Source organism: Phoenix dactylifera, chromosome 11 (assembly GCF_051530095.1).
Source record: "Phoenix dactylifera cultivar Ajwa chromosome 11, Ajwa_hap1_PhDact_Kaust_v1.1, whole genome shotgun sequence".
In the NCBI taxonomy this organism is placed as follows: Eukaryota; Viridiplantae; Streptophyta; class Magnoliopsida; order Arecales; family Arecaceae; genus Phoenix; species Phoenix dactylifera.
Genome location: NC_143200.1, coordinates 16,198,675 through 16,270,045, shown reverse-complemented (window position 1 = coordinate 16,270,045; position 71,371 = coordinate 16,198,675). Strand labels below are relative to the sequence as shown.

The 71,371-nt window shown below is 40.3% G+C and overlaps 3 protein-coding genes and 1 long non-coding RNA gene across 8 annotated transcripts; all 4 read right to left on the bottom strand.

Moving 5' to 3' along the window:
• Nucleotides 1-19,635: 19,635 nt before the first annotated feature.
• On the bottom strand, nucleotides 19,636-29,486 carry LOC103707752 (hydroxyacylglutathione hydrolase 2, mitochondrial-like). Of its 3 annotated transcripts, none has more exons than XM_088706923.1 (9): nucleotides 29,333-29,486; nucleotides 26,116-26,301; nucleotides 24,151-24,354; nucleotides 22,360-22,483; nucleotides 21,652-21,752; nucleotides 20,772-20,846; nucleotides 20,566-20,664; nucleotides 20,185-20,359; nucleotides 19,636-19,922 (listed from the first exon to the last, which is right to left on the bottom strand). In XM_088706923.1, the coding sequence occupies exons 1-8, from the start codon at nucleotides 29,372-29,374 to the stop codon at nucleotides 20,213-20,215; spliced, it is 978 nt and encodes a 325-aa protein (XP_088563049.1). In that variant the 5' UTR covers nucleotides 29,375-29,486; the 3' UTR covers nucleotides 19,636-19,922; nucleotides 20,185-20,212. The 3 variants fall into 3 exon arrangements, with proteins under 3 accessions (XP_088563049.1, XP_088563048.1, XP_088563047.1); XM_088706922.1 differs by lacking the exon at nucleotides 19,636-19,922 and adding an exon at nucleotides 19,973-20,040; XM_088706921.1 differs by lacking the exon at nucleotides 19,636-19,922 and having other exon boundaries at nucleotides 19,973-20,359.
• A 1,770-nt stretch (nucleotides 29,487-31,256) lies between these two features.
• LOC103707753 (calreticulin-3-like) lies at nucleotides 31,257-39,956 on the bottom strand. Its single transcript, XM_088706920.1, has 14 exons — nucleotides 39,701-39,956; nucleotides 38,171-38,278; nucleotides 37,751-37,943; nucleotides 36,520-36,778; nucleotides 36,351-36,407; nucleotides 36,219-36,266; nucleotides 35,933-36,019; nucleotides 35,770-35,827; nucleotides 33,268-33,335; nucleotides 33,046-33,141; nucleotides 32,900-32,956; nucleotides 32,497-32,598; nucleotides 31,672-31,704; nucleotides 31,257-31,573 (listed from the first exon to the last, which is right to left on the bottom strand). The coding sequence occupies exons 1-14, from the start codon at nucleotides 39,819-39,821 to the stop codon at nucleotides 31,562-31,564; spliced, it is 1,299 nt and encodes a 432-aa protein (XP_088563046.1). The 5' UTR covers nucleotides 39,822-39,956; the 3' UTR covers nucleotides 31,257-31,561.
• Nucleotides 39,957-56,645: 16,689 nt separating this feature from the next.
• Nucleotides 56,646-65,306, bottom strand: LOC103707751 (protein CORTICAL MICROTUBULE DISORDERING 2-like). 3 transcript variants are annotated; one of them, XM_008792364.5, is made up of 6 exons: nucleotides 64,732-65,306; nucleotides 61,680-62,654; nucleotides 60,800-60,912; nucleotides 60,637-60,703; nucleotides 60,211-60,302; nucleotides 56,646-57,924 (listed from the first exon to the last, which is right to left on the bottom strand). In XM_008792364.5, the coding sequence occupies exons 2-6, from the start codon at nucleotides 62,625-62,627 to the stop codon at nucleotides 57,036-57,038; spliced, it is 2,109 nt and encodes a 702-aa protein (XP_008790586.1). In that variant the 5' UTR covers nucleotides 62,628-62,654; nucleotides 64,732-65,306; the 3' UTR covers nucleotides 56,646-57,035. The 3 variants fall into 3 exon arrangements, with proteins under 3 accessions (XP_008790586.1, XP_008790585.1, XP_038984151.1); XM_008792363.5 differs by having other exon boundaries at nucleotides 60,637-60,912; XM_039128223.2 differs by lacking the exon at nucleotides 64,732-65,306 and adding an exon at nucleotides 63,870-64,676 and having other exon boundaries at nucleotides 60,637-60,912.
• Nucleotides 65,307-66,178: 872 nt separating this feature from the next.
• Nucleotides 66,179-67,313, bottom strand: LOC120111565 (uncharacterized). Its single transcript, XR_005512777.2, has 2 exons — nucleotides 66,384-67,313; nucleotides 66,179-66,287 (listed from the first exon to the last, which is right to left on the bottom strand). It is a non-coding gene; the product is annotated as an uncharacterized LOC120111565 (long non-coding RNA).
• Nucleotides 67,314-71,371: the final 4,058 nt, after the last annotated feature.

Genomic DNA, 71,371 nt, shown 5'->3' with positions numbered 1-71,371 from the left:
AGCCTAATTTAGATGATATTCAAGATGTCGAAGACGAACCTGAGGAAGAATCACACACTTTAGGCTGTATCCGAACTACTCCCCAGATACTTGCCCACGAATCTGACCAATCCACTATGAATGTAGTAAAGTGTGCAATTACCTAGCCTAAGGAAACTGATGACTGGAGACGAACCTCAATTTTCCACACTTACATTAAATGTGGAGAAAAAAATTGTAAAGTTATCATTGATAGCGGGAGCTGCATTAATGCAATATCTTCCAGCATTGTCACCCGCTTGGGTCTGACTCCTGTGTCCCAACCTCAACCCTATAAGGTCTCCTGGATCGACATGTCGTCCATTCACATTGAGGAAAGGTGTCTGGTACCTATTCAAATCCTTTCTTATAAAGACACTGTCTGGTGTGACGTATCCCAATGGACGTAGGTCATCTGATATTAGGAAGACCTTGGTTGTTCGACCTCGATGTCACCATCTACGGTCGAACTAACTCTTGCTCTTTTGTATTCCAGGGTAAAAAGATTAAGCTTAATCCTTTACGGCCCAAAACACTAGATAAGAGTACGAACAAGAGTAAATCAAAGGGGAAGGAACTCCATATCCTTAGTCCCACGGAATTTGAGAGGAACGTATTTAATGAGCCTCCGGTGTTTGCCCTGCTAGTTAAAAAACTTCAGCCACATCTTAAAAGCACATTATCGGCTGAATCCCTCGCTATCCTCGAGGGGTTCAAAGAAGTTTTTCCTGAGGATCACCCGGATCATTTACCCCCTTTGCGTGATATTCAGCACGCCATTGATCTAGTCGCGGGAGCTACTCTTCCTAACTTGCCCTATTATCGGATGAACCCTTCTGAGCATGCAGAGCTCCTAAGGCAAATTAAAGAGCTCATACAAAAGGGATTTATTCGGGAGAGTCTAAGTCCTTGTGTCGTACCTGCCCTTCTTACTCAAAAAAAGATGGGACTTGGAGAATGTGTGCAGACAGTCGGGCTATTAATAAAATCACGGTCAAGTACCGTTTTCCTATTCCCCGACTCGACGATATGTTGGATATGATGGCAGGTGCCACGATTTTCTCCTAGATTGACTTAAAAAGTAGCTACCATCAAATCCGGATTCATCCAGGTGATGAATGGAAGACAGCCTTTAAGATAAAAGATGGCCTCTATGAATGGCTGGTAATGCCTTTTGGCCTCTCAAACGCTCCTAGTACATTCATGCGAGTGATGACTCAAGTACTACGGCCTTTCATGGGCAAATTTTTAGTCGTGTACTTTAACGATATCCTTATTTATAGCCAATCTAAGGAGCAACATTTAAGCCATTTAAGGCAAGTTTGTACGACTTTACGCAACGAGAGCCTCTATGCTAACCTTAAGAAGTGTTCATTTTTCACTCCTTACGTAAACTTCTTAGTGTATATAGTCTCCTCTAAGGGTTTATGTGCTGACCCTGCGAAAATCACTGTAATTGTTGAATGGCCTGAACCTAAGAATATTACTGACATCCGTAGTTTTCACGGCCTGACCACATTTTACCGTCGTTTCATAAAGGGGTTCAGTATACTTATGTCACCTATCACAGATTGCCTTAAACGAGGTGACTTTCAGTGGACACGCGCAGTTGCTAAAGCATTTAGTAACATTTAGAAAAGAATGACGGAAGCGCCAGTTATGTGACTCCCTGATTTTAGCAAAGTTTTTGAGGTGGAATGTGATGCATCTGGCTTAGGTATAGGTGGTGTGCTTAGTCAAGAACGTCATCCTATAGTCTATTTTAGTGAAAAGCTGAATGAGGCTAGACAAAGATATTCCACCTATGACAAAGAATTTTATGCAATAGTCCAGGCCCTACGGTATTGGCGACATTATCTCCTTCCAAATGAATTTGTTCTCTATTCTGACCATGAAGCACTTTGTTTTCTTAGTTTCCAGAAAAAACTTAATCATCGCCATGCTAAGTGGGTTCAATTCCTCTAGGATTACACTTTTGTCCTCAAACATATGTCAGGTGCAGTGAACAAAGCTGCTGATGCGCTAAGTCGACGAGTAACTCTATTGTCCGCCATGTCTGTTTCCATCACCGATTTTGACAGACTTAAGCTCATTACTTGTCTTGCCCAGATTTTGGCCAACTCTATAATGCCCTTGCTGATGGACAAGGACCTTTGATTGATGGTGTTTATCTTCAAGACGGGTACTTGTTCAAAGCTTCCAAGCTCTATATTCTGCGAACTTCCGTACGCGATTTCTTGATATGGGAAGTGCAAGCCGGCGGTCTCGTTGGACATTTTGGGCGTGATAAGACCATAGAAGAAGTTGAACGTCAATTTTTTTGGCCAAGTTTGAAACGGGATGTTGCTAAAATTGCGGGACAGTGTCACACGTGTCAACTAGCTAAGCACAAAAAACAAAATACTGGCCTCTACACTCCGTTACCTGTCCCAGATCGTCCTTGGCTTGACCTTAGTATCGACTTCGTGCTCGGCCTTTCTCGTACTTTTCGAAAACATGATTTCATTTTTGTGGTTGTGGATCGTTTTTCTAAAATGGCTCACTTCCTCCCTTGTTTCAAAACTTCTGATGCCTCTCGAGTAGCCAAGATTTTCTTTGATGAGATTGTTAAGTTATACGGTTTACCAAAAACCATTATCTCCGATAGGGATGTCCGCTTCATGAGCTATTTTTGGAAAACCTTATGGCATATGGTTGGCACCAAACTTAAATTTTCTACTGCTTATCATCCTCAAACCGATGGCCAAACCGAAGTCGTCAACCGAAGTATAGGTAACCTTCTGCGAAGTCTAGTAGGGGATCACAATCGTAACTGGGATTCTATTCTGCCTGTCGCCCAATTTGCATATAATTCGTTGATCAATAGATCCATCGGGATGAGTCCATTTGAAGTGGTCCATGGTTATAAAGCTCGCAAACCTGTAGATCTCCTACCTATGTCCCCTCCTATTCGCATTTCTGAGTCTGCACATGCATTTGCACAACACATTCATACTCTGCATCAGGAAATTAGCAAGCGCATTCATATGAGTAATGCTCAATATAAGCTACAAGCTGATTCTCATAGGCGAGATAAACAATTTCAAACTGGGGATTTTGTCATGATACGTATTCGGCCTGAGCGGTTTCCATCTGGAACCGTCAAGAAAGTGCAGGCTCGTATTACTGGGCCCTTTCGGGTATTGCAACGAGTGGGCACTAATGCTTATGTTCTTGATCTTTCCTCTGATTTTGGTATTAGCTCCACTTTTAATATTGCGGATTTGGTTGCTTACAAGGGCCCCCTTTCTATTCCTACTGATCCTTTCACTCAGCCATCACTTGAGCTTGATGATCCTCCTATTCTTGATTCCATACCATTTCCGACCCATCTAGCTTTACCACCAGCACAAAAAGAACATATTGATGCCATTTTAGATGAGCAAACTATTTCTACCATTGATGGGGGTGTTCAGCGTTTCTTGGTTCACTGGCGAGGACGCCCGGAGTCTGATGCGACATGGATTACACATGCGGAGTTCCAGCGCATTGACCCAGATCTCTTGGAGTACTACCAGAGTCATTCGTCGGGGTCGACTTCTTCTTACCCAGGGGGAGTTGGTGCGGACACGAGTACTGGACTGATTATTTTGCAGGATCATGGTCGTCGCAGGAGGACGGTCCAGCCACTTTCGTTGTGGCTGGATTGATTAATGGTTTTTTTTAATTATTTATTTATTTTATGTGGGTAAGATTAATTTGCATATTGTCACTTGAGGACCTTCTTTCGAATTGTTTTCTTCGTTGGGACTTATTTGTTATTTTGTGGCCCTATATATATATAGGGCATGCATTTGTTTATTTTTCAATGAATTAATGCAAGAAAATTAGTCTTCTTTCTTCTTCCTCCTCCTCTCCTCTTTTCTTCTTCTTCCCCTCTTCTTCTCCTCTTTCACGTTGCCTTCCATCCCTTACATCCGTCCTGCATTACATTCTGAACACACTAAGTTGGTTGGTTCGGCTACAGTCATTGGCTGGGTCTAGCAGATTGTCGGCAGTAGGGGCAAGTACCACTTCCTGATCCGTGACATCCGAGCCTTGATCTCTAGCGGGGTGGTCTTCTAGGCTAAACATATTTACAGATAGGCCAACGGGGCTGCAGACTGGATGGTCTCGTACAGGGCCAACCACTGGAGACACTATTTGGGTCGGAAAGAGGAAGTTACCTTGTGCGCTCCGAGATATATTATATTTTGACCTCCTTAAATGTACCCGTACTAAAATTGTATGAATCATTCGCTTCAACACACACACACACACACACACACACACAAAAAAGCAGATGGAAGTGTATGCATTCCTCTTTCCAACTTCCCTCTCCTCCTTCCCTCTTCTAACCATACCACAAATCACTTCCAGCTAGCTCCTTTGCGTCACCATGGTGGGGTCCTACCAGCAACCGTACTCCTCCCTACAACTTATCTCACCACTTATAGCCTGCACATCCAACCCCTCTCCAACACTCCACGTCCCCTACCAATGACCTCCAACAAATGAAAGATATATAGGGCTCATTTGGTTCGCGAAAAAAGCAGAGAAAAAAGTGTAGTCAACGAAAAAGTAATGAGATGCCTCTTATTTCATTGGAGTTTTCAAAAGAGAGAGATGGGAAAGTTTAATTCCCATGGGAATATGATTCCCACATCTCATAGGAAAGTCTTTCCCATGAGGCAGGAATCAGTCCATTTTTATTTTTTTCCAAAAAGGCCCTTCAGCATTAAAGAAGTATTAAAGACCTAATTTTTATTAAGGGCATAATAGAAATTATACATAACTTTTCTAGGAAAGTGGATGACCAACCAAACATAAGTACTTTGGAAATTTATCATTTTTCCATGGTCAACCAAACATGTCATAAGTACTTTCCTAGGCATCCTCTTCTTAGGAATTTGTTTCTCAGAAATCATATTTCTAGAAGAAAAAATGCTTCCCGCAAACCAAACAAGCCCATAAGATAGGTGGAGGGTGGAGACAGAGGTAGAGGAAGTAGGCACATAGTTTTAGGTGCAAGCTGAGGAGGATGAGGATGGGGATGAGGGTAGATAAGACATAAGACAGATAAATGTTGGGGTAGAAGGCTGTCATGATGGTGGTAGCGTCGGTTGGAGGCAGTGTAAACAAATAAATTTGAAAGAAACATGAAATAATTCATCTCTCGGTAAAAAGAGGCTCCCAAATGTGCATCGAATTGTTGGGAAGGATGGAGAGACCAGTAAAATTTTTGAATTGTTTCCAAAGTAGATATAAAAGGCTCGTTCGGTTCGCGGAAAGTATTTTTTTTCTAAAAATATAATTTTTGGAAAGCAGATTTCTAAAAAGAGGATGCCTGAGAAAGTACTTTTAGCATGTTTGGTTGACCATGGAAAAGTAGCAAATTTGCAAAGTGCTTATGTTTGGTTGACCATCTACTTTTCTGAAAAAGTTATGTGTAATTTCTTAATAAAAATTAGGTTTTTAATGCCTCTTTAATGCTGAAGGATCTTTTTGAAAAAAATAAAAATGGAGTGATTTTTAGCTCATTGAAAAATAAGTTTTCCATGTTTCTCATAGGAAAGACTTTTTCATGAAATGTGAGAATCATATTTCCATGAGAATATAACTTTTTCATCTCTCTTTTGAAAACTCCAACCAAACAAGAAGCATCTTATTACTTTTTTGTTGACCACACTTTTTCTTCTTTTTCCGCGAACCAAACGAGCCCAAAAAGGCTTTTGTTAAGTGAGGATCTAGCCCTTGTGCTTAGTTTTAGTTCTGCTTCTGACATGTATATATGACTAGATTTGTTTTACTAGATGTGTCAGAAGCAACTGTGAGGCAATCATTTATATCAACTTGGCATCTCTTTTTTTTCTTTTATTTTTTATTTACTTTGATGAGTTCTTCATACAATACGTGTACGAATATGTTCAATAAAATCAAAAAATACAAGCTCACAGAGTGCTAGTGGCAGCTCCCCCTCTCTTGACTACAGGGTGTATTCTGAGTGGTGGGCCGCGTAGGAAGCCACCCAGTCAGCCGCCTCGTTGGCTTCTCTGAATACATATTTGGCCTCGAAAGCCACCCCATCCCTCATCATTATCCCTATATCTCGGATCAGGGAGTGGTCCGTGCTCTTACCACTCGGCCTCCCCAAATCCACCTAATGATTGTAGCCGAGTCACTCTCCAGGATAATTAAACCGGCCTGCAGCACCTGCCACGCATGTCGATGACCTGCCCAGGCAGAACTTGGCATCTCTTTGGAACAAAGTAATTCCTGCATTGAAGGTATTGGCCCGAGGTGGTGACTGGAATGTTTTCTCAAGGTTAGAGGAATGATGGGAATTCCTTGGCATGTTCTTGTGATTACTTGCTTATTATTCCTGCGAGCTTATATTCTAAAATTTCCTCTGTGAATTGAAGCACGAGTTTTGCTTGTCCATTAAAAGTATGCTTTGTGTTGTGTCTGATCCCTCTGTTAGGACGATCTAGAGGTAGGGCCATAGCATTGTGCAGAGTCTGTTTGGACTGAGATTCAGTGGTTTGAATACTTACGAACCATAAATCAAATCAAACCTTCTTTATTTTGTCACCGGCAAATTTCCAATATGTGATCAGTCAATGAATTGGCAAGCAATGGCACTAGAAATTATTTTAGGTTTTTAGACATTTTCAATGTTATAGATGTGTGGAATCTCAATTTGTATAGCTCATCGTGTGTCTTGCAGCACATGAGAGAGAGAGAGAGACCTATTGCAATAACTCAGATTTTTGGATTTGTGGGCCAGCCCGGAGTGGCCAGGCTTGATCCGCACACGACTATTTTTTCGTTGGGCTTGGACCAGCTTGGAGCAGCCTGACCCGAGTTGCCTCGGCCAGCCAAACCGTCCGTGAGCCAACCCGGAGTGGCCAAACCCATGACCCACCGATTGCACATGAGGAAAAATTAGAAAAGAAGACTCCCGGTCTCGGAACCTTATTGCGTTGAAAAATCTGGCGATTCAAAAAGGAGTCATGCCTATTTAAGACCCATCCTCCTCCTTCAGATCCATTAAAGTATAGGCTAGAAATCCTCCGATTCCAAGTTGTTCTCTCCGAGTTCTTCCCTTGATTCCTTGTTGGAAACGTCGTCGGATCTTCACCAGACCGAGGTGCGAGTCCTCCTTCTTCTAAACATGTTTTGGCCTTTGTTCGCTTTGATTTGAGCCTATGTTTTGCCGCAGAAACAAGGTACCCTATTTCGGTCTTCATCCTCCTTGTGTCACTGTCACCAGCAGCCGACTGGTGGGGACCAAGTGTCGGTCATGCACTTCCCACACCAAAGAGTCCCTCTTAGCTTCTTGGCGTTGGCCAAATCAAGGTGTGCCGCCTTGACCGAATATAAATAGCGCCAGCCAAAGGGAATTTCGGCACTTTGCTCCTCCAAACTCCAAGTATGCTCGGCTATGGATCGAGTCTTGCACTCCTCTTCGGAATCTAAAGCTTTGTTGGCCAATGAAGACAACTCATATGAGAATGCAGAGGCATCAAAGGCAACTTTGATTCAAAGTGAAAAGGAAATACAATGATCTAAGGAGGGTTGATGGTTCCCTGCCTTAGCCTAATCCAAGGGGGGTTGATGTACCCTGCCTTGGCCCAAGTCCCTTAGGACCGAATTAGGCAATATGCCTACCCAAGCCTGATGGCCGAATGCACTTTACAAGTGGCTAACTAAACAATGTCCAAAAGTTCCTCCCCCCACTCAATTCGGATCTATTTGTAGACTCCCTACAATGGCATGCATTGGCTTCTTTTTGGCTGGCTGTTGGTATGCTTTGGCAACTCCTTTGGAACTTCCATTGCAGAGTTTGCTGTTTTAATTCGGTTGCCATTTGGTTGCTGACATTGGTTTGGCTGCTTGCTTGTCTTGGCGGTGGTTGCTTGCAGTTTCTTGCTGTTGCTGGCATTGGCCTGCAGTTGTGGCTGTCGACGGTTTCTTGCTGTTGGCCAAGCTTTGGCTACTGCAGAGGCCTTGGTTTGGTTGGATTTGACTGTTGGCACTCTTCTGTGCTTGCCTCTGCAGATGGCTGATCTTGTGGTTATGGTCCGGTGCACTGGTTCTGTCCGTGTCGCGCACGGTCTGGTGGGCTGCGCGTTGGCATTGGCAAGCCAGGCGCCGCCCTTGCTTTCCCGTGCCTGACCTCTTGGTTTGTGGCTTGACCCTTTGGTTGCTTGGGCGCTGACGGCCTGGCCGCCGGGCGCCTAGGCGCTGGCCGCCTGGTCGCTGGGCGGTTGCTGCTTGTTGGCTCCCGTGCGCGCATGGACTCGGCTGGCTGATGGTTGGCACGCTCGAGCGGTTGCCTCCTGTTGTGCACGGCACGCGCGCGCGCTGGCCTTGGGCGCCACGGGCCCGCGCGTGCCGACGGTTGCCTCTCGTTGCTTCTGGCGCGTGCGCGCGTTGGTCTTGGGTGCCAAGGGCCCGCGCGCGCTGGTGGTTGCCGTCCGTTGCTTCTGGCTTGTGCGCACGTTGGTCTTGGGTGCCACGGGCCCGCACGCATGGCTGATCTTTGGCGCGCGTCGGCGGTTGCCGCCCATTGGCTGCCCCTTGCCTGCGCGTCTGCTGTGCCTTGGCGCGCATTGGTCGTTGCTGTCCGTTGGCTGCCTTTGGCCTGCGCGTGCCTTGGCTTGTGCTGGGAACGCCTTGGCCGTGCTTGCGCCTGTCCCGTTGTCGGTTGCCTGTGGATGCGCGCGCGCATTGGTCTGGACCGAAGGCATCCAGACCTTGCGCGCGGCTGGATATTTGGCTTGGCCTTCCCGGCCATTCGGTTTGCCTTGCGCTTGGTCCTTGTGGCCTGATGCTTGTCTCGGTTGCAGGGGCGCCCCAGCCGAAGGTCTGCGGCCTTGGGCGTGCCACTGCCGTGCCCTGTCGATGTTGCCATTGGCCCAGCCTTTGCCTGCCAAGGCTGGCCGAACCTCGGTTGTGCCCCAAGGAAGGATAAATGGCCACTAGGCGGACATGAGCCTTGCTCTTGCTCTGTCGTGGCCTCCATGATTTGGCTGATTTGGTGAGGTGATATAGAGGGAACCTCACCATCCCCCCCTTCTTGAAGAACTTCCTTGTCCTCAAGGTGGAATCTGGGATACTTCCTAGCTACTTCATCATATTCTTCCCAAGTGGCTTCCTCAAGCGGCATATCCTTCCATTGCATGAGAACCTGCCAAACTTTTCTCTTGTTCCTCCCTTTTCTCTAAATTCGATATTGGAGGACCTTCATAGGTTGGAGAACTATTCGTCCTTCCTCATCAAATTTTGGTAACTCTACCCCAATAGTAGATGGATCTCCAACTCTTTTCTTTAACCATGATATGTGAAAAACGGGATGCAATAACGAATTGTAAGGTAACTCTAATTTATATGCAACCTTACCTATTCGTTCCAAAATTTTGTAAGGGCCATAATATCTTTTTGCCAACTTGTAGCTGACCCTTTTCCTCAATGATTTTTGTTGTGTGGGTTGCAACTTCAAGTATACATAGTCCCCCGGCTGCAAATCACCATCTCTTCTCTTCCGATCATGAAATTTCTTCATTCTTTCTTGGGATTTCTTCAACTCTCTTTTGACAACCTTCAATACTTCTTCTCGGGCCAGCAACTCTTTTCTACCTCATAATTTTTAGTTGTTCCAAACTCATAACGATATACTAATTCAAAAGGACTTTTCTTGGTTGATCCTTGGTATGAAGTGTTGTACCAATACTCCGCCCATGGTAGATAATCAGCCCATCTGTTTTGCTGTTCAAGACAAAAACATCTGAGATATTGCTCCAATATTCGATTGGTTACCTCTGTTTGCCCATCGGTTTGTGGATGATAGGATGATCCCGCTTTCAGCATACTCCCTTGTAGTGAGAATAGTTCTTTCCAAAACAAACTCATAAAGATTTTATCTCTATCAGATATGATGCTTCTAGGGACTTCATGTAATCTGATTATATTCTCCACAAATGTTTGGGCTATGGACTTGGCGGTAAATGGATGTTGGACCGGGATGAAATGAGCATATTTGCTGAGTCTATCAACCACTACTAACACCACTTCATAGCCCTTGCTACACGGCAGCCCTTCAATGAAATCCATCGAAATGTCTTCCCAAATCTGATTTGGAATAGGCAATGGTTGGAGTAAGCCCATTGGTAATCGAGGATCATACTTTACTTTTTGGCAAATATCACATTGAGCCACCATAGTTTTAACATTCTTCTTCAATCCTTCCCAATAGAAGAAATGTTTAATCCGAACATAGGTACGAAACCACCCGAAATGTCCACCCTCCTTACTATTATGAAAGTGGGAAAGAATATCACTTCTTAGATTTGGAACATCCGGCACATAAACATTAGATTTGTAGAAGATAAGATCATCCCGAATGCTAAAATTTTTAACTCCACCCGAAGTGGCCTCTATCTTTTCCCTAATTTCTTGAGATCGAACATCCAACTTGAGTGCTTCCTTGATTCGGTCCCAAACTCTCCATTCTATCCCATTGATGGCAGAACATATAAACTCTTTTTCCTCTTGAAGTAACCATGGATCGCCTATAGCCTGCGGTTCTTCTTGACCTTGTATTGCTGTCCATTTTTCCTTCTTGCCGTTCAACTTGAAATCCATTGTCATGGTTTCATAATTTGTGTTCACCTTCCCCACACTTTTAAGTCATACACTTCCAAGGATTATGTCAAGATCAACTAATTGAATCACATGTAAATCAGCCTTGATCCTTACCCCTTGGATGTTCATTTTCACCTCTTGTAATGACTTCTTTGCATGTGAGCTTTTCACCATTTGCCACTTTAACTTTAAATGGCTGAATGTCCATCGGATGTAGTCCCAACTTGGCCACAATTGCAGCGTTGATGAAATTATGTGATGACCCGCTATCAACCAATAAAGACGCTTCATTTCTCCCGACCCATGCTAGGAGCCTCATGGTGCTGGATTTTGGCACCCCTGTTAGTGCATTCAGTGAAAGTTCTGCATCACTATTTTCAGCCTTCACAAGATCTTCCTGATTTCGGATTGGCTCCTCTTCATGTTCACTTGACTGATTGGTTTCTGCATCTCCAAAATCTGCATCCAGAACTTCAATAAGGAATGATTGGCCTGATTTGCACTTGTGATCTCGGCCCCATTTCTCCCCACACTTGAAACACAATCCCTTCTTGATAAAGTCTTGGACTTCTTCCCTTGACAGCCTCTTCACTTGCTGTGGCTGGGTTCTTGGGTTGGTGCCGACTGCATCTTTGCCCTTCCAAGGAATTCTGGGCGGAATGGCTTTGGCTTCACGGCTGATGGTCTCTTTGATCATCCTTCTTTCGGACTGAAAACCATCCTCCAGGATTTCAGCATCCACATGGCCTTTTGCATGGAAGTTGGTTGCTTTAACTTAATCTCCTTGGCAAGCCAAGGCTTCAAGCCATCAATGAATGTGCCCATCAATGCTTCCTCCGACCAACCTGTCACCAAAGTTTGCAAGTGGCGAAATTCTTCTACATAAGGCCTCACTCTTCCTTCTTGCTTAATTTTTGCCAATTGTCCATGGTAGTTTACAATAGGGGAAGGCCCCCATTGAATCATAAATTCCTTTACAAATGCAGTCCATCCCAATCTCCTTCCTTCTTTTTCATACATGGTTCTCAACCATATCCACCATTTACTTGCCTTGTCTTCAAGATGAAAACTAGCAAGGGTTACTTTCTCCCTATGTGGAACTTCATAAACATAGAAGTATTGTTCCACCTTATCCATCCATTCAAAAGGATCTCCCCCACTGAACTTAGGGAATTCAATCCTTGGCTTCCTAATCTCCCTTCTGGGCTCTCCCTCATCTTCTCCTAACTCACCTTGTTGGGCCATTCTTACCCTCTCATCTCTTCTTCTTCCCCTCGGTCTAGTGGTGATCCGGGGCTCTTCTTCGGACTCCCTCACACTAAGGACTTCCTCATATTCTATTCCTTTCCCAAACCAATCTACACACACTCCAAATCCTTCCACTCGATTCCCTCTTCTTATTTTTTCACTCCTTCTTTCTCTCATCCGACATCCACTATGGTTACTTGCCAATTCTTCCTCACTACCCCTTCCTTGGTCCTGCTCATTAGCATGCGGCCAAGACTCCCTATTTGCATTTTTTTCTCCACTTGAAACCCTCCTTTCCAACCTCTCCAAACTTTGATTGGTATCTCTCCTCATTTCAGCCATTGAATTGGAGAGTTCCTCCAAAATTCTACTCACTCGGTTGGACTGAATTTCAAGGGCCTCTAACCTTTGGTTATCCCCGAAATCCATGGAAATTTTTAATCAGATTCAGAACAATCCTTCAAAGGCATTCAAAGGGGAAAACTAGTCCTGAATTATCAACACCCACAAGGTTCCCTCACGTAGCCCTTCCCTCTTTTACCACTCGGAAATGGCAAATGAAATGAAGGTTGATTGACTCACTTGTAGGGGAATTCAGATAAATGGCACTACCTTCAAGATGTTCTTCTTGATGAAGACTCTCAATGAAAGCACCAAATTGGTGGGGACCAAGTGTCGGTCATGCACTTTCCACACCAAAGAGTCTCTCTTAGCTTCTTGGCGTTGGCCAAATCAAGGTGTGCCGCCTTGACCGAATATAAATAGCGCCAGCCAAAGGGAATTTCGGCACTTTGCTCCTCCAAACTCCAAGTATGCTTGGCTATGGATGGAGTCTTGCACTCCTCTTCGGAATCTAAAGCTTTGTTGGCCAATGAAGACAACTCATATGAGAATGCAGAGGCATCAAAGGCAACTTTGATTCAAAGTGAAAAGGAAATACAATGATCTAAGGAGGGTTGATGGTTCCCTGCCTTAGCCTAATCCAAGGGGGGTTGATGTACCCTGCCTTGGCCCAAGTCCCTTAGGACCGAATTAGGCAATATGCCTACCCAAGCCTGATGGCCGAATGCACTTTACAAGTGGCTAACTAAACAATGTCCAAAAGTCCCTCCCCCCACTCAATTCGGATCTATTTGTAGACTCCCTACATTGGCATGCATTGGCTTCTTTTTGGCTGGCTGTTGGTATGCTTTGGCAACTCCTTTGGAACTTCCATTGCAGAGTTTGCTGTCTTAATTCGGTTGCCATTTGGTTGCTGACATTAGTTCGGCTGCTTGCTTGTCTTGGCGGTGGTTGCTTGCAGTTTCTTGCTGTTGCTGGCATTGGCCTACAGTTGTGGCTGTCGGCGGTTTCTTGCTGTTGGCCAAGCTTTGGCTACTGCAGAGGCCTTGGTTTGGTTGGATTTGGCTGTTGGCACTCTTCTGTGCTTGCCTCTGCAGATGGCTGATCTTGTGGTTATGGTCCGGTGCACTGGTTCTGCCCGTGTCATGCGCGGTCTAGTGGGCTACGCATTGGCATTGGCAAGCCAGGCACCGCCCTTGCTTTTCCGTGCCTGACCTCTTGGTTTGCGGCTTGACCCTTTGGTTGCTTGGGCGCTGACGGCCTGGCCGCCGGGCGTCTGGGCGCTGGCCGCCTGGTCGCTGGGCGGTTGCTGCTTGTTGGCTCCCGCGTGCGCATGGACTCGGCTGGTTGATGGTTGGCGTGCTCGAGCGGTTGTCTCCTGTTGTACACGGCACGCGCGCGCTGGCCTTGGGCGCCACGGGCCCACGCGTGCCAACGGTTGTCTCTCGTTGCTTCTGGCGCGTGCGCGCGTTGGTCTTGGGCGCCAAGGGCCCGCGCGTGCTGGTGGTTGCCGTCCGTTGCTTCTGGCCTGTGCGCGCGTTGGTCTTGGGCGCCACGGGCCCGCGCGCATGGCTGATCTTTGGCGCGCGTCGGCGGTTGCCGCCCATTGGCTGCCCCTTGCCTGTGCTTCTGCTGTGCCTTGGCGCGCGTTGGTCGTTGCTGTCCGTTGGCTGCCTTTGGCCTGCGCGTGCCTTAGCTTGTGCTGGGATCGCCTTGCCGTGCTTGCGCCTGTCCCGTTGTCGGTTGCATGTGGGTGCGCGCGCGCATTGGTCTGGACCGAAGGCATCCAGACGTTGCGCGCGGCTGGATATTTGGCTTGGCCTTCCCGGCCATTCGATTTGCCTTGCGCTTGGTCCTTGTGGCCTGATGCCTGTCTCGGTTGCAGGGGCGCCCCAGCCGAAGGTCTGCGGCCTTGGGCGTGCCACTGCCGTGCCCTGTCGATGTTGCCATTGGCCCAACCTTTGCCTGCCAAGGCTGGCCGAACCTCGGTTGTGCCCCAAGGAAGGATAAATGGCCACTAGGCGAACATGAGCCTTGCTCTTGCTCTGTCGTGGCCTCCATGATTTGGCTGATTTGGTGAGGTGATATAGAGGGAACCTCACCACCGACCACTGGTTGGCCGAGGCTGCGGCCATCGTGGCAGCCGTTAAGTGGGGGGCAGGCCAGCATGGCCGCCACCCCTCTTGGATTTGCAAGGAGGAAGAGAGAAAGGGCGGGTTGTTCGTGAAGAGAGGAGAGAGAAAGAGTTGCTCTTTCTTCTTCTTCTTTTTCTTTCTCTTGGTGTCTCTCTCTCTAGTAGACTCGGGTAGGTGGTAGAAGGGACTCTGGGGACCTGGTGTTGGACCTCTTATGGACGCCGATAGGCGGTCTATGTTACTAGTCTACTGTTTTATTTTCTTTTGATAATTGAGTTTGATTTTGTAGAGAAAAAGTGATCCGTTCAAGAAGATTCTGATCGGGGTACTCTGCACCCTAGTAGAAGGATCCCATATATTCTCATTGTGGACTTGGGTTGACCCAATAAAGGATCTTAGACCAATGTCACTATGACCACCCGTCATGCTAGCCTTATCTTGACCACTGCCGAGCACCGCTGGACTCTATCATCATGAATCTCTATTCTGTTATATGTACCATAGTCTGATTTTTATGTCATGATTTAACTGGCTTGTTTGGCTAGAACAGACTGACCTGGACCGTTGAACGCTGTTACTTAGTCGACGTTCTGCACCTGACTATTATCAGCTACTATTAGACCCATAATTGATAACCCTTGATCTATTACTTTTTTTTATTGGATATATATTTTTTGATCAGATAGATTGAGTTATGATATATTGACTGATTCAAACAATTGGGCACTGTTATCTAGTTGGCCTCGTATATCTTTCTATATAAATCTATTTTCACAATCAGCCCTAATTTTGTATGGAGCTACGGTCATCCAGATAGGAAGAAGCCCAATAGATCTTATGCTCTAGTTTCTCTCTCTTTCTGTTTCTTTCTCTTGGTATTTTCTCTCTCTAAATTGATTTGAGAAAAACTCGCTTAAAGGGACTCAGAGGGCAATCCTAGATTACTACATGATGGTAGACCCTTTAGTAGACTAGTAGAGGATTTTGGATTATCGGATATCTCAGATAATTTTTGATATTGATTTGGTTCTGTAGGAGAACAATCTTCTGGGTAAGAGGACATTGAGCAGGGTTCTGTGCACCACGGTTCATAGATGGGATGTAGGCAGGTGAGTAGTCTGTTTGGGTTGTCAGCAAAAAGATAAGAATACTTGTACACGGGCATGCATGATATAGATATTTTTGCACATATATATGTATAACATGCTAATGATCAAGATAAGTAAGAAGCAAAAATAGTTTATGATGTTTTTGTATTAAATCATATTTTGATCATGTATGCTTGTGATTGATAATATAATGGATGCATATATGAGCATAACTTACACTTGTATAATCAAACTAATGGATGTGGTGCTCTGAACTAACCATGTTATATTGATTGTCCTGTCACGGGTGAAAAATGTGACTATGGTTAGTCTAAAGTTGGTAATAAAAAGGAATTGATATGTGGATGTGAACTTAATTAAAAGCACAAGGACTTTGAGCTTATCTCATTATCATCGATTACCCCGTCTAAGGCTAGAAATGTGATATCATGGCAGACCCCATCATAGGTTGAAAATGTGATACTTTAGTAGGGCCAATCACAGACTGAATATGTGATACTTTGGCAGCCTCATCATAGGCTTTTAAATGTGATACATTGGCAAGCCCCGTTATAGGCTGGAAATGTGATACTATTAGTTGCCCCATCATTGGCTAAAAATGTGATACTATTGGTTGCCCCGTCACAGGCTGAAAACGTGACCAAGACTTGGCCCAAAGTCAAAAAGATAATTGATCTTGGATCCAGATCAAGTTTAAAAGGAGAGAAATAAAAAGTATAGAAAACACTATTGAAGATTTATGAGATGTCGTATGATATATCACTCTTGAGTGGCTGGATTTCTATTAATATTTGATGTACATATTTATACTTATTATGCAAACATTATTGATAATCGATTTGTGATTTCATGATGTGTGCAATAATTTCTTGTAATTTTTAAACTTATATTATTATTGTGTTAATGTAGATGTGTGAAAATTCTTATTGGGTTGTAAAGCTCGCACCACCTTTTTTCTTTATTGGGTTGAAAATTCTTTTTTCTCAAAGGGGGGTTGGACACAGAAAGCCCTAAAGATACTGCTCTCCTTTCTCCTTTAAACACAGTTTGCCCCCTCTGACTTAAGCATCGGAGGGCCGGCGCCGGAAAACCCGGCCACCTTTTTTCTTAATGTAGTTGCTTGGAAATCCGATTCTTCCTCTTTTAACACCCTTTACAACTGTCATCTACCCTTTCTATAGCATAAATTTTTTAGAATACTAGGTAGGGACGGGTATTTACCTTTTTCTTCTTGTGAAACTTGGGCCCTTGCGTAGAAGGGAAGGAGATCAACTTCTTGTTAATATCAAAGTTGCAGATCATTTGGTACTTGGCTATAGTTGAGATCACCAGTGAAAGAATGAGTAGATAGACCATCACTGATACTTGTTGGATGATTAAATTTTGATATTGTTATTGATTGAGATCATTATTGTTCAATGATATTGAGGTTGTAACAAATTTTCTGGCATAGCACATTCTCTAGGGCTTTATCCTAAGGAGTGTGCGGGCATGTCGCATGCCCGAACCCGAGTTTTGGGTTCGGGGCATGACACCTATAATACTATCTGTATGTCCTGGTCGTGGGAAGAAGAAGAAGAAGGAAAGGGGAAGAAGTCTAGGGCATTCCCTCGGCTCTGGCAACCTCCGTCAGTCCCATTTTTCGGCAAGCATAATGACGGGATGCCATGGAAGGGAGAAAAGAGGAAGAGAGGGTCGTGTCACTCAACGGTGGTGGAGGCTCGCTCTTATAGAGGAGCCCCTACAGTCTCCGTGAACCTAGGACTCCTCATCTTGGCCGAAATTGCCGGAGGGAGAGGAGGAAGACTCCTACAACTGATACGTAGGGCGAACGCGGTTCGCCTCCCCTCAGGACTAGTTGGGCCAGTCAAACGGACCAGGCCCAGGCGGGCCTTCATATTCTTCCCCCCTTAAAAGTGTTTCATCCTTGAAACTTAACACACCTTCACTCGTGCTTCGGCCGGTCAAATGGACCAAGCTTAGCCGAATCTTCATATTTTCCCTCCTTAAAAGAGTTTCATCCTTGAAACTTAATGGACCTTCACTCTTTAATAAATAAAGATACTCAGTCTTTTCCATTCCACCAAACTTTTGCTGCGGAACACTAATCTGAACCAACTCTACTCATCCTATGCCTAACTTTAGGCATTATAAACCTAAGCTTAAGTTCTGCCTGTTACTAGACTTTTAAGCTTGAACCATAATTAAACTTATTGCACTGATACCATTTGTCACAATCTAGGACCTCATCCAAAAAAGCTACTTGGAAGATTTTATTGGGTTCTTTAGTCCTATATAAGTACCCAAGATCTTCTCGGCGAATAACCGATGTAGAACTAAACACACGCCTGTCATGAGATAATTTCACCACTTTAATGTAATTTTTTCAGCCCTCTTTTTTTCTTGAAAGAGGAAGACCGGACTAGGTAAGAATGATGGACAAAGTGTATTCGCTAACTGGACCTGGATTGTTTGTTTAGTGAACCAGTTTTAAACCGATGCTCCAAAAGAACCATTCCAAACCAACCATCCCACGGCAGAGAAATTCCGCGAGCCCAAAGAAGCCTTCACTTTCCACCGTTCACGCGCGTTTCACTGGAGGATTTGATGCAACAATACCAAGTTTGCCATTCAATAGGGTACAGAGATTTCCACAAACTTCAAGCGCGAAGCTACATCCAGTGAACCTTTTGTTTGAAGGATTTTTTTTCATTTTTCAGTTTTATTTTTCAATTTTTTTCTTCCATCTAGGGTGGACATAATTAATATGCCATGGCCATAACGGTTCTTTCTTATGAGCCTCTGTATCATGGAGTAACATGGCAATCTTATTCAAGCTGAGGCGACTCTCCATGGTAAGGAAAACCACACACGAAACAAAGAAAGATCCGGGACTGAATTCGGAGTAGGATATATTCTACATTACCATGCTTTTCTTGCATTTCCAATCCTGTAAGTACTCATATCAGGATGTTTGGAAATGCACCATCCAAAAATCCTAGTTACCATTGGAGCAAGCCCTAATTCACCATTACAATTTCATTTTGCCTTTCAGTACGTCATGCAGAATGAAATCCATGAATTTGCTTTGAAGCTTATCACATGCCTAGAATGATGTGCAGGACCCTCCCTTTGCAGCATCTTGAGTTCCAACATGTGTGCCAATTGAACATTGAATCATGTTAAAGATCCCAGTTTAGGTGGTATCTCAATTCTAAACCTTGAATAACATCTACTAGCAATTAATTGGAACAATAAGGTGCTTTCATCCTTTTATTTTTTTTTCATTTTTTGTTTTTTTATTTTTCTTTTTTCAGATTTATCCTTTTCTTCATAAAGCAATCATTTGCCACTATAATCATGATAATAAGATTTTCCCACTGTTTATCAGCGACCGTTATGTCTACGAGTCGCTCATCAAAATATACACCAAAAATTTTGATTAATAAGATTGCAGCCAAAGGCCAAATGATCCATTTCTTTCGGACAAACCACATGCACAACACGTGATAGAAACTAGTGCCTTATAATTAATTTAGATGATACTGAATCATTTATCATGAACCAAAATAGCTGAAAAAATATAAATGCATAAACAAAGACGTGTTGGGCATGTGCAAGCATATAAAGTACAGAAAGTTATGGTTCTCACTATGAAAAAAAAATGATAATTTATGTAACTGACATAAACTTACTGAAAGGAAACTCCTTTTGTTTCTCTTTCAACCCAAGAACTTAACGTGTATTGATTACATATAGAGATTCATAAAGTATTAGACGTCAATCAGGCAAGAGAGAGAGGACTAAAGGTTTTCTTGTTAGAATTATTAAATGATCGACAAACATGCAGCTTCTCAGTTATGGAACACAAGTTTTGTCTATGATTGCCAACCATGCTGCTACCAATGTAACGAACCTTTGCAGAAATATCAACTTGATTATCAAATCTGCATGTAATCCAGCATTTGTTTCAGAGAAATTGTCCATCTTGAAGTTTAGAGAACCATTATACTTTCTCCTATAAGAGCATTACTTGTGCATCAACTTCTGTCACGTCCGCATTCGTTACTAATATGCGTGCTTCAACTAAAATAAATGTATGTATTCATTTCAAAATAGAGGCAAACTAGTGCATGCTGTTCTTGCAAATAAATAAATAATAAATAAATGTGAATCTTTTCTGCAAATATGAAAATAAAGTCAGTTTTTACTGCAAGATTCCCTAATGCAACTTTAGAATGTTTTATCCATAGTTTCATTTGTTTGTCAGATCTCCCAGAATCTTCCTTGGCCGGAAAAACTGCTAGTAAGAAATGTTATGGTGATCGCTCTGATATGATCTGAACATACATAGCAATTCTTGTCATCCGTTCCACCAATGATCCTAGATAAAGAAAAGCCTAGCCTGCACAAGCGGGACTTGAAAAAGGTGATGATATAATAAGAATGGCAGCATAAATAAATCTTGAGATATCTTATTGTTGAATAGCATATTGACAGTGAGCAGGCACATGATTTATTTCCTGTGCAAAAAGAACGTAACTCTGCATGAGATTGAATCTCACACACTGTCCGACAATGTAAACAATCCGCACCAAAGGAATTGATTGGACATATTACAAAGGGCAATGTCAATACATATTTCTTTCTCATGAAATGATACAAACCTGTGCTAGTACAAGCAAGAACACTGCCTTAAAAATAATCCTTTGCTCGGCGGATGACACCCAAGGCTTGCGCATCACTTGCAGCAGCTGGGATTTTCAAGTTTTGCCGGATTTCTGGACTAGAGGTGCGCAGAAATGGATTACAAAGTTTTTCCTTCTTTAGTGTGGTTGGAATCTAAGACAAGTAGAAAATTCTCTGTTAAAATCTTAGTATGTCAAACATAATGCTAGTTTTCACTCTGAAATTGTACCTCATGTTAGTGAATGCCTTTTTCTCATTAAGATTATGAGATCATTAGGTGGAGGAACTGAGAAAATGCAAATCTATGTATCTTTAGTCATCACTCAAGTTGATGAATTTAGGGGGATACTGGTAGTTACCGTTGGCAGCTTCTTACTGCGGAGCTGAGCTACATGTTCTGCATATTCTTTTAGCGTTTCATTATTGGGCTCTATGGACAAGGCAAACTTTGAATTACTCTGTTCAAATTTAAGTAAAACATGTGTTCTGTCATTAGTAAAAGCAAGATAAATTCTGATAAGCAGATCATAGTATTGGTCACTTACAGACCTACAGAATTGCATACCAGTGTATATTCGTGGCCGCAATATATGTTTGTCTCATCTGGCAAAGACATAATCTTTTGAAGTGAAGAAAACATCTGCAGCAGGATTGTGGATTCTTACTACAGAAAAATCTGCTGAAACTACATGTAAGGTACAGATAGCAGGTGCGTCGTGCACTGAAGATAATTTCATTACATATAATTTCAGAAAAATCTGATGATGACTATTGATTATCATTATATAACACCTCATGTAAAATGAAGATAATTTCATTATATACTGAAATAATTAGATCTCTTGCAACTAATTCTTTTCATAACCAGCAAATGAGTTTGCGAGTAGTCAGAAACGGGTGCATTGAATTTTTCCATGAGCAGATGTGAATAACTGGTAATCATGCCTGAAATATATCATGGATAGAGCAATAGGAAGTACAGATAGCTTTTTATATTCTAATCCTGTGCATACATGAACCAGAGGCAGCTGTGCACATCCACATCCATACCAGTACAAAAATACATAAATAACTATATATTGTGTGTGCATCGATGTCTTCCAACATATTTTCTACATGCAGGTTATGCATATGTGGAATGTTTTCATGGAAGGTAGATCTAATCATGAACTAATTTTAACCACACTAAGAATTTCATTTCTTAAAATGACCATATGATTCTAACATTAGAAGATATGCACGCATCATATTTATCTCTGTCCATTATACTTTAGGGCATAAAAAGAAATATTTGTTTGCTCCAACCAAGTCACGCTATTACGGGCCCACTTATTAAAAGAACCAACTTACAACAAAGATAACCAACTTTATCTTTTAATAAGTTGGTCATTATTAGGATAAGACCCATGATTGCAAACAAAAAATTTGTTAGTTCAGTAAAGAACCTGCTCTGGGTTTCCTTCAAAAAGTTTGCCACAAGATAAGCTAAACAAAGTATCCCCTGTAAATATTGCTCCACATCCTGGAAAGTAGTAGCTTATATGCCCTGTTTAAGATTCCAGGAAGTAAGATTTAGAACGGAGGAAGATTTGGCATATTCATTGGAAAAAGTATATCACATGCCTAAATATAACAGCTTTAATCTGTAAACAGTATTCCTTCTTCTATACTTTTCTTTCGTAACTAGTTAAAAATAATAATAAACAATTCAAGAAATTTCCAGAATAGTTTTACTTAATATCTGGACAAAAAGAAAGCATGATTTTTTCAAAAAAGTTATAAAAATTCTAACAAGAGTGTGCACAGTTATCAAGTCAGGATAAGACTAGAAAATTAATAAAAAGATAAGCATTACTGAAAAATGTTGTGACCAGGGTCATAGGCAAGTAAAATGAATTATTAATAATTACAAATCCAATTCTGACCTTTACATGATAATCATGTCATATCAACAAGGAAATTTAATCATGAATAAGAAACTTCGGCGCTCTAGTACATGCAAAATCAAAGGATCAAATAGATTATTTTTGTTTATGGAAAACTATGAGCAGAAAAAGGGCTATATGCATAACCTAATGAGGTATGCCAACATAGCACATGAAGTATGAAAAAAAAAAAAATGTTAGCTTCAGGTAAAATTTTAAAAATTTGACCTTTTGTATGACCGGGAGTTTCCATCACAAGCACCTGATGACCAGCAAACATCCATGTTTCCCCATCATGTAGGGCTATGTCAATGCCAGGAATTCTGCCCTTGTCCTTGCTGGAACCAATCACCTATATTTAGAAAGATGAAGTCAAGGAATGAGATTGTAAGAAAGGTTAAAACTTCCCTAAAACAATTTATATATTTATTTACATTTAGCATGCATCTTACTTTCCAGAATAGGAAAGTAATATGCCAGTATATTCCTGTGCTATCCTACATCACCTGAGATTCTATTTGTACATGCCAGTGTGACAGTGTGGTAAAGTAGAATTATTCTCTAGAAACATCCAGTGTATGCAATGGATTATGGATGATGATGATAATAGTTGCCTTATGAAGGACACGAGTATCATGTTTTACAGAGAATTTGCACAACAATCCCACCCCCCCTCCCCCAAACATAAAAAAAAAACTCCTCACCATGCAGATTGACCCTAAACTACATATCTACTTAGTTGAGATGTACCACAATATACTTTTATGTGTTCTTCATCTCAAAGAGGTTAGCACAGTAAAATATGGTTTGCCTACTCAATGTTAGTATAAAGCAATCCAAAAAAAAAGCTAAGGCACAATTCATCTTAAGTGTTTAAAAGAAATAACATCAAATAGCAAATTTATTTTTAGTTATACTCAGAGAAGAAATAATAACATAATACTATAGCACTAGGACAAGAATGCCAGAGTTGACCAAGAAAGAACGAAAGTTTTTATGTCAAGAAAATTAGAAATGAGGGATAACATTAAATGTGACAGAACTTTATTTGTAGAAGCCCAGCATTATTTTTTTTTTCAAAAGAAGGTTAGTTAGAACCAGCTTCCATGAAGATTTACTCATGATACAGTAGGTCTAGGCATGAATCTAGGTGATAATTAGGCTATGCTTAGCAAAATAACTGAATCAAACCTTTTGTAGAAATGAATTCTATGATATTCATCCCTTCCAGTCTCCTATGTAGTCAAATTCTTTAAAATTCCTTCAATAGCCATGAAGGGTGAGAACAAACTAACTGGGCTTTAGTGCTCCTGACAAAATAAAGATTGAAGCGGCCCTTGTTGGAAGCACAGATGAGTCTCAGAAAGGCCAGATTATGTCCCTATAAGAAATTCCATTTGAGGTTTATATTTTATTTCCCGAATAAGAAGAGGACGGAAGACAGTGGTGGACCTTCTACTTTGTCTAGCTTCTAGCCTACAATGAAACGGGATTAATCTACCCTAGAACTTGGACATTTCCAGCTTCACCCTTTTTGCAGCTGGACATATGCATGTGAGGACCATGACGGCTCACGTTGGATGTCCCACAGATTGATGACGACTTGATGACCCTCAAAAAAGCAACCTTTTATAATGCTTTTAATTACAATCATCCATCCATCTGTCCCTACAGTATCAATTAAAAACCTTCAGTGTCATAAAATTTTTGATGAAAAGCTAATTTCTGATAAAAATTAACTCAGCTCATAACGGTACCCTCTGTCACTATAGTCACAATTAACCACTAGTCTACATGAATCAACAATAAGTAAGGTCAATTCACACAGAACCTAAAACTTCAAAAATCACTAAACACATGGAATGAAAGCTGCTTAGTGCAAACTAATTATTAAAATGTGACATACAACATTCTGTTTCAGAGAAGTGGTAAAAGGCAACATTTTAAAAGAAAAAAGAAGGTAAATTTATCATCACTTAGCCTACTTTTCTAAAAAATCAAATAGAGTAACTGCCATACCTTTGCACCATACCTTGCTTTCAACTCCATGTTTCCACCGGTATGATCATAATGATGATGAGTATTTAGTATATATGTCAAGTTCTGATTTTTTCTTTCCAGTGCATTTATAACAGGAACAGCTTCAGAAGGGTCAACGACTCCAACTGTGCCTGTATCCGTGTCATGCAAAAGATATGCATAATTATCCTGGAGGCACGGTACCTAGCAAAAATATGCAACAAATTAACATTATGAGTAAATGAACTGAGAGTGGTTTCCATGACTAGATACTTTACGCGATGAGCATGAATTATTTCAATCAACAATAAATGGAAAGCAATACAATTGAAAATTTGCATGATGAAAGATGAATCACTTTGTAAGACCAGATTTTCAACAGTCATTAGAAGCCCATACTAGAAGATTGAAAATTTACAAAAGAAGCAGGTACACCAGCCACCTAATATGCCAGCTTGACATTTTAACAAGATCTCTGAAACCAGGTCAGATTTTTTAATTGAAGCAGGTTGAACAGTAAGCACATATCATTAGGATATAAAGCCATAGAAATTAATTAGAGAAAATCATGGCAAATTATCTACTAAATTAGTAGTGGCATGAGGGCTTTATCATGATTAACAAGGATCTCTGGCTCACAATAACATGATCCATTAAGGAGGATTTTGCTTAAGGCATTAAATACTTAATTTAAATTTAAAAAACATAAAGTAATAGAAGAGAAGGGGTCAGGAGTGCACTTACAGAATATCCAAACCAAAAATGATGATTCAAATTTTGATCCTGAACATGGCAACCCTAGACATATAATTGAATATCAAATAAATGTTGATTAATCAAATTTATCTATCCTCTTGAACTCTAGGTGACTGCAGATTGCATATGATATGTCATCTAAGTTATAGAAGTCATGGTCAACCAATAGAAGAAGAAACAACAAAGATACCTCAAAATGCTATATTAGTCAGAGATGTTGGCATAACTTGAATATCTACCCTAGTAATCCTTTTTTAGTTTCAGATCCTATGGGCCTCTTTACAAGTTTTAAATTGCGATCATTCAGAAAATTGTTTATGCATTGCTTTTCTTTCATGCAGGACAAGATTATGGTGATTGTTGTGCTCAGATTTCAAACAGGTCCTCCCTACAATTTGTCCTACTTTAAAATGAAAAATCTATGAAAATCATTACCTTGTCTCAACAGCCAAAGAAAGTTAAAACAGTGCCTAAGGATTGAATTTGTTGCATTGTTACACTACTCAAAGACTATTAGACAGACATAGGGGTGCATTCAGGTGGTGTCTAGTCCTAATACTTCCCATTCCAAACTTGGACCTAGACATATCCAGCATTAGAACTTGAAACTGCAGCTTCACTGATCTCTTCAGGCTTACAAGGAAAGTTAATAGAAGATTCGTACAAAGCAGCTCACATGTGGGTTGTCGATTCATGACAACAGTATCCATGTTAAAAGCTTCAAATGTTCAGCATAATGTCAATCTAATGAAACAGAGTTGTAATTTCACATGCTCAAAGCCCCATCATATTTTAATATATCTCAACACTTGAAAACCATTTCTCAGAAATAGTGATCCAGAAAACAATACATCGATGCCAAGGTTATGCAGATGGTTGCACATTGCTGTATAAGTTAAATGATACTCCAAAAGCATATCAGTGGATCTCCCAAAGAAATGTACAGAAATGACGGACAAGATTATGGTAAGCCCTCAGCAAAGGAACCAAAATGGTGGCGAGCACATGTTAAGACCTCTAGCCTAAATAAGAAGCCAAAAAGACTAAGGACAGATTCTCATAATTTCCCATGGACAACAATTTCTTTTGGTTGCAGCATGAAGTCTGTTTGAGTTCAAACAACAACAACAATTCTATACGTTTGCAATGAACAAATGAACACGTCAAGAAGACATCAAATAGAAAAGTTCTGAATTATAAGAGACTTACCAATTCAATTTGCAAAGAAGATGCCATATTAGTAATATTACACAAAAGCCCAGCAACACCATATGCATGATATCCTCCACACAAAGTTTTGATAGGCCTCAAAAATAGGGTCCCAAAACTATATAATAAATGTTTTCCAAACCAGTGTTTTCTCTTGTTCGGCCACATACAAGGCTGTCTACTCACCTGAAAAAGGTATTATTATTATAAGAGCAGAACAAGCAATCAAAACCATCATCTAAAAGGAAAACAAATTCTTTAAGTATGGATTGCACCGAAAAAGATTACAAAAAGATGGAATAATAGTACAAAATAAATAACCTATACTAGAAAATATACTTATTTAGCCATCTTGGGGAAATCAAATTAGTGAAAACAAGGGGAAAATAATTGTAGATTTATGGACTATGGCAGCTTAGATTATATCACTACAAATAAACCAACTAAAACTAGATTATTTTCAGAGAAACACTGAACTGACATGTTGCAAGGGATAAGCTCCATATTATTTAGGCAAACTGATATATTAGTATTATTACTTTGTCATGATCATGATGTATGATCGCAAAATAGAAAGTATACCTTACAATTTTTTTTATACTTCAATGAACTTCTATAGATGTGTTAGATCATTTTTAGGTGATACAAGGTTTGAGGTTAATAATCTAGATATGCTTCTATTAACACCTCCATATTAAAAATCAAAGTTTGTTGTCTCAGTACCGACATCGTTGTGGTACCATGCTGGTACCATAGTCTATTGTGCTAGTACCGAGCACCAGACCGGTTGTTCGGCACAAGTCGGTACGGGCCCAAGCAGTACCATTTTGTGCCAGGACTCTACCAACACAATAGAGAAGACGGGGGAGACGGCGAACGGGAGAGAGAAAAAGAGAGAGAAGGGAGAGAGAGGGAAGGAGAGAGAAGGAGGGTGGCGGAGGCCGACGGAGGGCCGACGGAGGGCCGGCAAAGGGCATCGGAGGCCAGGGCCCAGGTAGGAGGCGGAAACCGCGGCCAGTTCTCCTGTTTCGTTCGAAACTGGGGTCCAGACGCTAAAAAATTTTGCAATCTTAAGTGGAGTCGGCAAATCCTTCCTTCTTCTTTTCCTCCAGCAACGGATTTCATTTTCGTTGCCGGAACCGTCCCAGTCTACCTCTGAAACGGCTCAGTACAACTGAAACTGTCCAGCTCGGGACAATTCCACCGATCCTGGCTGATACAGTATCAATACACTCGATATGTGGGTCAATTCAGTGTACCGAGTCTCGTTTCAGAACCTATATGGTACGGCACGTCCAATATGAGGTGGTACACACCAGTACTGTAAACCTTGTTAGAATCATTAAAGGATGGATGGAGGCAGTTGGTGGTCCACTCAGGTGGCCGAGCACTGCCTAAGTATTTTAGGATCCACTCCACCCAAGGTTTGCACAAATACTTCAGTCTTTGTCCTAAGAGAAGTATTTGTCCCCTTCATTGTACAGGGTTCCGACAATGTTCTCCAAAGATACAGTAAGCTTGCTAATGCTCCTCCAAGGTGCACAATAACAAAACATTAGGTGAACCAATCACTTTTTTAGCCACTCAGTGGCAAAAAAAGAAAAGAAAATGATCGTCCTATCTCCAAAGTGCTCAAAAGTAGAAGAAAATAGGGACTAGAAAGAAAACAAAGCAAGAATATAATTCTACAAGCAGAGGATCTAGATCCCTCTAGAACAGAAGAGTTAAAATGTGTGTTATTCAAATCCATATTTTTATACTTAGTCTTTAAATATAGAGATAACAAAAGAAATGGGGTTTTTACTATAACTGCTACTGCTTCTAACCTTAGCCATTTCCCATAATAGACTCCTACCACAATCACCTATCTACATAGAGATAGTGAATCCACTTAAGGAGTCTTCTATGACTAGGTAAACTAAACCAAAAATTATCCAATACACAAACAGAAAAAAAAAAAGTAAAACTAAGAAGGATCAGAATTCAAGACAACAAAATAACAGACTAAAGGAAGAAAGTTTTTTCCAGCAAATTCTAGTTCCCACTCCTCTCCTCAAACCATAGAAACTCTAGAAAAGCTATCCATCTTCTTTTCCTTGCAACCTTTGGAATGTCGAGATCTGTTCTCTTTCTTGCTGCAAGAAAGCAACAAATTGAATCCTCGGCAAAATGTTCCCAAGCCTCATATCTCGTGGCCGCTTACCATCACAAATATACAAACCTAACCCCTTAATATCTTGCTTGCATCACAAATTTTACATTCAAATACTGCTAGTTGGTGGCCGAAGAGATTGATTGCTTTTATGGTCTTTGTGTGATATGTATTTCATTTTATCTTATTTCATTTTTGCTTACATTCTTTCATCTTGATTTGGTTCTGCCTACCACAATCAATGCCTAGTGATGGATTAACACAAGAATCAAACCATCCTTTTGCTTTTCTCTTCTCCCTCTTCTTTGATTTTCTTAAACATGTTCATTACTGCTCAAAGAGGTGCTAAAACATAGTCCTTGTTATAGCAAGCCAAGCATCACCTAATTCAGTCATCAGATTCAAAACTTAGGCTTCCAGAATGCTAGCTACGATATTTCTCCTTACGTATATTTTCAAAACAATAAATGCATTTCTAACATTAAAAGAATCTAATTAATCTTTTTATCAACTAGGCATGCATCATAGATTCCCATTTTGTGGCTAAAAGTAGTAGGGAAAAAATAGTTAACAGCATCTACCTATCGCAAAAACATCAGCCAGCTCGTTGCAGGACCTCTCAACAAGCCCCGATGCCACAAACGAATCCCAAAGAATAAACCATGATAACTAAAACCAAAGCATCGCCACATTACCAAACCAGCACGCGTACATCATTTCACAACAAATCCCAAAATTTCACATCCAAACATCGAATACGATGCTCTCCCCAAAAGCAACGTTCCGATACACCGATATAAGATGAATTATATATCACACATAGCCTACGACATTTAGAATCTCACGAGAATTACAGACACGGGCATCATACAGTTTTCAGGCATAAATAAAAAAAAATTAATAAAATATTACAAGCGAATGAGAGGCTACGCTGCAAGAAAATCTTCAAAAAAATAAAAATCCTAGAGATTATTTTAAACGGATCCAACAAAAAAGAATCAGAGATAACCCAAAAATCTAAACGAAAGAGGGGGAAAAAAAGAGAGAGAGAGAAAGAGATCGAACCCTGGGAAGAGAAACCAGGAGGGAGGAGGCCTTGGAGAGCATGATGATGGCTCCGAGCGAGGGAGAGAGAAAGAAAGGGCAGGCAGCTCCACTCCGGATGGAACCGGCCCAAAATCCCCCTTTTATTAAAAAAAAATTGCATTTGGACTATTTTGCCCCCCGTTCTTCTGCAACCGAGGTACCGTATAAGCGGAAACGAGCGCGTTCGACCTCGGGAGAGCGTGGGCATTTTGGGAAGAAACTGCGGTTCGTCGTGAATTTTTTTTTTAATTTAATTCGATACACGCATATTTCTGTGACTGGAATTTGTCTTACATTACAACCATGTACTAATATAATAATAACGCATAAGGAAAATAATAAAATGAAGAAATAAAGGCTAGATTTCGTTGCGTATATTGGCTTAGCAATTGAAAGTATTACTGTAGAGAAATTCGAAGTAGCAAATGAGCACATGTGCAGCAACAAATAGCCCATACACTTCTAGCATACATACATCTAAAAAAGTTAAAAAAATAACGCATCATATAATGTTCTAGGCAGCTCTTTTTTCCGATCTATAGAGTCCCTCCGAAGTGATCAGCCATATACGAGGCCATCCAATCTGCGGCTTTATTGGCCTATTTATAAACGTGCCCAGCCTAGAATGTAACATCGCTTCTCACCATGGTCCAGATGTTCTGAAGTAGGGATGAGCAATATTGAAGTATTTATGATTCAACATGTTTACTCATCAGAGGACCGGACAATACTAGACCGGACTGAAGCCGCACATTGAAATATGAGGACTGAGGACCTCAAAAAAAGGCACGGTACGTAAGGCCATTTGGGTGGTGTGTGCAAATGTGGTGCTCTCGTCAACAATTGATTGCCACCATATGTTATTGACAGGCTCAGAATAGCTCTTGATTGGTGTATGCTTGATAAAAAGAAGCAGGTATGTTGATGTAGTGTTGTTGAACAAGGAGTTAAAGCAAGCAGGTTGGTAAATATAATATGATTTTGATTGTCAATATACTTTCTCGTCTCAATCTCCCAGATGGAGTATCTAATCGAGGTGTGTCCAATAAAGAATGTACTAGTGTATTCATTGAAACAAATTGGAGTATCTAATGTAGGCTTTCGAGGTTACGTATGATTAGGTCATGTAGTGTTCATCATGAATACATAGCAACATGAAAGTGCTCGCACTGAGAACTGCTTCAGACTCCCAGAACCCAAAACCTGTTCTAACAAGTTTGCATCTTAATATTGAGCATGCGACAACTTCGATAAATTTGCAGCAGTAACTTATATGTGAGCTAATATTAGTCAAAAAATGTATCCTAAAAGCATGCATTTGGACTACCAGACCAAAGCGATTTTTTGAACTAGGAACTTGTTTGGATCAGGTTTAATGCATAATACGGACCATATTCATAAACTAAATCTAGTTTACTGGGCTGACAATACCTTGCAGGGTGTTTTTCCCAAAATTCAACAAACATATTTCACCCAAGTCTAGGTAAATATTTCACCCAACTATCTAACAAAAAGATAACAGTGCTTGATGGTACTACGAAAGTTTAATTTGGCATTCAAACACACAGCAAATAAGCCAACTTTTTAATCTTTTTTTTGTTCTTTTCCCTTTTTGCAACTGCCCCAACTGTCTTTGCGTGACTGTTGTCAAGCAAGACTCTTGGAGGTTGCAGTGCAGATTAAGTCATTAATTGAGGGGTTGATTTTAATTTTTCACTAACTCCTTTCATTTCCCTTCGGAGACATGCATAACTGTAAGACTACCCAAAATAAAGATCTGATGATTAGAATCAGAGCATAACATTACATCCATCATCTGGATTATTTTCAGAATAGATGATTGGATTCTCCAAAGATCCAAACCTTATGTTGAGCATGAACCTTTTCAACCATGTGGACAATGTAAACAAGCCGGACTAGCATTGCATGGTCCTTGGTTATTTCATAGTTGGGTAAAGTACAGAGACTGATACAACAACACAGGCACAGCCTGATGTCCAAGTTACACCGGCCGTTTCCAATGGATGGTAACCTTCAGGGAGAGATATCTGTGGTTCTTCATAAATTCCCACTAATAAAACTTTCTCAATTCCATTGAGGCCCCTCATCATCATGGAAAGCAATGGTTAAACACCAATACAGTAACAACTCAACAAGATACGTCGATGTTTGTTTCCATTGTCTCCCTGACGGTGCTGTGCAGGGCTTTCACAATTCATCCTGTTATTGTGTTAGGACAGAGATTAGTATTCCAAGTAAATTACTAATGCAACTAAGACAAGATGAAAACAACTGATGAAAAGTCATTCAAAACTTACGTGATAATCATCCAGATAATCGTGGTGATAACGCTGCACAATAACATTTCGAGTTAGCAAATCATTAGGCTCCAGTAGTGCAGGTACTACATTCTACATTAAAATTAATATAAGGCTTCATTGGATTACCGCCTTTAATTAGTAGCTGTAAGAGCTAGAAGATTGTTAGGCTCGAGGATTCTTTATGAGATTTGATGTTATAAGAATTTAATAGGATCTAAATGTTAAAATCTTTGGATTATACAGTTGAGTGAAGCAAAGAATCAGAAAGAACAAAACATCTGACCTTTATGTATTATAATCTCTATCAGATGATGCTTAAGTCAGGAGTTTCTATGGGACACAAATCAAGCTGATCATTTCCACAGTTCAGAATTTCATGCAATGCTTCCAGACTTTTTGGTTCTCAAGTCCTGGGGGTTTATGTAGTTCATCACATCTTATTAGACTCCAGTCTGCAGTGGCATTCAAGTTTTTGTAGATGAAGGTTGCTTAGACAAATGGAATTTGACAGGGCTATGATCCAAGGTTTAGTACATTAAATTTAAACATTGTAATTAGAGATGAACTGCATTTCAACGAGCCATCCAAGACATGCATTCCTTTGTTATCTGACTACTGAAAGGCTGATAATGTTCAAGAAACTCAACAATCTTGGCACACAGATGGGATATCCTATCAAAGATTAAGCTACCAAAAGGTAAACTTAGCATTCAATATTATCTTTGGAGTTGGCACGTGGATCTGGAAAAAAACATCATTAAAAATTGAATGCTACTACACACAGAAAGCTTGGTTGATGAGAAAAAGAGATTCAAGATTTACCTTTCTATATCTATCCTTGTACCGCTCCTTGTCTCGGTAACGTCGATCATATCCTCTATCTCTTCTCCGCCGTTCACCTTCCTCCCTTGCTCGCTGAGCTTCCTGTGGAAAGAGTCAAAATGGATCATGTTTTAGAAATGCCAAGGGCTTGTTAATAGAAATGCTTTGAGGTGCCAGTTTCGTGCATACGAAAAGTTGCTTGGACCCAGTACTGCTTGCCTGGCAACTTCATACTCAATAAACCCCTGCACTTAGTCCCGCCAGAGACACCAATCCCCCCGGGCCATGTTGCAGAAGGAACTTATCATGTGCAAGAAACCAGCACCCCATTGCATTACTCATTCACGAAGGAAGAGATATAAGGGAAAATTTTGAAGGAACTAGGTTGCTCTTTAATACATACCTCTTCCTCTCTAGCTTTCCTTTCTTTCTCTGCTTCCTCAAAGGCTTCTTTCTCAGCCTAAAATTTTAAGCAAAATATTGTAGCATTATTAAAAGGCGAACTCTGAGGACAACTTACAGCAACAGTGAAAAGGTTTGCATACCCACCTCTTTATTTTTTGCCCAAGTTTCTTCCACAACCTTTTTCGCATACTCCGGGTCATCGCATACCAAAATGTTGTCAAAAACTGAACCAGCCTTGACCTGTACTTCAAATTATTTTGTTATAGTTTGTATCATTTGAATCAACGTCAAGTTAAAAACATTAGTGGCAAATTATAGATCAGTCTGTAGTAAAAATAATTAGGCAAGAATGCTGCACCAATTTACCTGCCATACTTCAATGGCCACATATCTTATAGGCTTCAGCACATAGAGATCTGGATCATCTTCAAATTCTGACAAAGAAGGAAAAACTGAGCTGAATTGATGGATTTATATAGATAACTAGAACTTTGAAATAATTCCTAAAAGGAACAGTACGATGGGCACAAGTGTCCATACATTTAGATAGGAACTGAATTTGTCTGTGTTGAAGATTGGTTGTTCAAGTAGGAAAGAAGATAAAAGAAACAGCAGAGGAAATAAACCAAAGACAACCACCACTTGGCATTTACATGGGTACCAAAGATTTTACATGAGCTCTATCAAGGTCGACATAAGATGAATAGGTGCCCAACAACTCAAACTAAACAAATGCAGTAGAATCTTTTGAGATGAAGAAACATGCATCAATTTATTTGGCCCCTCTTTTTATAAACTGCATAAAAGAATTGATAAGTGAAAGTACATGGCAAATTTTGTAGAAATTTTATTACGAGTAAACATTATATCTCCTCTTGTTTCTTTCAACAAGAAACAATAAATAGGTAGTGGATCTGACATATTCAGCTGGAAGACTACATTATTATCTTGAAATTTCAGATATAAAAATTGTGATATCTGAAATATATCCTAGGTCAGGTTTCCCAAAAGCACACCAAATTTGGCATCAAAGTAGTTTCTGAAGATTTTCACAGTAAATGCAATACTAATAACACAGGATGACAAGTTTCAGCACATCAGCATGTTGCAACATAGGAATCCAGGAAGTTACTGAATCAGAACATCTCAGTAATGCATGGAATGAGGTTCCTTTTAAACTTAAAATATGGAGAGAACTAGAGAGATCCATTTCGATGATGGTTGCCTAAAGATCAATGGAAGTTCACAATAATGTTAAATATGAAATCTCTCTCTCTCTCTCTCTCACCTATGCTTATGTTAATTAACCACCCAATTCCCGTCACACAAGCAAGAATAGCCAAATAAACTTCTTGAACAACCAGGGCAACAAGCTGTCAGACTTGACAACCCAGAGCAGCAAATTGGTGGTTTAGAAAGACTGGTACAATAACTTGATGATTTTGAAAGGCAAGACTGTGTTCCTGAATTCAGCATAATTCACAAGTTATGGACATTAACCTGCAGTGCTTGCAAAGCAAACGTACACCAGCCTTCATGAAAATGCTAGATGATCCTTGATTGGTGTGCATAGGTTCTAGCAGAAAGTAGGGTAAACTCAAAAGCTCATAGGATCTGTAGGAAGATGAATCATGAAGTCTTCTCTTGCTGAGTTGCTGTTTTTGACAAGCTTCAAATTGTCGAACAGAACAGAAAGTACAACTTGTTTCAGTGGACAAGTAAAAGACTTGTGCATAATGAGACCAGAAAGAATAAAGCACACGATTTTATGGTTGGAGAGACAGCCACATTGGATGGCAATCTCCTTCTTATGGTTTACCAGCAATCACCATCTTGTACTTATCATGTACCAACATATACAACATGGTAGATGAATTCTGAATAGATGTATCAGACTGCTAAGTAGACTTTGACCAAGGATTTCATGGCTAGTTTAACACTTAGAATGGTCCAGGAGATGTACAGGTTAAGCTTGATACGGAGAGAATTTAAAAGACGAGCCATTAACCAAAGGTTCATACCAAAATCAACTACTTCGGTAGTTAATTCTACAACAAATGCTTCCTGGAAATGGGTTCTACATGATTTCAATGTAGATAAACAAAACATCTATCGATGAGTTTTGATATAAAGAGCAACACATGTTGTGGCAGAAAGGGATGTTATCAGGATAACAAAGAAGAAAAGCATATCCAAAGGTGACAACACATGTTCCCCTCCCATACATTGACTGCTCATTAACTTCCTCCCATGCAGCTACGTTACACAAGGAAAATTGCTTGGTGCATCCAAACAAGACCTTGAACTTAAAACTTTCTTACACAACATCTTCTGCTACTATTGTGTGGCATGAACACATATGCGCAAGCGCATGCACAAGAGAGAGAGAGACTTGAAACCAAAGAATGAAAACAAACCATAACAAGTAGAAGCTATTCTAGTTCTCTGTGGATATGTTTAAGCACAGAAAGAATACAGATAGAATAGAAGGTCCAAATTCTTGTAAAACTTCATCATTAACATCTGGTTTTGAAGTGATTCAGATATACCACTAAATTTTCAATATTAGTTCTTTAATTTTGTGATAATTTTGCCAACAAGTTGCACCAACTAAAATCCTCTTGTTGCAAAAATAAAACCCCGCATTTGAACATTTCACTTGAATACCACTATCAAGTAACATAGAATGTCAGACTGACACAAAGGAATATGAATGCAGTTAGTGAAACTGTCAAGATATGCACAGATAAGCTCTAAAGCTCCAGAACATATTGGAATATCACATATACCAAGGTTTTCTTATTAGAATTTTTTTCTTTCCATTTCACAATGATTAAGAAAATGAATCTGATCTAGTGCTTGACTTACCTGGGTTATCAATCCATGGTACCTTCCATTTCCCCTTATAGTTTGGGTTCTTGATCCTCTGTAATTTCATAATATATATTAGAGATGCAAAACATACTACTGCAGTCAATTGAGAAACATGAGATTCCAGTCACTAAAACTAGATATACTTGAGTAAACAAACCTTGGGTTTCCATGGGCCTTTATATGCTGGATTTGGTATCTTTGGTGGCCTCCATATACCATCTTCATCATCCTCCCATGTATCAGGCTGGTTGGCAAGTAATATAATTATTCAATCTCACTAACCAGAAAACACATTTTTCTTTGGAAATAACAAAAAAGGAGTGATGTCACATATATCACTTTGTAGATCAAGCTAAATGCTTGCAAGAATCTCATCCATTAAAGGAGTTATTATAGCATGTGCCCGAGTGCCTATCTTAGATTAACAAAGTCAACGAGCATACCTTTTTAGCTTTTGGATCAGGAATCTCTTTTGGAATTGAATCATATCCCTGCAAGGATTAGATAAAAAGTAAGAAAAAGAATGAGCACGCCCAGAAGGGAAAATATTTCTGAGAGTTCGCATTGCTGGAAACCTCTGGTTTAACATCATCAGGATCATCAATGTACTCCCTATCGTCCCAGTCTTTAGGCTGTAGCATTAAAAAAAAAAACAGGATATTAGAAGGGTTTATCATAATGCCATAGATTGTAAAATTTCTTATTAGTAACTTGATAGTATGTGATAATAAAGCAAGCTTCAACCTTTTTAGCATTGACAGCTTTAATCTTTCGAGGTGGAAGAATATCCCAGTCGGTATACATGCTTCCAGATTCTCTCTCTCGGTTATCAATAAGAAGACTGTATGAGGCATCAGGCCTAAGAATAAACGTGTATACGTGTGTTAACTTGTCTGTCTCACATTGTAAATCTTTCTTTATAGGATAATTCTGTCCCTGGTAGGAAAGGATAAGATGGAGCTTCTTTGTTTGTGTGCCACAAATATCAGGCCCGAACATTAAACTGCACAAAAATTGGAAGCAATCAAGAGGCTGAATATTGTGAAACTGGAGAGAAGCAAATAATTAAGCATGACACATTAGAAAATGACAGTTTATTCGAACTGGAATAAAATTTTAATCTTCATTAGAGAGCCCTGTCCTTAGAGTTTTAAGTCTAACCCATTGAAGTCGGAAGCTTTCACAAGAGAGCACTTGCCATCAGAAAACCTACCAGCCTAGCATCAACTGACTACAAGATGACACAGATTTCCTAGGCAATCAATTTTTCACAAGAGAGCACTTGCCGTCAGAAAACCTAGAAGACCAGCTAGAAGTAAGAAAAGCCATCTTATTAACTTTGCACTTTAACTTTATGCAACCAAGGAGCAACCCTTCAAGATTCCCCTCGGCATGATATGAGGATAGAGAGAGAAAATTGGGCAAGATTATATATAATCGAAGTGCATTTATTTATCACTAAAGCAAAAATTATAATTCAAAGGGCCACAACAAAACATAATTCTCATAATAGTTGGACTTGGATATTGCTGCATAAAGCACTAATTATGGTAGACAGATAGTGCACCAAGGAAACTTGCCAGCTCTAAAATTCACTTAGTTATGTTTACATGCGAATACAATACACACTCCATATACTTAGTTTAAGTGAACCTAAGTAATGAGATCCCAAATTAACTTCACAATAAGAAATTGGATATATGAACATTTATAGAAATGAGACAACAATAACCATATGGGGCATGCGTCCTTCAAGGCATCACAAATTTCAATTGGCAATGGTATAATAGATGATAAGAAGGCTTATGGTTATTCTGTGATGGCACAAAAGTCTCTTAAGGACGGAAATTTATGATCCAAAGCAAATATAAGAATAAGTAAAAATAGCTAAAGATAGTCCCATGTATTTCAAAGCATTGGAAAATCCAAAGAAGTATAAGGTATATCACACATTTGAAGAAATTATATAACTAACCTGTAAGGAGTATCACCACCAAATTTCTTCTGATTGACATAGCCGGAGAGAAGCTTGATGTAGCCACCGCCACATTCAATGTCCTGCTCAAATTTTATAGAATACTGGACCACCAGTGTTCTGTTCTTATTACTGAATTCTGGAATCTTTGCAGATATTGCAAAGTGCTTGGCATCCGGGTATGTCTGTATACCTGAATTGACCAAGAGCAGAAAATGCATAAGGTCAGATCGACTATATAACTCCTACAAAAGAACTAGCAAGTTCATTCAAATCAGCTTCTGCTCAACATTTCCAAAACATATTCGACACCCTCTCTGGGGTTTGCCAAAATCTATTGTTAAAATCCTCTTCATAATAACACCAATAAGTTAAGTATTAAGATTCAAAGGACAAAAACAGGAAACAAAAAATACATGCCTTTGTCATCTGGATCTCCGGACCATTTTCCCGCCGTATGTTTAAAAGAACCAGCTTTTCCTTCACTCCTCTTCCAGTCTGATTTTACCCAATGGCTCTCCCAGCCATCTTTTCGGTAACCATATACAAAGGCAACATTTCAAGTTAGCCAGTTAAATTAGAGACGGACAGATGATATAAATCATTACCAAGAGATGATAAAAATGGGAAAGAAGATAAAGTTGGCATTCTTATGCAATCATCAAACATGTACAGCATCAGTATTCAGCCATGACTTTATATACAAAACCACCTGACACAATTACCGTCAAGTTTTGCTTCTTTGGGTGTTTCTTTGGGCACATCTCAACTGAATTCTTGACCCAAATCTTTCACCTAATATCTAAGCTTTTCAAGGTCATCAGCTCCTAATTTTAGTTCTTGTAGGAGGCTCTCTAAGGAACAAAATCGCCAGCCCCCTAAACTAGAAAGAAGGGCGACCCGGTCTCCACAAGTTGTAAAGGCCAAGTTGGTGATCAACCGAAGGCGTAAAATGAATGGTACGGAGGTAGCAAAATTTCCGGGGAAGAGAGAAGTGCTCTCTGAACTCGCTCAGATGAACGATTAGAACAAACACAAGATCTAATAAAGATCCATCAGCAGTGAAGAGAGAGGGCCAAAACCATCCAACAGTAGGAGTTAGGCGAACTGGAACTCGAACTTGAACAAGAACTAGAAGATGCACTTGAGCAGTAAAGAAGCAGTCAAAGGAATAGGAAAAGGTCTTTTTGAGTATGCTTGCAATTAGCTTTAAGAATAGGATTCCTACTCTAAAACTGGCTGTCAACCGGACATCAACCATTCGGTTTTTCCCAACCGAGTGTTGGTTCTGGCTTATGCAATACTCATTCACGTATCCCGTCCATTTTATTGACAATCGACATTTTATATTAGCTTCAGAATGGATCAAAACATACAATAAATAGGAATATAAGACCAACAAATAGTTAAATACTTGATATCTAATCCAGTTTAGATCGAACAAAATCCATCCAATAAAAAGCTATTTCACAAACAACAACCAAAGGAGAAAAAGGAAAACGGGGGAAATTTTAAAAAAAATCTTGGTTTCCAATTTGGACTCTGTGGGCCTCTACCTGTAATTGAACTAGCCGAAAGAGATTTTCGGAAACAACTTCAGGGTGGGAAGAAAAACCATCACTTAACTAGGAAACTGTGAATGCCTAATTTGGAATCATCAGAAATCAGTCTAAATAAAGAAATCAGCAGTTACTTGTCGATTTACCAAAAAAAAAAACAATACAAAACAAAAAAAGCACCTGATGGTGGAGATTGAAGAAAGAAGAACCTAAGAAATTAAATCATTTTCGGGGAAATAATTCTTCTTACGAGCTGAGGTTTAAATGAAACATCCTAGTTTTATGTCACGGAAAGATCGGGGGGAAAACAGCGATAAGTGCATCAAGGAATCAGCTTAAGAACGGATAAATATGTGTAAAAATTAGAATAGATTGCGGAATTGGGAGATACCATCGAATCGCTCTTCGAAGAAGATCTCAGCAGTAGAAAGCTGGAGCAGGAGTGCGAGAGAGAGGAAGAGGATGAAGTGAAGGCGGAGGTGGAGTGGAGGAGAAAGCGCTCGTTCGGCCATCCCCGCCGGTCGCCGTGGAAAGAGCGGAGCCGGAGTGGACCATTTATAGAAACTCCCTCTTAACAAACGCCCCTGTAAGAGGGGTTTAATTGCAGTTGTCCCCCTCCTGGCTTTTCACCTGGCAGATTGTACGTTGAAATGAGGTTGTTACGTGGAATAATCAGCCTATATTTTTTTTATCATAATCATTATCTAGAAAGAATAGTATTTTATAATAAATTAATTAGGCTTGTAATTATAGTTATTATTATATATTGTTAATAAAATTGCATTGATTCTCGCTATGGATGAAAAGCTTTAATCCTCAGATAAATATAGAATTTTAACATAACATGAATATATTTTCAGTTATTTATATTTTAGCATTATATAAATTTCAATATAAATCATTCTATATATTTTGATTTGAATAACATAATTTTTTATTTATGACTTTCTAGGCATTAACATCTGATGCACAAATTCTAAAAGATATATTATATTTATAAAAAAACTTTAACAATAAATTCTAATAATATGCAAGGATGAAGTTAATAAATTACTCAACCCTCATTCATTTGCATTTTTATTTTTTGCTTCAATATAATGCTCAAAGCTAAGAATATTGATACAATAAAGTAAAACTTAGTGCTTGTATATTTTTCATACTCAATAACATAGGTTAGAGTGTCATTCTTATTCGGATTTTAATTAGATTTCTTTTAATCTTTTTTTTGCACAATAAAAAAAATGTAGCCTATGGCAATATTTGTTAGATATAGTTTTGATTGTTAGTGTTTAATAAGTACCGATCTTAGTCATAATATTTCTTCTACAAATTAGAAGAACTCCATGGCATTTCGGTAGTTCTCTGGAACGAGATGGGTGTTATGTTTCCGGTGATAAAACGAGTCTCCGGTCTCAGACCAGGGACTCCGGGACCCACCACCCAGGGACGACTTCCAAGTTCCAAGTCTCCGTGGACGAAGACCTCGAAAGTACCGAGCTACGCATTGCACCCACCCCGTAAACCCACATCTTGTCACTGGCACGCGGACCCCGCGATTCAACGATGTGTGTATTCCTGGGTACCTTCAAAACCGGTCCCTTAATAGATCCCAAATTTTACGTGCGGCCATTCGCTGAAACAGATGGCACCAAAATGCCACCCGGTTTCGACGAATCAGCCACTAGAATCCTTCCCTGACCTTCGTACAGACCAGTCACCATTTGACACGTACACAAAATGACGTGTATTAGCATCGATCCACCTCGGAGAGCGAACGGAAGACAAGAATACTGTAATGATCGAGTCAAAGGTGGCTCCTTGACTTCCCTTTTTTTTTGTTTTTTTTTTTTATTTTTGGTGAAAGACTTCCATTTTTCGCTTGGATGACCCAACTGTCATCCATTGATGTGAAGCGGACTTGCAGAAGGAGTCTGGGCCTTCTACAACCCCAACTGGAGGAAGTTTCTGCCATTTCTCACACTAAAGTAGCTTCAAAAACACTTCCTGGCCAATTTATTTTGGTCATAAAAAATAATGTAGATTTATAAATTATAAATCTTAATGTAAATTTTCCTGTCTTCCAGTTTGATGCAGTAACCAGATGGTACAAGAAAGATTGCATTGGATGTGCTATTACTTCAAGCACAATAAATTTTTTTGATTAGTATCCTTTTTATTTGAAAGATAAAAGTTAAAGAATAGTGGACCGAAGAAAGGGTGCTTAGACAAAGCACACATTAGAGGAGTTTAGAAAGATAATATGTTGATGAAAAATGAATTCACACTATTTCTGATAATATTTATGGGACCCATATAATTAATTCTTTTTTTGGTAAAATAATTAGTTCCTTTTCAAAAATATAATGGAAAGAGCAAGGAAGCTGCGTTTCTTTTATTGTGCTTTTTTCCCTACTCAAGCCTATCAAATCTCCTAATATTCGTCTATATAGTATTTAAGCATTGATCAAACCAATTTTATTGGAAACCAATGACTCCCGTATTGAAAAAGAAATTTTGTGATTTCAGAGGTCCAAATTTCTTGTATCTTGCTATTATTATCTTATAAAAAGAGGCATCCTAATGATATGGGCTCCTTAGTAAGAGGCTGAAATTTTTATTTTAATAAATAACTCATCACAAACAGGCTTGGATAGAATTTTGCAAGAGAGCAAGAGGAAGAGAGATTATTGTTCCATGTAGATAGTGAGAAGGTTTTTGTGAAACTAGTGGACTAGCCCGGTCCACTTAACCGGCCCAGCTATATTTTGGCTTTGGGCTTTACTTGCGACGCACGTGTGGACAGATCGAAAAGAAAACTCCGGCTGAGAGTCTTCTTCCTTTCCGATCGCAATGGTAATTGGAGTTCCATTGTCACCAAAAAACCGGCTGCATAAGGTCGAGATTGCTTATTTAAAGACCCCCTTCCTCCTCTTTCAAGTTCACTCGAAATCAAACCACCGATCCCAAGCTCCTCCTCCGATCTTCTTTCTCGATTTGGCGCCGAAAGAAGCCGTTGGACTACCTCGCTGGAGTGAGATAGATCCTCGTTTTCTCTTCTCTCTCTCTTGTTATTTTAGATGAGATTTGGGCCAGCAGATCACCGAAAAACCATATGAAATAGGGTGCCCTGTTTCGGCCCATTTTTCTTTGAAGTTTTGCCGCCTCCAGCTACCGTTACCGGCGATAACTGCAACTGAGAGCCGTTGTGGCCACCATCGCCCGGGGCTGCGCCAGCATGGGCTGCCACCCTCTCTGACTGAAGAGAAAAGGGAGAGACCGACTCTCTCCTATTTTGGAGAAGAAAAAGAGAGTCTCTCTATCTCTTCTTTCTCTCTCCTCTCTCTTTCTCTTTCCTCTCTCTTTTCTTATTTTCTTTTCTCCCCACTAGACTTTCCTCTATCTAGACTTTCTCTCTTCTCTCTCTTCTCTCTTCTCTCTACCTCAACTTTCTCTCTCTAGAGTTGATTGAACCCCGTAAGTACAACTCTTAGTGATTTTTGGATTGACCTAGGTAAAGGGTCCTGATTCAGAGTCGTCGGACAGTATGCAAGCCTCCACCCTTGTTTTTGCCAAACACTGTTAGATTTGATCATCTCCGATCTCTGTTGAACTATCTGTATCCCAATTCGAGCATGACTCGATGAAATCACTTTGATCGGACTGACCAGGATGCTGACACTTATATTAAGCCAACCCTATGAGGGTATTGGAATTATAGTTTTATTTTTGGAATAATCATACTAATTCTAATTAAAAATATAATTTTTAAATATTAGTATCTGAAAAAAATCGAAATTAATTGGATTGATAGTTTAGATTTGTTCACAAAGTAAGTAACAATCTATCTTTTCTAGATTCTTCATTTATATAATATTATTTTAATATAGAATAAATTGTTAATGAATTTATATGTGATTAATGAATTTTACGAGATGGTAATTTGAATGAAAAATAGATATATAAATTAGAATAATATTTTTAGGACTATTGTTAAATTATTTAGTGTTCTTACATTGTATATGCATATTTTAATTGGACTATGATATATCTATTATTTTATAAAAAAAACTTTGATACGTATCAGATTTAAACTCTCGGCCTGACTATATTCTGAACCCTACCAATTGAAAGTTATGCATTGGCACTCTGACTATTATTGATTCTGGCCACTTCGTGGGGTATAAGTGCGGTATTCTGGCTTACTCCGCAAGGTATAAGTGAAGTACTCTAGCCTATTCAGCAAAATATAAGTATGGTTCTATTTCTAGCCTAACCACAGGGTATAAGAGTGGCCATAGTTAAAAGCTGTTAAGTTGAATGTGATTTGTTTTGATTTAGATTTATGATTACATATATAAATATTTGAAAGATATAGATTATATAGATTTGTGTTTTAAAATAAAATTGATTACGTTTTTATACTGATTCATTATAATTTATATTTATATTTTATATTATTATATAAATATATTATCTAGTTAAGATATTCATTATTTACTGAGTTGTCTAACTCATTATACGATTTTTTACTATTTTTACAGATCCAAAGAATTAGCTACACTCAGAGATTTATCATGCGAGAGTGATTAGAGATAAAATTTTGACATATCTATTTAAATTAGATTTTATTTTAGATTGATGCAAGATTTTGGAGTATTATTAATTTTGTAAGGCTTTTAGTTATGTTATTTAATTAGAATTTAAACATTATTATTTAAATTATTTTTGCTCTTTGATTAGGATATCATGATGAGATGTCTTGCATGCTCGTGAGAAGAGTTTCCTATGAATATGGAGTGCTTGTCACAACCTCCGGCTCATGATCCCAGGTCGGGGGCATGATAGTTTTCTCTTTTTTTTCCTTTTGTCTTAACTAAATTAGAAAATTAATAGCAATATCTTTGCTCGCTTCTTGTGGTGCAAGGTACCGTCAGATTGAATGCTAAGGAAGTAAAGCAATAACCATATACAAGGCAGTTGCGAGTAAGATCCATTGTCCTCCCTCATGCATGCATCACTAGGTAAACATTTGGCACAAAATAAATGGTGTTGGAGTTTTTTTTTGGGTGTATTTGTGAGTATTTTTTTTTCCATCTTTTTGAATGAGCTAATGAGATGAAGGAAAAACCTACATTGATAAAATACAAAAAAAGAAAATAAAAAAATTTTCATCCTTAGAGCTTCTTTTGTTTAGAGGAGAAGGTGCAATGAGCTATCCATTAAGCGGAGGAAATGGTATTATAAGAAGCAAAAAGGTTATACTCCTATTCTTGAAAGAACGGACTAATAGGGTCAGCTAATTCTTTGTTACTTTAGGAACATATAAGACATCAGACAGAACTATTGTGCCAGCACATGCATTTTGAATAGTAAATCATAAGTTGTATCTAAGAAAAATGCTAATGGAATGTGTAAGATTTGCCTCATATCCAAGAACTACAAAATTCTTACAACGGAGAATCACAGGGTGATTAACAATTAGCCTCATAAAATAGAAATATTCATTGTTTTGACATGATAGGAGGGTATATTGATTCATTTTAACTTGCTATTGATGGTAAACCAATTTGAAATCGTCCGGATCCTCTAAATTTCTAGTTTATGATATTAATTATCTAATTTGATTATACCGGCTAGCTCAAATGCTGAAATCAATGCATATTGGAGACTAGTGACCGAGTCTTGAATCTCACCCTTGTTAGCAATATATCATCTAAATAAACAAATAAATCTATAAATACAATTAATGAAAAATCTTAAAAGAAATAATATATATATCATTCAGCATCCAAATAATTCTATTTTAATGCAAAATAAATCTATTCTAGCACAAAATAAATATATGCATTTAATAAATTTATATCATAGAATTTTAAATCCTACAGATCTACTAATATTAAATTTAAAATAAAGATATAAAAAAGTAGCCTGATTGCAGGCAGGTCGAAGCGCGTAGACGCTGTCCCAAAGAAATATTTGCCCCTACGTACGGATCTTCCGGCAATCCTCCCCTGAGATACGACGACCCTACAACTTCTTCTTCAGCACGTCTCGGAAGAAATCAAAGCGAACTTGATCGGACTTGCAGATCCAGCGAAGAACGAAAGTAAAAGAATAAAATAAAATATAAAAGAACAAGAATAAAAATCACAAGTGGCTAGGAGGAGGAAGAACTTTTCTCCAGAATTTTTTCAATATTTTTCTCTAATTTTTCGTTTATCGAATAGGATGAAATAGGAGGTTTATATAAGAATTTTACGCAGAAGCATTCCGATAATTTTGTGGATGCGTCCGCAGATTCATGCGGTAATTAAGCGCCCGCGGGCACTGGCTCAATTAGTGAAAACGCCCAACGGATGTTTCTATGTTCAAACATGCACGCGGCCCGAGACTCGGCCACGTACGCATTTAGATTATTCCTTAAAGCGCCAGCGGGCGCGCCCATTTAATCCAAAAGAAAAACGCCCAATGGGCGTTCCCTTTTTCAAATGCGCACGCGGTCCAATAAACTGCGTGCTATTAATTTTTTCCACAATCCCCCACAAAAATTATTTTTTTAAAATAATTTTAAAATCAAAACAAAATGTTGGATATCTTATATTATGTAATAGGTGTAGGTATCTTCCGGTTTGAACCTTCACTTAGTGACAATTGATTACATCTGTGGAGCCAAGATGGTCTTAAGCTTGAACCTCGGTCCATGACTCAGAATAAATCAATAGCACACATAATATAGCCCGATCTGGGTTCTAAGCGGGTTGTGCTAATATGGCCATGCGCAGGTATCTATTATGTGCTTTTTAGGGAATCGCCATTTTTCCATAATCGCGGCCTTACGACTGCACATATAGGTGAGTCCTAATAAGGAAGCTAGCAAGGAAGCTCATGCCTCTTGGGTCTCGGACTCATTAAGAGTTATACAAACAAACTCATCCTACCACTTGCTTTTATGAGCACTAGCACTATAGGGATGAGGAAAACATAAAATAGTGCTCCTCTTAGTTACACTCTGGTTTGTTTCTATCCATTGAACCTTTTAATGTTAGATTCCCACCGTGGTGATCTATCTTTATAGGCTAAGCCCCATCCCCCTCGACGACTCTAGAACCACTGTTCTGGATAAACTTTTTGTAAGCTAATCAGCCAAATTGTTTTCTAATTTTACAAAATTTAAAGCAATGACGTTATTTTTCAATTTTTATCTTAATGATTTATGATGCACTTTTAAGTGCCTGTTTATTTTTACATTGGCATTTTCTTGGTTGCACTTATCTATGGCAGATTTACAGTCACAATGTAAGAAGACAGGTGGTAAAGATGACTCATCTACAGGAAGGTCTATAAGTAGATCTCTAAGCCACTCAGCCTCAGTACTAGTGGTGTCTAAAGCTATCAGTTCAGACTCCATAGTACTCCTAGATATCAAGGTTTGTTTGGTAGATTTTCAAGACACAGTAGCACCTCCTAAGAGAAAGACATATCCTGTGGTGAATTTAACATCTAAGGTATCGCTGATCCAGTTGGCATCACTATAGCCTTCTAGAACAGAAGAAAACCCACTAAAGTGCAAACTATAGGACTTGGTACCCTTAAGATACTTAAGGAACCTCTCTAATGCTATCCAGTGATCTCTATTTGGATTAATAGTATATCTACTAAGTCTATTTACAGCATATGCTATGTCTGGCCTGGTGTAATTTACTAGGAATCCTAGTGAGCCTATAATTTGAGCATATAGGCTTTGAAGGATAGGAATTCCTAAGTTCTTCTTAAAGTGTATAGAAGGATCAAAGGGAGTAGAGATAGGCTGACAATCGGAATAATTAAATTTATTGAGTATCTTGTCAACATAATGACTTTGGGATAACTTAATTCTATTTGCACTTCTAATTATTTTGGTATTTAAAATTAAGTCAGCTTGTCCCAAGTCTTTCATATCAAATTTATGACTTAAGAATTATTTTACTTCATCAATTATCTGAAAATCTGTTCCAAAGAGCAGTATATCATCTACATAGAGACACAAGATCACAAATTTGTATCCAACTCTCTTGTGATATACACATTCGTCTGTGCTATTAATTTCAAATCTAAATGTTATTATGGTTTCATCAAATTTCAAGTGTCATTGCTTGGGTGCTTGTTTAAGACCATAAAGAGATCTGACTAGTCTGCAAACTTTATTTTCTTGGCCTAGAATTACAAATCCCTCTGGCTGGTCCATATAGATTTCTTCATTTAAGTCTCCATTTAGAAAAGCTGTCTTGACATCCATCTGATGAATTACTAATCTATGGATGGAGGCTAATGCTATAAGGATCCTAATAGTTGTAATTCTAGCTACAGGTGCATAGACATCAAAGAAATCTACCCTAGGTCTCTGAGTAAAATCCTTGGCAACTAATCTAGCCTTAAATTTATCTACAGAGCCATCTAGCCTAAGTTTCTTCTTAAAGATACATTTGCACCCTATAGTTTTATAGCCAGAAGGAAGATTAATCAATTCCCAAGTATGATTTTGGAGGATGGACTGCATCTCATTGTCCATAGCTTCTCTCCAAAAAAGTAAATCCAAGAATTTCATTGCATCCTCAAAGGTAGTTGGAGAGTCTACTATAAGAAAGGTATAGAAGTCATCTCCAAATATTTTCTCTATCCTGGATCTTTTACTCATTCTAGATTCTGCTTCTACTTCTACTTCACTTGTCCTTATTCTACTAGAGCTACTAGCTATACCACTATCTACTCTAGTCTTAAGTGGAAAGGTGTCTTCAAATATGTTGCATCTCTGGCTTCTATGATGATGTTGTTACAATATCGCTTTCTTCCGAATTAATCACCAGAAATCTATTGGCATTATTATTGGCTGCATAACCTATGAATATAGCATCCACTGTTTTAGGTCCTATTTTCTTTCTTTTAAAATCAGGTATTTTTACTTTTGCTAAGCACCCCCATACTTTCAAATAACTAAGATTTGGTTTTCTATGTTTCCAAACTTCATATGAAGTTAGATAATTATTTTTAGAGGACATCCTATCAAGGATATAACAGGCTGAAACTAAAGCTTCCCCCCACAAATTCTCTGGTACTCCTGAGCTTATCAGCATAGAGTTAACCATATCCATTAAAGTCCTATTCTTTCTTTCTGCTACTCCATTTGATTGGGGAGAATAGAGTGCAGTTATTTCATGAAGGTCATAAAGTATCTGTTACCTCCCCTAGAAGTTCTACCCAAGTCACAAACATCACAATGGATCAACTCTAATAGATCTAAATCCCTATTAACAGATTTAAAAGGCTTCTTAGGGAGTTTTGCTTCTACACAAATTTGACATTTCTCATGGTTCTTAAGATCACTTTTTGGTATTGGATTCAGGTTCATAAGTTGCTTAATTGAATTATAATTTACATGACCTAATCTACCATGCCAAATAGAAAGAGATTATATATTCATAATCAAAAGATTTTCATTCATTAAAGGAGATATTACATTCAACTTAAACAATCCTTCACTTAGGAACCATTTTCAATAAATATTACACCATGAGAAATTACAAACTTATTGGACTCAAAAACAAGACGAAAGCCTTGATGGACAAGCAATGAACCACTAATGAGGTTTCTCCTAACAACTGGAACATGTTGGACGTCGTGCAGGAACAGAACTTTTCCAGAGATAAGCTTTAAGTCCACACGTTCTACTCCTAGCACACGCACCTCCGAGCTGTTTGCCGAAAGTCACCATGTTGACTTGAGCACTGGTTGTGTGTGGACCCTTCTTCTTAGATTGAAGAGGTGCAGTCTTCTTATGGAAGTACTGGGGAGACAAATGGTTGGTCCGACCACACACATAATAGAAACGAGCACCACCTTCCTCTTTCTTCTTCTTCCGCTCCTGAGATTGAATAGGTTTCCCATTGTAGTGGTGGTTAGGGTTTTTAGGGTTGTAGGGTGTCTTTTTGAAGTTCTTACGGAAGGATCGATTCTGATTTTTCTTAAGAGGGGCCTCTACATTATATGTATTATTCTTGGGTCCAGTAGAGGTATTACTCCTGAGCATGTGCTGCTCTTCAATCCTAATGGAGTTCAAGACTTGGGTTAGGGTGAGAACTCCTTGGGTATAGCTCAGGGTCTTAGCAAAATCAGACCAGAAAGTACGTAGTTTATCTATCAGACAGGCTACCTGAAATGATTCATCCAAATTAGTTCCATTAACCCTAAGCTGGTGGATCAGAGTTTCAAAATCATGGATTTGGTCATTCATAGGCTTTGAGTCCACCATCCTAAAATTATTGAAATCGGAGGCCTTGAACCTTTTTACCCCAGCATCATCAAGACCATATTTGCTATCTAGGGTGTCCTAGAGTTTTTTGGCACTCTTAGCTATATAATAGATATCATACAACCTCTCAGAAAGAGCATCTAGGATTCTATGGATACAATGATAATTTATCTCATCAGGTGTCCTAGAGGGTGTGCTAGTGGAGGCAGAAGGTTCAGTGTTGGAAGAGGTTGAGTTTTGGTGAGTAGCATATCGTGAAGTAGTTGGGTTGGACCCGTTATCAACTTTAGTAGTACTTTCACCTATGGCTGAGATCAACCCCAATGTGGTGAGCCAGAACCGTACTTGGTTCTGCCACCCCCTAAAGTTATGGCCATCAAATTTTTTAAGTTTGGCACTAAGGTGGTCACTAGTAGTTGAGGCCATAGGATCAGGGTTACAAAATAGAGACAAAAACCTGAATGAAGGCAAAAAGTCTATGTCAAAAGATTGCACTAATATTTATATTGAACTTTGGATATCAAATTGATATATCCAAAAAACTAATAACCAGACCAGCTCCAGATCGGTGGTGGAGCACTAGGCTCACTTAAGTACCAGCCTTTCTTAGGCACGTATGTCTTTTTGACAAGTTTTTCTTTGACACTATTAGTTAGTGGATATAGTCACTAGAAATCACACAAATTCAATTTTTAGAAAAACCTAAGTGCAAACTTAAATTTATTATTATGGATTAACTAATTTTTTTTTAATTTTTAGTAATAATTGATTACTAAATTTAATGCTAGCAATTATTGTAATTGAAATCTAATTTATTAATTCAATGAATTATATATATTAGAATTGATTTATTTCCTTATTAGAATAATTGATTACTAATTTAGTGCCAACAAATCAATTATTATAATTGAGATCTAAAATGTCAATTCAATGAATTATAAAATTTATTATCTTATTAGAATAATTGATTGAGATCTAATAAGTCAATTCAATAAATTAAATTATTATATATTAACCAATTTCCGAATTTTCTATTTGAATGGGATCTGAAAATTACTCCTTGAGGAGTCCAAATGGAGGTATAATAAACCTCTTGGAGGTTAAACAAATTATTACCTTTTTATAATAATTGATTATTAATTTTTATGATAGCAAAATAATTATTTTAATTAAAATCTAATATGTCACAATTGTAATAAAGGATTTAATGAATTATATATTACTAACAAAAAATAAACAATTACTTATTTGGATTGTTAGCAATATACTATCTAAATAAACAAATAAATCTATAAATGCAATTAATGAAAAATCTTAAAAGGAATAATATATATATATATATATATATATATATATATATATATCATTCGACATCCAAATAATTCTATTTTAATGCAAAATAAATTTATTCTAGCACAAAATAAATCTATGCATTAAATAAATTTATATCATAGAATTTCAAATCCTACAGATCTACTAATATTAAATTAAAAATAAAGGTAGAAAAAAAGTGGCCTAATTGAAGGCAGGTCGAAGCGCATAGACATTGTCCCAAAAAAGTATTTACCCTCAGGTATGGATCTCTCGGCAATCCTCCTCTGAGATACGACGATCCTACAACTTCTTCTTCGGCACATCTCAGAAGAAGTCAAAGCGAACCCGATCGGACTTGCAGATCCAGCGAAGAACGAAAGTAAAAGGATAAAATAAAATATAAAAGAGCAAGAATAAAAATCACAAGTGGCTAGGAGGAGGAAGAACTTTTCTCCAAAATTTCTTCAATATTTTTCTCTAATTTTTTGTGTATCAAATAGGATGAAATAGGAGGTTTATATAGAGGTTTTACGCAGGAGCATTCCGGTAATTTTGCGGACGCGTCCGCATCCTTCACGCGGTAATTAAGCGCCCGCGGACGCTGGCTCAATTAGTGAAAACGCCCAACGGTCGTTTCTATATTCAAACGCGCACGCGGCCCGAGACTCGGCCGTGCGCATTTAGATTATTCCTTAAAGCGCCAGCTGGCGCGCCCATTTAATCCAAAACGTAAAATGCCCAACGAGCATTCCCTTTTTCAAAATGCGCACGGCCAGTAATTTTTTCCACAACCCTGACCTTGATTTGAGCCCAACCAGATTTTCTTGCATCGTAGGACAATTATATTTGTCTTATTTTTCTTGGGGTTCATCTTTGATCCTTGCCTTGAAGTAGACCTAACCACGGTTCCGGAACCACCGGTTCCACAAAAACCTAGAACCTTAACCGGAACTGAAAATAGTCGGTTCGGTTCCGATTCTAAACAGTTCCGATTTCGATTTTTCAACATAAATTATAAAATTTTGAAAAAAAAATAGATTGTGTATTAATACAAAATGATAATTTGTACCTCATCTTATTATTTACTATCAAAGTAAATTTTAATAATACAACTAGATAACAATATAAAAATAATAATAAATTACATTAAATAAATTTGGAACTAATTTATTTTATTATAAATGGAAAAAAAAAGATAAAATTAGGCTTGAACTTAATTAAAATTAAGCCACCTACGTATCCTCTTGGGGTTTAGATGAATCAAAGCTCTCGTAGTTCACTTACCTTCATGGTTGAGCAATTAACCCCCTTACCTCAATGATCAATCACTATCATTGCTGCCGGCTGTAGACGATCCGCTAGTTCCAATGTCAAATAAGTCTTCACTGTCCTCAAATGTGTTATCTTGTAATCTACGTTCTGCCTTTCTCCAATCGTCAACACATGTTTCGGCTTCCAAGTTATTCGGCCTTAAACAAGATCGTCGCTCATCTAAGATTTGACCTCCAGCACTGAATGTTTTCCAAAATGACCCTCAAACTAGCCATTTTTAGTTGTTAGGAGGGGTAAAATAGTCATTTCTTCGGTTCGAACTGGAACCGAACCGCCGGTTCCGGTTCCATCAAACCTGGAACCTTAACCAAACCATATTCCTCAAGGTTCCGGTTCGGTTAAGAACTGCGAGACACGGTTCCGGTTCCGGTCCGGTTCTTTCCGGTTCGGTTACGGTCCGATTCCTCGGTTAGAACCGGACCGTGATCAGGTCTACCTTGAAGGTCCATGTTTTATTAATATATCCATCTGATAAGTTCATACATCGGAGCAATTGGATGTATTCTGTTCTTTCAGCTTATGTATTGTAAGATATTAGATGGCCATTATTCTTGTGTCTTTGCCTTTTAGTGCTTAGTTTCATCTGCGGAAGGTCAAAAGTTAATTGAATTAGATAACTATGTCAACTCTTTTTTTTCGCTACAACAAATGACTTATATACTTTTAGTATAAATATATCTAAAAATATCAAAAAATAACAAGTCTCGGAGTACTCTAAGCAGCTCCCTCCCACCAATCTAAAGAGCTCTCCTAGAGTAGTCGGCCACACATGAGGTTATCTATTTTGCAGCTCCATTGGCCTTTCTGCAGACATGCTAAGCCTGAAAAGCAACATCTCCACCTGCCATGGCCCGAATATCCCGAGCAATGGGTGGCAACCACCCATGCTGCCGGTACACCCCTAAATCCAACCAATCACCGTAGTTAAGTTATCCTTGAGCAACTGTGCTGCTCCGCAGAACACGCTAGGCTTAATATAGACCAGCCTAAGCTGCCCTCAGCTCCGCCCCAGAAATAGAAATATCAAAGATCAAGCACTCACCAGCAACAACCTTCCTAGAGTCTAGGCCTCTGATCACAAAGTCTGTACCACCCCTCCTGCCACCATCCAGTACGCATCCATCGAAGTTGACCTTAAGAAAACTCAAGGGCTGGGGCTCCTAGGTGAAAAATAGCATCCTTGGTGCTACAAGAGCATCTATAGAGCCCTAGATGCCCCGAGTTATCAAAGGCCTGTCTGATGGACCTACATAGGTGATCTCCACTGCTTGTACATGGGCCCGCTCCACAACGAACCTAGGTATAAGGCTGCTCTTTCCAAATATTCAGGTGTTCCTGGCTAGCCAAATATGTTAAGCAATGTAAATCACCCCAATTGCCACATACCAAGCCTGAGGAGCGGCGGCCCACCGTCTAAGCGCTTGGGTAAAGGGGCCCGACTAGGGGTGGCAAAATATGACCCGATCCGCCAACCCGATCCGTGTTCGACCCCCCATAAACAGGTTTGGGTTTGGCCTAAACAGGTTCGGATCATAAACAGGTCGACCCGTTTAACCTGTTTATTAATTGGGTCGGATACGGGTTTTAGTTGTCTGACCCGTTTAACCCGTTTAACTGTTGGCAGGTTATACAGGTCTAAATAGGTTAAACGGGTTAAATAGGTTAAACAGGTCTAAACAGGTTAAACGGGTCTAAACAGGTCTAAACAGGTCGGGTTGGGCAGGTTAAACAGGTCTAAACAGGTTAAACGGGTCAGGTTGAGCAAATAGGTTAAACAGGTCGGGTCAAGTTGGATAAACAGGTTATATGTTTATTAAACATGTTAAACGGGTCGGATCGGGTTACCTGTTTAATAAACAGGTCAGGTTCAGGTTGTAATTTCCGACCTGTTTAATAAACAGGTCGGATTCAGGTTTATGATTTTTTGACCCGACCTGCATGTGACCCGACCCGTTTATGATTCGACCCGATCCGATTGCCACCCCTAGGCCCGACAGACACCGAGCGTCCGATAAGATATCGACGAGTCTCCAAACTCTCCTAGCTCGATTGTACTTAAATAGAACGTGGTCCACAGTATCCTCTACCTAGCACCTAGGGTACTGTGGTTGGATGCCCAGTCCATGCCCACTCAGCACCGATCGCGTCAGTAGCCGGCCCCAAACCACCTTCCAGAGGAACATGGCAACCCTCGGGTGAAGACCGAACCTCCAAATTTAGACGCAATCCTGCCTTCAATGCTGCTTACACTGAAGAAGGTCATAGATGTCTCTCACTCTAACTCCATGACTGCAGGACGCAGACCAAACCCTCACATCCACACCAACACTCCCTAGAACTGTCGACGATTGGGCTCTCTCCGCGAGGTGCTCACCAAACAGATAGCTGATCTGATTGGTATCCCACCCTACCCCATCAAGGCGGCGAAGATCGCAAACCCTAGACCATCCACGGCCTTAAGTTTTATCATGGTCACCTAGAGCCTCACCAGAAGAGTATTTACCCAAGAGTCCTCCACAACATCCATATTGTACCCATCACCAATCAGACACATGATGTTAGCTAAGATAGTAGGCACGTACCTGCAGATCTTCCTCCAGAGGAAGGAGCACCTCCGGCCACTCTAAACTACCCCACCTGCCGTAACCGATCCATAGCGGACAATCATCACCTGACTCCAAAAGCACTGCGACTCAAGTACCAGTCTCACCGCATGCCGAGCAATCAGCCCCTCTCCTCATGAGAAGAGACTGGACACCCAGCCCTCCCTTACGAGTCAGCTGGCAGACCGTCTCCAACACCAACAGGTGCATCCTATGTCTGCTGCCATAGGAGCCCCACAGAAAACTCCGGAGAAGACGCTCAATCCTCATCAACAGCCTTTGGAATGACTGTATTGAACATGGAATAGACCAGCATGAAGCTCAGGACCGATCTCACCAGCATCAGCCTATCCATCATGGATAATGAGGCCGCTCTCCCGTCCTCCAAGATACACTGCACCATACCGAGGCACTCCAACACTTGCATTCTCTTTCCAATGATGGAGAAGCCCAAATAACTCCACAACCCCTTCCTCCTCATGCCAAGAAGCCTCTTAATAGCCCGCTTCACTCACAACTCCGTCTTCAGACTAAAACAGATGGTAGACTTGTGAAGGTTTACTCTTTGACCTAATGCCTCATAATAGTCCTCCAAAATATCTTTGAGAGTCGGCATGTCACTCGTCCTCGCCCTGACTAGAAAGAGATGATCTGCAAACAAGAGATGGAAAATCGGTCGAACACCGACTGCTGACACGTAGGCATCCATATTTCGCTCTCGACATGCAGCCCACAGGGCGCGAAACAAGCCATTAAGGTCCTTTTTCCTTTTTCTAACTCCTCTAAGGGGGCGTTTGGTATGGGGTGATCATCCTATGATCAAGGGTGATATGGGTGGAGATGATGAGATCACCTTATTTGGTTGCACCACAGTGATCCTATGTGGCAGTGATCCTAAATCACCTTCATTCCTCAAATCACCGCCCAACTCAATGATGGAATATCCGTCCTTGAGGTCGGAAATTTAAGATCACCCCAGAGCAGTGATCGTGGGTTGAAAGTTAAGACAAAAATACCCCTCAATTTAGTAGAAAAATTGATATATCAATATACCATCAATATATTATATATATAATATTATGTTATAATACATATATATAATATTATGTTGATATTATATATTACTAATCATATTATTATCCTATTATTATCGAAGGATAATTTTAAATTATAGTAGAAATATATTATTATATTTTATATTTATATAATGAAAATATTTAATATATTACTCCTATTTACCTTATTTTCCTAATCAAAATAATTATTAGTATTAAAAAATCTTTACAAATAAAAATAAAAATATTAATTCTATAACAAAAAATAACATATTTTTATAAGATTAATAATTTATAGGAGTAATAAATATATTTTTATAAAATATATTAATAATTAATATATGATAAATTTATTAATATTTTATTATAATATATTTTATATGATTAATAAATATATAATAATGGCTACTAAAAGTAGAATATGTGACAAAATTATGGAGCTATTATAAGAATTAGCATATTGACCTATATTTTTGATTTATGAGAATTAAAAATACATAAAAAAATCCATCTAAGATATATCAGGTGTATTTGTGGTATTATATGGCCGATGATCTTGATCTCCATACCATACCAAACAAGTTACTCATGGACACCTAGAAATTTTTAATCACTAGACCATAGCCTATCAAACACATTGATCCTAGATCACTTGGGATCAAATCATTCCAGCATTTAGATCACCGGTGGTGATCCTATTGGGGTTACCAAACACCCCCTAAAAGATCAACTATTTCAAACTGAATGTTTGGAAAACAAAATAATAAATACCAAGAAGCCTAGCAAGACAATGCACCTCTCCACTTTTTCCGCACATATAAATACAACTTCAGCAATAATTAAGGCTAGAAAATAAGAAGAAAAGGTATCAGGCATGAAGCCCAGATTGTTGCAATTTTTAGCTCACCAAAATTTCTTTTTTCATATATTAGGAAAAAGAACTCTATACGCACTCATCAACTTGGCTTTCAAACTTCGGGCGGACTGCTGACATGGCGACCATCAAACAGAATCACAGGATCGGTGCGCGCTAGGATCCCGGCACGTAACCCTCTTACAAAATGCCACGACCCATCACGGGACCACAAATCCAATTGCAAGGAATAAATCGAATCGAGATTCGAGCAGAAGATTCGATCACCCTTTCCGACCGGGACGCTCTCCGCCTGCTGCCGCCGCCACGGCCGGGCTCCCGCCGCCAAGCGCGACGGCTGCGGACTCCACGTGGGCGAGGAGGTGCTCGTAGATCTTCTTCCTCAGCCGTTCGACCGTCTCCGCTCGCACGCCTTCCCCCTTCCTACAGCCGTCCTCCCCGTCCGCCACCGTCGCCTCCGCCTCCTCCCCTTCCCCCCGCCGCCCGTTCCCGTCCAACCAATCGTTCACCCTCTTCAGCTGCGACAGCATCCCGGCCACCTGCTCCCGATCCGACGGCCCCGGCGCCGCCACGTCTGCATCCAGAAACCGCTCGGCGAATCCCACGAACCACCCTCTCGCCTCCTCCCTCAGCGCCCGCGCCAGCTCCGCCCCCTCCCCCAGTCCTCCCCCGCGGGCCCACTCCGTCGGCAGGGACGGCGGCGCCGCCGCCCCCCGCGCCTTCCCCCGCGGGGTCGCCGCCGGCGACAGCTTCGCTGAACTGGAACCCGTCGGCGACGCCGCCGGAGACGGCCGAGAGGACGCCGCCGCCGTCTTGGATGGGACGTCGAGGACCACCGCCACAGCGGCAGCGGTGGCAGGGAGCGGCGGAAGGTGGGGCTTGTGGTGGTAGAGGGAGAAGGTGGACAGGTCGGTGGCGAGGGCGGCGCGGACCCAGGAGGAAGCGCGGCGGCGCTTGTCGGCGGAGATCTTGAGGGCTTCCAACGGGATGTGGTCACTGCCGTGGGACTGGTCAGGTGAGGTTACCGCGGTCTTGACGAGGGACTCGGCGACGAGGGAGGCGCGGGACAGGGAGCCGTAAAGGTCTAGGAATTGCTCCACCGCCGGCTGGGGGTTATCCTCCTTGGCGGTGCAAGTTAGCTCCGCGTACATACTACAAGGAAACGCACCCACAAACAACAGTGTCAATTAAGAGATCATCAGTGCCTACCAATGTATTATCAGTGTAATATGCAATTAAACAATGAATAATAAAGCAGAATTTCAACTGATATTTTATCAAGTTTGAATTCACCGGGAGGATTATTTGACTTATAACAATTTTTGGGCATGCAAAATTTGGAGATAATTTCTAGCATTTAGAGCACTGCAAAAATGCTAAGATGAATAGTGTTTTTATCTATTAATGCTGCTCTTTTGGAGATGAAAGACCTATATTTACCATTCTAAATGACTTATTTCTTTTGAGAGATGAAAGATGGATTACCCATCGATTCATTTCACGAGACTGAAACGAATACAAGAAAAGAACTCAGAGAAACAGAATTACAAAAAGGAAATTAGTTTAACAGGTCTAATAGCAAGAGCTCTCTTCTCAGAAGCAACACCTTCCCATCGAATCCAAAACCTTGCTATGTCCTTTAAAATGTCATTCACCTTCAAGCACTTTCCCAAAGGTTCCTATTTGTGACAGTCTACCAACTTGCAAGTAAATTTCTTCTCAGGCTTGGAATAATGATACCTCCTTTCAGAAAACAAAGCACTTCTGCAACCGATGCGTTCCACTGATACGATCCTTCAAGACAGAAGCTCGAAGTAACGCATCTGGATTGATCGGCCTCAGACACCCTAAGATGAAGTTTGGAACAAGGATCAGATTTGCCGTTGCATCTGCTGAATAGTTTTCTGTAATCAGAAAATCAAGACACATGGACCAAGAATCTGGACCCTGTATGCAAGGGGTTCGGGTTGTGTATCTTTCGCGTGAAAGAATGATCGATCTTCTTTCGCGATGGCAACCATTGGATCACGCCTTGCACAGCTTCCAAGTCACTCCAACCTTTCTTCAATTTATTACACAGATGTCAAAGTGGCTATTGCGCGATCCAACGATTGATGTCACAAAAAAAGAGTGAATAAAGAGTGAATCATTCTTTCATGCGAAAGATACAACCTGAACCCATATGCAGGATGAAGCAGTTCTTCAGTAGGCACTTCCACAGTGTTCCCATTAATGGATCACCGACACAATTTGAAGTATATGGAAGTTCACTCATAGAAGGATGTCTACTCGATGCAAGTGGCTATCAAAAGCCATTCAACACTTTCTCAATGTTGAATGACAAACCTGCATACAATCTAAGAATTTGCATTGGCCGAAGAATGGATCCATCACCATTTCTCCCCAACCTATATATATTTAAAGAAAAAAATTCCTTCCATCTTCATCCTTGAACCCTTTCTTTACTTAGTGTGAAAATATCTAGCATGCCCTAATAACAAAAACAGGCCAATCCTAAGTCTCCACTGTCTTCTTCAATGTTCTTCCCAGAATCTTCATTCTTTGACTCTTGCTTCTTGTACAAGGAAATATCTATCACGCCATAATACAACAAAAAAGGGTCAATCCTAAGTTGCCACTACGCATGCTTTGATCTAAAAGTGCTAGGGTGGTAAACATGGAGGATCAAGAAGGCATCAAAACACTCTCCATGAGAGAATGGACGGCTGGTCTGCTTTTACTACCTTAAAGCTGTGACTATCCTTGTCACCATCAAAAATCAAAAGATTATAAGCCCACCCATCCCCATCATTAACTCAGACACGATGTAGGTATCAAAGGCTATCATACAGATCTAGAGTTCCTTGGTATATTTGATAAAAGTTAATACAGTCAAACAAAGTTTTAGGAGATAAAAGTCATTTCTGGACTACTTCCAAAACCTCTCGCAAAAATGCCTCAGAGAATTATCACTTCAATCTCAAATTCCCAAAGACGAATCATAAAATACTGAAAAACTCAACTACCAAACTTTATTCTGGCAGGACAATTCACTCATTGGATTGCATAGCAAAGTCCAAATAGGCTTAACAAACAAATAATTGGGTAGATGCTCTACGGTTAAGTGAAAGATTGTTACGTTTCATTAGACTTCTCAAGGATGGAACAGATTGCTTCAAGATGGCACAGCATGATAGAAAAAATCATGATCAATCTTTCTATGGTAGAACAGGGAGAAGTTCATCAAATGAATTGGTGTTTGGAGAAAAGATGTACCTGAATAGGAATTCAAAGCATTACTATAATGAGAACTAACTGTACGTGTAATGCCTTGAGATCTTGTCACCTATGGATGTATTTTTTTTAACAGCCAAGAATTAAGATTGTTAGTGGAAGTGGATTAGTGCTGCAAATAAATATATAAAGGTAATTGATTACCTTAAGCATCGAATCAAGCTCTCTGCAGCAGAGGCTTCTTGCATGGCCTCAACAGCAGCTAGTTGTGCGGCATCCCTATACTTCAAAACCTCCTAGAATAAAACATGTAACTTCAGAACAAATGAATTAATAAACCAGTGAAGTAAGATCTCCAGTGCAAAAGCCTAGTAAAGCTTAAGTGGTTTGCTATTAGGCCATATAGCAACTCGGCTGGTTTACTATAAGGTGTTAATATCAAACAACAAAACCTAATGAGAACACATAAATAGACAGTTGTAATATATGAGCTATGATGATAGTTATAAGCTAAAATGAACAGATACATAACATCCATGAATCAGAAAAAATGTGATGGGCAAAAATTTCAATCCATTTACTCTATAAGAAATCTAAAATTTTCATGTTACATGATATTACGTAGCATACCTTTCCAAGTTTTGTGAGAGATGATGGAAGTGATGCCCAAGAAACACTACCATCTGCCCATCTTTTGCTGCCATTGGGAACAAACTTGACCAAGTTAGCAAGATTAAGAAAGTTAGTGGCTTCTGGTGTCTTCTTTATGATAGAAGACCGTTGTTTATTTAACTTATCCAAATCATCTGAAGCTGCATTTGCAGTGCCCTTCTTTACAGGAGTTTGAACTTTATTGTCCTCCTTAGCTAGAGACTTATCATTTGATGGCATTTTTTTCTGAGAAACCTGCAAGTTTAAATAAATAAATAAATACAAACATGTAGTTCCAGTCTAATGGATTGTTAAGTCACCATGAAGGCAACTGAAATTTCCCTATTTTATTTTTATTTATTAATGATGAAAGAGGTAATACATGCAAATGAGAACTTCGAAAAATAATGCATAATAATAATTTTAGCACAATGAAAATGGACCAAAGAGAATAAATATCAAACTCGATAAACTGCCATCTATAAAGCCAGGCTTTATTACTTTAAACCCATAAATCCTGCATTATATAATCAAGCATGTGAAAGTGGAAATCATTTTTTTCTTTGCACACTTTGCTGATTAAATGACACATTAATAAGTAAGCATGTAAGACACCACCAGATCACACACGCAAGAAAAAAGAAGAAGAAGACAAAGAAGAGAGGTTGGGATGTTTTGGTACTTCAGTAAAAACCAGATAGAGTCTTAATCTTAAACAAAATGTTAGTTAGAAGCATATCTTAAATGCTTGCTTCAAAATTCAACAGAAATTTCCTGTATTATCCATAGAAAGACAAATAAAAAAAGATAAAAATCCAACAAATCCCTGTTTCACTATTAAGATATCATCAATGTCAGCCATTTATCTAGAAATTACTTCATTATATTATCTAAACAAACTAAATAATTATTTGAAGACACAAAAGAACACACACACAAAAAGAAAAGCTTCTTAGCTTTACCCATTCAAAATTTATATACAAGAGCATGTATCCAGAATGGCAGAGTCTCAATAAACTCACAGAAGTGCTTCGAGCCTCAGTTTTCATCTCGAGTTTGCCTGCCTTTGAGTTTGAACAGTTCCTCCCTTTTGTCTCCACATTCCCTTCCCAGCTCCTTCTCAAAGCCCTGGGATTTGATTCAATGCCTGGTACCAAATTCCCCGTTGAATTTCCAACAGCTAGCTTCCTGCTAGCTGTCGCCACCTTTAAAACAGAAGCTGCCCTCTCCGACAAACTCAATCCTGAAGATGCTCGCTTTTCTAGCCCTTTGACTTTTGCTTGCTGCTTAAGATCATCGGAAAACTTCTCGAATGATGCAGGCAATGAATAAACACTTGTTGGGGATGAAGGCATTGACTTTGGGTTCATTGATCTTGATTTCATACAATTAGCATCCTTTTTCTCCACTTTGCCATTCACTGCTTGTTTCAAGAGCCCCGAGCTTGACTTACTAAGTAGTGCCTTTTTCTTTTCAACCTCCTCAGTTCTAATAGTTCCATTCTGTTTCCCCAGCCTGTTCTTCTCTTTTTCTGAAGACAGGTTAGCATCATTCTTTGAGCCATTAGACAGCCGAGGTTTTTCAGTACTAAGGAAGCATAGGGAACTGGCAGCCACAATATCCTTAGGCTTCCCAACACAGGGATGGCGACCAGGGACTGGCCTTACACCCTTGAGGATAGGCACAGGCGAGGCTGCTTCAAGGCGGACGACATAAATAAACTGTCCCAATTGGATCTTATCACTTAAGATGAGGTCATCATGCTCATCAGGTAGGGATACATAGGCAGCATGGGAAGAATCGGAGACCTTAAGGTAGAAGCCTCGGTTTGAGAAGAGGTCACTGCCAGCAAGGGCAGGAACAATGCTGACAACTTGAAGGAGAGATGAGCGGTGCTCACCAGCAACCTTGACATCTGTATTCATGTGCTGAAGGAGCTTGAGAAGGACTCCGGGGACCAGTGAAGCCATTTGGTGCTGTCTTTAAAGTGCATTACTCTGCAAACATTAATCGAAGAAATCAAACTGATATTAGAATGCATTGCATTTAGAAGGAATTCAATGGACTTGCAGGTGGTAATAATGTATTGTTTAATGATATCAACACTCAGCAACTAAGATCTGACGGTAATTTAAAGAATTGTGGTAAAATCTATATCAAAAGGCAATGAACAATCTGAATCACATCACTATAAGAATCAATAATGATAAGCCATTTATCAAGGATATCCAGAAAAGCGAAACAATAGTTTAGAGCTTTGAGAATGCAGATTCCAGATCAATTCAGATTATAAAAAAAAAATTCATCGCATAAAACCATTTGCTCAGTTTAGGACTTCAGACGTTGTAAGAAAATAAATAGGAAATCTAATGTTTGAAAATAAATGGCTGCATTGAGAAAAAGTGAGTTCCCGGGATATATAAAAATTGAAATTAAATTCAACAACAGCAAAACCCTCCGGAAAAACAAATGTGATGGTTGGTTTTTGGATCAGATAATTCCATGCAGCTGACTAGAAGGAAGTTTGGAAAACACAGGTAGAGCACAGATAATGGCTTTTAATAAATACAAAAAGAATGCATACTCCGCAGATATGAAACCTTCAAAGGAGCTCACATGAAAGAAATTTACATTGCAAACTTCTTCGGTTTTCATTTAATAATTTGGGGCATGTAACTATATGTTATTCATGACTTAAAAGATAAGGAAAGAGAATTGGCTTGAAAGCAAACCCAGGTAGCATAGAATAGCTGTTGACTTAGAATAGAACAAATCAATTATAGAACAGAAATCAACAAGAGATTGCAGTAAACGCATGTGTGTCTACATGGATTTCAACTATTGAGGTACAACCAAATCCAGAAAAGGATGTAAAAAATTTGGACTACTGATCTGTCAAAAAGAAATAGAACCTTGATAATCAGGAAAACCTATAATTGATAATTCAGAGACTTTATGTATGATTCAATTGCTACATAGAGATTTCGTACTTCAAGAAGAATATAAAATATCTGATCATCAAACAATTTAAGATAAAAAATACTCTGAAAAAATAGATAGGACATGCAAGCTTATGAGTTAGGGGTTTTTTTGGACTAATAAAATAGCGAGACACTGAGACCCTTAAATCTATCAGAAATTAAACAAATGCAGTCCCTTTGAGAACTATTGCAAATAAAATATATAGTATACTTCAAAAGAAAAAACTTTACCTTGCGATAAACTAGATAAAGCTAAGTATTTTCCGAGATATTCGAGCAGAATGAATATGATGCTGGTTTCTAATGAATAAAAGCTACCAGGTACTCCAGAGGAAGATGCTTCTTCTAAGAGTACAAGAGGAAGAAGATGCTTCTTCTAGGACTCCGTACCAGAACAAAAATGGCTTTTGAGCTGAGAGATTAGCAGTTGTAATTTAGAGAACAGGACCATTCCTCACTTCAAAAACAAGGAATGGAGAATTGCCTTCAAAGCAAACTTAGTCAAAGTAGATCAGATTGAAACTCTAAATGGTACAACTACTGTTTAAAGAATATAAAAGGAGACACAGTTCTCATTAAAGACCATGTGAGGATTCTTGGAGATCAACAAAGAGAAGACAAGGAAAGCCATCGAAGTAATAGATAAACAACAAAAATTGGTAAACAAAAGATTTCGACCCGGGCCCACCTGGGCATAAAAATGCAATCCCCTTGGGAGATTTTTCTTCATGGATATATCAGAATCACCGATATGAGAAGAAGATATTTGGCTCTAGAAGCCGAGAAGGAAACTATTTAGTTGGAAATGCGTCGGCACTCCTCACAGTAAATAGCGGCACTTTCAATTTGATGCACCGTATCACGCCCGCAGAAACCAAGCAAAGTTGCGAACAAACTTCACGTTGTTCGCCAAATCCAAATAGGAAAAAAAATAAGGAAAAAAGAAAAAAAAAATACCTTTTCAAGCTACAGAACACAGAGATGAGACTAGCGAAACGAAACGAAGAGATAAAAGAAAAAAAAAAATCTCTTTTAATCTCTTTACATATCCGAAACGAAGAAAAAGCCCCAGAAAATCATTAAAACCACCAACCTTTGTCCACTCTCCGGTCGCAAAAAGTCCCAATCTCCAATCCCCGGAACCGGAACGAAACAACAAGGAGACTCCTTTCCCAAAACCCGAACCAAAACACGCTCGATCTTTCGTTTTCGCCGTCATAAATCAGCTTACCAGAGAGAACAGCAACGGAACAAGAACCGCAGCAGGATCATTATTCGGCAGGCCAAGCGAGCCCAGAATAGAGGCGGGAATAAATCCCAAGCTCTTATTCCCGTGACACGGCCGAGTCTGGAATAACTAGCCCCACTCCCCGTCTCTCTCTCTCTCTCTACTTTCTATCCTGTGAGGCTGTGACCAAGATCACGTCCCTGAATCCGTATAAGCAAAAAGAGGTGACTTCATTTAAAGAAGGGCACCAGAGTTCAGACGACAGGACCTCTCTCTCCCCTCTTCTCTTCTTTTCGTTTTTTTTTTCTTTCTTTTTATTTTTTGCGCGCGCTAAGATCCCTCTTCCCCTCTCTCTCTCCTTCTATCGGAGCAGCGATTTGAGGAACGGTCAGGCCTGGCGTAAGACTCTCTCTCTCTCTCTATTTTTTCAAGAGAAGCCTGGTTGATAGACCCAAAAAAAAATAAAAATAAAAATAATGCTTTGGCATCCACTTCCACGTTTCACAATTAGATTGGCGGATTTTCCTGTCTCATGACGTAGAGCTTTTTTATTTGGTAAGATGGTTGGGCCCCAAAGCATTACTCCTAAAAATAAGAATATAAAAGAATACAGGAATCGACGGTTACCAGGGGAAGTGCGGCGTCGCAGAGGAGCATGTCACTTTCTGGGGATTCTGCTGGCCTTAAACCAATGAGAATAAATTGGGGGTTTATTTGCAAGGGTGATATCTGATGGTATTTTTTTATCTTGGTTTCAATAGAGGATGATGGGATGGGTCATGGGATGCATGTGGAGAGGGGGCATGGGATGTCGGCACGGGGGGACCGAAGCTTCCGCGGATTCCGACGAAGGTGCAGCCTTAGGGGGTGAGGTTACCGCAATGGGGAGCAGCGAGGGCATGTCATGTTAGCCTGTTGGGTTTAGGGCTGCAAATGGGTCGGGTTGGGTCGGGTCCTAGGTGACCCCGATCCGACCCGGTTGCATGTTCGGGTCCTAATTTTGGACCCAGACCCGACCCAGTTGAAAAACGGATCGGGTCGGGTCGGGTCCATACCTACCCCGATGGGTCATTTGGGTCGGATCGGGTTCGGATCTGGTCGGGTCCGGGTAAATGGCATCTATGACACGTGGCGAATATCATGTCGCCCTTAATGATGATGGAACGGCTAAAGATATGGGCGGCCCCCCTCCCCTTTCCCATCCGAAATCGGGTAAAAAACTCAAATTAATTAATTAACATTTTCATAAATAGTAAGATTATTTTTTTAAGAGAAAACGAACTAAAAAAAAAAAAAGAGATAGTGGCTTAGCTTTTTCTTTTGGTTTTTTGGGCTGCAGGGCAGTGGAAATGGAAGGAGCCACAGTGGCTGCTGCAGCACCACTCTTACCAGTCTTTCTTCGCAGAGGGATCCACACCACACTGCAGTAGATCGAGCAAATCAAAACTATATTGAGAAAAAAAAAAGAGAGAGAAAAAATATAAAAAGATGAAAAATAAAAAAGAAGTTGATCTTACCGTGCATCTTCTTCTTCTCTTCCTTGGAGATTCTCTAGTTCTTGCTGAAAGGATGGAAAATCAAGAGACAGAGGAGAGAAATCGGAATAGAAAGGGCTTTAGTCTTTGAGATGAGGTATCTTGAAGAAGCTGATGGAGGTTTTAACTTTTGAGGGAGTTAGGGTTTGAGAAAGACTAGATCGTTGAGGAAAGAAGCTCGGAGTCTGTCGATCTAGAGGGATTTAGAGCCTTAGAGGTCAATCTTTCCCATGCAGCAAGATTTCAGGCTCTCACCGCTCGGAGTTGGTTGATCAGTTGATGGAAGCGGCAAAGGTGTGAATGGGTAGGCTAGTAGTTTAGTCAATAGAAGAAAACCTGGAAACCCTAAGGAACGGGGGTCGGTGGATGGAAGAACTGAAGAACCTCAAAACCCTCAAAGACTAGATGGAATGTGGCGGAGAACCAGAGAAGAAGTTGCTAGAGAAGAGAATAGAGATGGACAGACTCATGGAGTACCTATAGTGATCGGTGGATGGAAGAACCGAAGAACCTCAAAACCCTCAAGGATGAAAGATCGGATGGTAAGTGGAACAGGGGAAGAGAACCAGCGTCCAGGGAAGAAGTCTCTAGAGAAGAGATCGAGAGAATGGAGACGGACAACGACGGACTGATGGAGAATGGACAGTGGACTGGAGAATGCAGTACGGCGCCTGAGTAGGACCACGTGGGCGGCCGAAGGCGAGAAGGCAGGATTTAGGCATTTAGCTTTATATAGTAACGGGTCGGGTCGGGTCCCGGATCAAGATTGGGTGGACCCGACCCGACCCGAAAAATAGATCGGGTCTAAATTTAGGACCCGGCCCGGCCCCGCGGGTCCTAAAATTCGGGTCGGGTCGGGTCTAAAGCGGGTCGGGTCGGGTCGGGTCCCGGGTCGACCCGACCCATTTGCAGCCTTAGTTGGGTTGGGCGGTGAGTGAGGCGGAACGTGGATGCGGTGGACGGCATCTGGACTTGGGAAGTAAATTATAGATACATGTAATTTTCTAAATGTAATTTTCTGATTATAAATAAATTCAAAGAATTATAGATGCTGTACATTCTATAAGATAAAGGTGACTTAAAAGATGCACCTGGTAGGTAACCATTTTAAAATTATCGTATGCTAAACTGTCACCAACTCTTGCAAGCTAACTCTTTGAGATATCAAGATTACCAACCCCACATTGTTGCTTGTAAGGAGTCTGCAAATTGAAGCAAGCAACCCTTCACCCCAAAGACAATTGTTAAGGGCTAATTCTGATTTCTAAATGCTATTTGTGAGAGATTGGTGTCACTTAGTACCATGTATAAATTTCAGGATAACTTATACTGCAAATTACCTCTCTATCTTTGTGAAGTTTTTGGATCCTATAATTGTAGGGGCTTGGTAATTTCGTCAAATAAAAATCTTGCATAATTGTAAAATGGATGGGAAGTGTATGGAGAAGCAGCAATTACTCGAGACAAAGTAAGAGAGGGTTTCATGTCCGAAAAAAGATAAACCATGAAGGTTTTGCCACCGGCCCCTCTGAGGGCTAAGACACCGGCATCGAGGTCCTCGTGGACCTTGAACCCATGGATTCGCATGGGTTGAAGACGACGAGTGGCAAGCTTGATCGAGGCAGAAACGAGTCAAATCTCTTCGTCTCCTCATCACTCTCATGTCCGTGATGTACCAAAAAGGTCCTAACTTAGGGCACTCTTGGTCCCAAGTGGTTCAGGCACCTATAGATTCTGGTGGGGCATGCCACAAGCTTCGGAGAAGGACATAGTAGTCACCTTGTCCGACGACGACATGCATCAAACTTGTTCAAAATGGCAATCGGCTCTCATTGGCTCGCCTTGAGTCTGCGCAGCCGAGGCATGGGCTTCTGACTCAATCTTGTCTTCAGCAGCCTTCACCCTCTCCTTGGCTATCGGGCCTGATCATCGGCCTCATGAGCATGCTGAAAAAAAGAAGAAGGATTAATTATGGAAGTGAACAAAAACTTGTAAGTCAAAAGTTTACCCCAATGACTGAGATGAAGGCTCCATTAAACAACTCGTTGGCACTGATAAAGCACATAATCTTCTTGTCGGCCCAGAGCTGCATAGCTCGGACCATCTCCTTCACCACCCTAGAGGTCAATAGAGCTGACTCTTGGGCTGACCACATCGGGATGTAGGTCCTAGAGGATGAGCTCGGACCTGACCGAGCTGAGGCACGGGCCTCGGGGGACGACCGGCGTGGAGATGTGGCGGCAGTGGAAGGTTGTGTGAGGACGACCCCCTCCGGAAGGGCCAACCTGATTGGCAACACAATCTCGACCTCGGAGCCGAGCTCCACATTCTCCAACCGAGGTATAGGCACTTCGGGAACCAAGGCCTCGGTAGCGACCTCAGCGGTAGCTTCGGCGATTGGGGCCAATGAGGATTCTCCCCCTCGACTTCTTCCTTTGGGGAGTTTTGCCCTCGAACGCCACGGCCGCCTTCTTTCACCTCTTCTTTCGAATCACCGCCATGTCGGTCTTCACCGCCATAAGGTCAGGAAAGAATGTGACAAGATAAAAAGACAGAAAATTTAGAAAAGAACTTACTCTGGGGGTCGACCGAGCTCAAACCGATATTGATCAGCATCTTCTCGGACAACAATTCCTGCAGGGCAAGCATCTCAGATCAAGACTTGAAAAGTTTGTCCAAGGCCCCTTGATCATCACCAGACAACCTCGGAATTCGATTCAAATTTCTCCGAGGTATCCTTCATACAGTTTCAACCGCCATAGCTACTCGGAGGAAAAAAGAAGAAACTCCCTTCCATCCATGGATGGAAGAGGGAGTACCTCAAATCAACTGATGGCCTTTTCGAGAAGAAAGTACCACTAGCTGTTGTCCCGAGGATGCCTCTTCAGAGTGAAGCATCCCCAGAAAAGCGAGACCGAAGCTAAAATATTCCAAAGAAGGAAAAGGGAGAGAAAGGCGATGAGGATCCGCAAGGAGTTCGGGACCACCTAGGTTAGAACAAGGCTACAGACCCTTGTCAACTGTACGAAGAAGGGGTAAAGGGAAAGTCTCAACTCGACCCTAAGAGGGAAGAGGGAGGTTTGATAACCCAGTCGCTGGACCGGCGAGCTCGAAGACGAACTCGGGGAGAATAAACTGCTAGGCTCGGACGAGATCCATCTCCTCTTATGTGAGGACGAACCCTCGTAGTCCAAGCCCTATCAGACCTCGGGCTCAACTAGAGGTGATGGTTGCCGAGTCTGAGGAGAGTGGTTCGATAACCAACTCCCCTCCGAAGCGTTGGCTTCAACGTCGCCTATGGTGGGAGAAACGAAGAAGAAAACGAAGAAAAAGACAAAGGAGAAGAAAAAGAAAGGGCCAAGCATCCAAGGAGCAAAGTACCCACCAAAAACCAAGGAGCTTAGAAAGTGTCGGGCCGAAAGACGGAGGCCTCGCCGGAGCGCCACTCGGGAGCTTAAACACTTAAACAATTGGGTGGAGGAGTAGATGAAGCAAAGAATGTAAGCATAGGGGAGGGGTATCCTTATATAGAGGTGCGGACAGCCCCGATCAAAGCAACTGTTCGGCTATCCTAGTAGATTCGGCCACGTGTTAGCTCTGAATATGGCGCAAGCTATTCATCCGGATTGCCGCATTGATAACACCTCAAGATAGCCCATAGTAATGGTGCCTCGAGATAGCTTGAATATGGTGATGCTTCGAGAATACCAATCAATGCATTTATTGCCCCCAACATAAGTCCTATCCTCGATCGAGGTGACGACGTGACTTCTGTCGTATGAATTGAAATGCAGCTTAGCTTCAGAAGTGGGGGACAAGTGACGTCGGAGGGAAATATTAAATACCTCGACCTCGGATTGGACCAACCTCTCCGATCTTGGTATAAATCAAGGTGGATGACTTCCGACCTAGCCAAGGAGCCATTCGACACCACCAATGAAGACTGACATTACCTCAGATTGAACAACTTCAGCCCTAAAGGAGGAACCGACCAGCCGAGGAGCCAATTGACACGTGCTGACAACAATTGATAGTTCCGGCAGCCCGTGGCTGTGACAGCACTATAGGTGGAGCGACGCCCATGCCATAACGTACACCTAGCCACTGGTCATGTCACATCAGTTCAGAAAAACAACAAAATTGACTCTCCTATATAAAGAGGTAGCCTAGAAGATCTCAGGTATGTGATATCACTCAGAGAAAACTCAGCTTTGCTGAAATCTCTTTCTTCTATACTATTGCTTCTGTATCCTAACTTAGGCATCAGAGGCTCCTCTGCCAAAAACTCTCCGGCAGGTAAACTTCTTATAAGCCATCTCTAGAGGAGACCAGCTATCCCCACTTCAACCAGCCGATTCGGTTCGGTTCTTGCAGACCTCAGAGTCATCTGAGCTGTACTCCGACCTCGATCTAGATTCAGTGGCAACAGTTTCGAGCCTTCTTTTTTGTTGCCATTGTTTGAATTTATTTCACAATGCCCAGGTAAAAAAAGAAGAAAACTTCTGTTGTAGGCTGTTTAGCATGGCAATTGTGGCAAGCTTGAAATGGCCGGATTTTTCAGGATCACTAGTACACTGCTATGCAGCTGGTATGGTCCTCCTTGCTCTATGTGCTGGGTGATGGATGATTCCTCTAATATTAACAGCCCATTTAGAACACAAAGGGATCGAGGAAAATCTTGTTCTGCGGACCTTTTACTTTATCCAGCCGTTAAATGGATACCTCCTCCCCTAACTATTCTGAAAGGACTGACAGCAGCAGCGACAAGTTATGTTCTAAGAGACTGTAATGCCAATCTAATTTATAGAGCTGGCCGCCCACAATCATCAAGCTCCGTACCTTATGCTGAATTAGTACGAGCATGGGAAAGGATAAAATGTGGCATTTCGAATTATCATGTATCACAGTTATGGGTTGTAGGTGATTCCACCACCGTTATCATCTCACTTCTTACCACACAGCATGCACAA

What these genes read in the sequence shown, in the direction of transcription:
- LOC103707751 (XM_008792363.5), bottom strand. Translation starts at nt 62,627, where the DNA reads ATGGCTTCACTGGTCCCCGGAGTCCTTCTCAAGCTCCTTCAGCACATG. An exon ending in CTGAGGCTCGAAGCACTTCT is followed by an intron (nt 60,913 to 61,679) that starts GTGAGTTTATTG and finishes TTAAACTTGCAG; the next exon opens with GTTTCTCAGAAAAAAATGCC. An exon ending in AGCTTGATTCGATGCTTAAG is followed by an intron (nt 57,925 to 60,210) that starts GTAATCAATTAC and finishes GTTTCCTTGTAG; the next exon opens with TATGTACGCGGAGCTAACTT.
- LOC103707752 (XM_088706923.1), bottom strand. Translation starts at nt 29,374, where the DNA reads ATGCTCTCCAAGGCCTCCTCCCTCCTGGTTTCTCTTCCCAGG. An exon ending in AAGCAAGGTATGGTGCAAAG is followed by an intron (nt 22,484 to 24,150) that starts GTATGGCAGTTA and finishes TTCTAAATATAG; the next exon opens with GTGATTGGTTCCAGCAAGGA. An exon ending in TTGAAGGAAACCCAGAGCAG is followed by an intron (nt 20,847 to 21,651) that starts GTTCTTTACTGA and finishes ATCCTGCTGCAG; the next exon opens with ATGTTTTCTTCACTTCAAAA.
- LOC103707753 (XM_088706920.1), bottom strand. Translation starts at nt 39,821, where the DNA reads ATGGCCGAACGAGCGCTTTCTCCTCCACTCCACCTCCGCCTTCACTTC. An exon ending in CGGAGATCCAGATGACAAAG is followed by an intron (nt 37,944 to 38,170) that starts GCATGTATTTTT and finishes TGGTCAATTCAG; the next exon opens with GTATACAGACATACCCGGAT. An exon ending in CTGATGATGTTAAACCAGAG is followed by an intron (nt 36,267 to 36,350) that starts GTTTCCAGCAAT and finishes TAATCCTTGCAG; the next exon opens with GGATATGATTCAATTCCAAA.